This window comes from Gossypium hirsutum, chromosome D05, assembly GCF_007990345.1.
Source record: "Gossypium hirsutum isolate 1008001.06 chromosome D05, Gossypium_hirsutum_v2.1, whole genome shotgun sequence".
NCBI classification, from domain to species: domain Eukaryota; kingdom Viridiplantae; phylum Streptophyta; class Magnoliopsida; order Malvales; family Malvaceae; genus Gossypium; species Gossypium hirsutum.
The window spans coordinates 64,790,892-64,852,987 of record NC_053441.1 but is presented as its reverse complement, the minus strand read 5'-3'; the positions used below and the strand labels follow the sequence as shown (position 1 = coordinate 64,852,987).

Here is a 62,096-nt window from a genome sequence, read left to right as displayed (position 1 = left end):
GGCATAACGCCAACTTATTTTCCACGCAAAAGAAGAAAATGGTGCTCTATTAACTCCCTTTAACTTAGCAACTAAGTTGTAGCAAACAAGGCCACATATGACTTAGAAACAAAGACCACAGACAGTGGAAACAGCAACAAGGCCATAGCCAACCAACAAAACACGACAAAGACCCAGACTGGAATATATATATATACACATATATGGTCCCTAAGTGTGTAGTAAACAACACTTTAAAAATGTAGTCCCTATATTCAAACTTATGCCTTAAAAGTTGAATAATAGTATCTAAGAAACAAATTTTCCACCAGACTGGAAATTTTGCATTGCTTGGAATGAATTGACTGTCATTTTCTATTACTAGCTAGAAAAATATTGTATTGCTTTAAATTCAAACAAGAAATAGGGGAAATTTTTGCATGGAAAGAAATTTTGGTAATTAAATTTCCCAAGTCTTTACTCAAAGTTGGTTCTAAATTAAATTTAGAAAAAGAAAAGAGGTTTAAGGGTGCAAAAAGCCCTCAAACTTTTTCAAAAATGGCAATTGAACCCCTGTTCTTTTTATGCACTCATTTGGGTACTTGAACTTTCAAAATACATCAAAAAGGCCCTCAAACATTTTCAAAAAAAGCAATTAAGCCCCTACTTTTTTTTTCTTGCACTCAATTCGGTACTTGAACTTTCATAATGCATGAAAAAGGCCTTAATTGCTTTTTGATGCATTATGAAAGTTCAAGTACCCAATTGAGTGGGAAAAAAATAGAGGCTTAATTGTTTCTTTGAAAAAAAAAGGTCTTTTTGATGCATTATGAAAGTTCAAGCACCCAATTGAGCGAAAAAAAAAAGAGTTTAATCGCTTTTTTTGAAGAAGTGTAAAGATATTTTTGACACATTTTAAAAGTTTAAGTGCTCAATTGAGTGTTAAAAAAAAAAGAGGGACTTAAATTTTTATTTTTATTTTTGAAAATTTTGAAGGGTTTTTACACCTTAAGCAAATAAAAAAAACATGTATTAATTTTGATTATAATTTCAATAATGATTTCAATATATCGTTAATTTTGTGTTTAAAAATTATGTGTTTGATTGTCAAATCATTCATCATCGTCCACCACAAATTATCCAAGTTTGCAGTGTGAAAGCAGCTACTTCCATAAAGAAATTACTAAGGAGATGGGATCCACCAATTTTGCCTAAACCCGCATCAACATTGTTTAGTGCTCCCTCAATTTCACATCAATGCATTCAATTGAAAAATGCTTTAATTTGATAAAATTGAAGTAAGGACCAAAATGAAGTAAGGGTTTGAGTAGTGAAATCTCAAATATTGATGTAGTAACTAAATTATATGATCATGAAATATGAAGATTTAGAAAGTTTAGCATAAAATAGTAAGGGGTTAAATTGTAAAGATTTCAAAACTTGAGTTTTAGGACTAATTTACATTACTTGAGAATTTACAATTTTAAAAAATGAATGACTAATTTTTTGAAATTTTGACATGGTCTTGTTTCCTTCCTTTATATGTATAGCTGTCAACCAAAGGCAATCCACAAGCATTGTGGAAATTTGCAGAATGCCAAATTATTTTCCACACAGAAGAAATTGTTATAGTATTGGCTGTGTTTAACTCGAGAAAAAGATGATGAGATGAGCATGAAGATTATTGATCCACCAATTAATAAGCTGACAAAATCTTGAATGCAGAGATTATTGAGACTCAAAAATAAAAGTCATGAAAGAAGACATAAATAGTTGAACCATACAAAATGTTACATTTAAAACAAACCCTTACAAATACCACGTAATGCAATGAAATATAGATGAATTGTCACAATAACAAAGACAGATGCATGCCAATGCAACCTTTCACCATAGGAAAAAAATTGAAAGACTTCAAAACAAGAAATTATGAAGATACAACATCAACACTTGAACATCATTTCCACTAACTAGATCCTTCTTCGTCCATTTCTGCGACTGCCATCCTTTGACTTTCTTCTTCGCTTCTTCTCATGTTGGATTTCAACCAAATTCACCAACCATTTCGGCTTACCAGTTTGGAAAACAACATATCCCACGGACATTCCGAACACCACTCCGCATCCATAACCTATCAACACCACTTTCCAACCAAAAGTAATGTTTGATTTTGAGCCATCTTTTTCAAGCACATTTGGAGGTGCTGGCTCGATGATGTTGCAACCTTTCGAGACCGTAAATCCACATAATCCTTTGTTTCCTTCATATGAATCATTTCCAAATGTGTTGAACTGTTTGCCTTGAGGAATCTGACCATGGAGTTGATTTTCAGAAACATTGAAGGACGAAAGAAATGGCAGATCTGCCAATCTATTTGGAATCGTCCCAGACAACCTGTTTGAAGATAGGTCCAACCATTCAAGACTTGTCAAATTCCCTATTGAGGTAGGGATACCACCATTAAGGTTATTATGAGAAAGGTTGAGCCCTTTCAGTAAGTTAAGCTTCCCAAAAACCTCTGGAATACCCCCTTCAAACTGATTGTTTGATAGATCAATGATCATCCACACGGTGAAAATTTTCACCAATTCCATATATTGTCCTTTTATAACTGTTGCGGAAAGGATCGATTCGAGAACTCCGATATGACTACAAGTAAATTGACCGGAACGAAAAATAAAGTGAACACAAGGATTTACGTGGTTCGGCTTTAATGCCTACGTCCACGGGCAGAGGCGAAAAGAAATTTCACTATAACAAGATGAAGATTACAAGTGTTTTACACTCAAGACACAACCCGAGAACCTCACAACTCTCAACCCCTATAGAAAACCCGAAAGCTAAAATCCTAGCTTTCAAAGAACAAGCTTTGCTCTCTCTTGGTTTGGGATGATCAATATGGCTAATGAACCTCTCTATTTATAAGAGAGTTCAAGGACATAATTGTCCAAAACTTTGGCAAAGATTTGTGGTTGAAAATGGACACCAACAACCATCCACTAATCCACTACCACCAACAACCCACTACCAACAACAACAATCCACTACCAATTTTAAGCCATTTCTTAACAAATCTCCACCTTGGCTTGAAATTTACCAAGCTGAACATCATAGTGAATTCCTCGAACTGGATCACCTCTTCCAAACGCCTCTCTGGCGCTAATCAATCCCGAATACCTATCAAGTCCAAGCAATGCTTGAACTTATATGCAGGGATCACCTTAGTTAACATATCTGCAGGATTCTTCTCGGTAGCAACCTTGCTGATAACAATGTCACCTTGCGTAACATGTTCCCGAACAAAATGATATCTGACATCAATGTGTTTGGTCCGTTCATGAAACATCTGATTTTTAGTCAGATGTATGGCACTCTGGCTATCGCAAAATACAACAGTGAAATCCTGTTGTAAACCCAAACTGCTTACTAGACCTTTCATCCACAATGCTTCTTTCACTGCTTCTGCTAACGCCATATATTCCGCCTCAGTCGTAGATAAGGCTACGGTAGACTGTAACACAGCTTTCCAACTAATGGCTCCTCCAGAATAAGTGAAAACATAACCCGTCAGAGATCTTCTTTTGTCCAGATCTCCAGCATAATCAGAGTCCACATAGCCCGTGACACTGCTAGTGCAGTCACTCTGATCATATACCAAGCATAAATCTGCAGAACCTCTCAAGTACCTGAGAATCCATTTCACGGCCTGCCAGTGTTCCTTGCCAGGACAACTCATGTATCTGCTGACCACACTAACTGCATGTGAAATGTCTGGACGAGTGCAAACCATTGCATACATCACGCTTCCAACTGCACTCGAGTATGGAATGTGAGACATTTGCTGCTTTTCTTCATCAGATTGTGGTGACAACTCTGCAGAGAGTTTGAAATGTGGTGCCAACGGAGTACTCACAGTTTTCGCTTTATCCATGCCGAAGCGTTGAAGAACCTTTTCAATGTAGTTCTTCTGCGACACACGAAGCTTGCCCGCCTTGCGATCTCTGTGAATATCCATGCCCAAAATTTTCTTGGCAGCACCCAGATCCTTCATCTCGAACTCACCACTCAACTGCGACTTTAACTTGTTGATTTCCGACATGTTTTTGGAAGCAATTAACATGTCATCAACATACAGCAACAAATAAATGTGCGAACCATCTGAGAGCTTCCGATGATAGACACAAGCATCATAGTCACATCTTGTGTAACCATGCTGAATCATGAAGCTATCAAACCGCTTGTACCACTGCCTTGGGGATTGTTTCAATCCATATAAAGACTTCTTTAATAGACAGACATGGTCTTCTTTACCAGGAACTGTAAAACCCTCTGGTTGACGCATGTAGATTGTTTCCTCGAGCTCACCATGCAAGAACGCCGTTTTTACGTCAAGCTGCTCAAGTTCTAGATCAGACTTGGCCACCATGGCAAGTAATACACGAATGGAAGAATGCTTTACGACTGGGGAGAAAACTTCATTGTAGTCAATCCCCTCTTTCTGAGTGAAGCCTTTAGCAACCAATCGTGCCTTGAATCTAGTTGCTTCAACCCCTAGGATGCCTTCCTTTTTCTTGAAGACCCATTTGCAACCAACTATCTTCTGGTTACTTGGCGGCTTAACCAACTCCCAAGTATGGTTCTTGTGAAGAGATTCTATCTCCTCACTCATAGCAATTGCCCACTGTGCCGACTCATCACACGTGACAGCCTCATTATAACTGGAAGGTTCTATACCAATGGACTCCGCCACACTGAGCGCGAAAGACACCAGATTAGCGTAACGCGGATTTGGTTTGATTTGTCTCTTCGTTCTTCCAGTGGCAATGCTATATGGTTTTTCTTGAGGTGACTCATCTTCATCGGAATCTTGCACCTCAACTTGATCATCCTGGACTGAAGTACCTTCCGTAGGAATTGGAGCGTCCACCTGACACTCCACCTGCTTCTCAACACCGTGATCTCCCATTCTATCTGACTCCTCCTTTTCCCGGGAATTTGTGGTGGATCGAAGCATGGATGACTCATCAAAAGTCACATCTCTGCTGATGATGAACTTGGACGAAACCGGATCAGGACACCACAACCTGTATCCTTTCACCCCTTGGCCGTATCCAAGAAATATGCATTTCTTCGCCCTCGATTTGAGTTTTCCCTCATTTACATGAGCATACGCAGGGCAGCCAAACACTCTTAAACCAGAGTAATCAGCAGGAGAACCAGACCATACTTCCTCAGGAGTCTTCAGCTCAATAGCTGTTGACGGAGATCTGTTAACCAAATAACAAGCAGTATTAACAGCTTCAGCCCAAAATTCTTCACCGAGCCCAGCATTTGATCGCATGCAACGAGCTCGCTCCAAGAGAGTTCTATTCATGCGTTCTGCAACTCCATTTTGTTGTGGTGTTCGACGAACAGTGCGGTGTCTCACTATTCCTTCATTTTTGCAGAACTCATTGAATTCACCTGAGCAAAACTCCAAGCCATTATCCGTCCGGAATCGCTTGATCTTCTTTCCTGTTTGATTTTCGATCAAAGCTTTAAATTGCTTGAAGTTGATGAGAACCTCATACTTGCTCTTCAGAAAATACACCCAAACCTTTCTCGAGTAATCATCGATAAAGGTAAGCAGATATCTGTAACCACCTTTAGAAATTGTCGGAGAAGGCCCCCAAAGGTCAGAATGGAAGTAATCCACTGTGCCTTTTGTCTTGTGAATCCCAGTGCTGAACTTTACTCGAGTCTGCTTACCGAAGACGCAGTGCTCACAGAAATTCAACTTTCCTGTACACTGCCCAGACAATAATCCTCGTTTGCTTAGCACCGATAAGCCTCTCTCGCTCATATGCCCGAGCCGCATATGCCATAACTTCGTGGTGTCAGAATCTAGATCATCTGATGATGACACTCCCGCAACACCTGTAACCGAGGAACCATCGAGGAAGTAAAGGCCCCGCTCCAAATTACCACGTATCACAGTCAAAGCACCCGAGAATACCTTGAGAACTCCACCTTCAGCAGAGTACCGAAAGCCTTTCTTGTCCAACGTACTCAAAGAGATCAAATTTTTCTTCATTTCTGGAATGTGCCGAACATCAGTTAGAGTTCTAACAATACCGTCAAACATCTTTATACGAACTGTGCCAATCCCCATGACTTGACATGCGTGGTCATTTCCCATTAGTACTGAACCAGAATGCTTCTCGTATGTTGAGAATGCATCTTTCGAAGTACTTATATGAAATGTAGCTCCCGTATCAAGAATCCATCTCCCACCAGCGTAAGAGTTGGATACTGCAAGAACGATCTCGGCATCACTTGAAGAATCTGCATCAGCTACATTCGCACGATCATTTTGTTGCTCCTGTGATTCTGATTTCTCCTTCCTTTTCGGACAATCTACCTTCATGTGCCCGTACTTCTTACAGTAGTAGCACTGTATTCTCTTCTTGGACTGCGATCTAGGATGGCTTTTACTTGAACTTCCACCCTTTGCCTTGGATCTTCCTCGAGCAACCAAGCCTTCGCCTTCATTGTTTTCGACCACCTTACCAGTGATTTTCTTCCTCAACTCACTGGAACTTAAGGCATTTTTCACCTCCTCTAGAGTCAGGTCATCACGACCGTACATCATTGTATCAACAAAATTCTCATACGAGGGAGGCAAAGAACACAAAACAATTATTGCTTGGTCCTCATCATCGATTTTGTTATCGATATTATTCAAATCCATGATAATGGAATTGAATTTATCCAGGTGCTGGGAAACAGGTGTACCTTCCTCCATCTTCAGGGCATAGAGTCTTTGCTTGAGGTAGAGCCGGTTCGTCAATGACTTCGTCATGTACTTGCTCTCTAACCGGAGCCACAAACCGGACGCGGTTTTCTCATCCGCTACTTCTCGTAGCACTTCATCTCCTAGACATAGCAGAATAGCACTATGTGCTCTTTCTAGCATGTCATCCTTTTGCTCTTCCGAAAGCGTGCTTGGTAATTTATCTTTACCAGACAATGCTTTTAGCAATCCTTGTTGAACCAGCACTGCCCGCATCTTGATGCGCCATAAACTGAAACTATTTTTCCCGGTAAATTTCTCGACATCATACTTAGTCGATGAAACACTTGTAGCCATAATTTGGAACCTTTGAATGAATGATAATATTTTCTTCCTGATGTGAAAGATCAGACAAAGCTGCAGTCACAGGGCATTTCAGAAAATATTATCACTCCTTCAACTACGCTCTGATACCAATTTGTTGCGGAAAGGATCGATTCGAGAACTCCGATATGACTACAAGTAAATTGACCGGAACGAAAAATAAAGTGAACACAAGGATTTACGTGGTTCGGCTTTAATGCCTACGTCCACGGGCAGAGGCGAAAAGAAATTTCACTATAACAAGATGAAGATTACAAGTGTTTTACACTCAAGACACAACCCGAGAACCTCACAACTCTCAACCCCTATAGAAAACCCGAAAGCTAAAATCCTAGCTTTCAAAGAACAAGCTTTGCTCTCTCTTGGTTTGGGATGATCAATATGGCTAATGAACCTCTCTATTTATAAGAGAGTTCAAGGACATAATTGTCCAAAACTTTGGCAAAGATTTGTGGTTGAAAATGGACACCAACAACCATCCACTAATCCACTACCACCAACAACCCACTACCAACAACAACAATCCACTACCAATTTTAAGCCATTTCTTAACAATAACAATTCCAATGGAATAGGTATAGAAGCCATCATTCACCCCCATGTACGACACTGTACTACCAATCTTCTCTAGATTTATGATAGCCTTGAAGCTGTTGATGTATCTCACTGGTAGGGGTCCAGAAAAATAATTACTTGAGAGATCAAAAATTTGGATTTTAGAGAAAAAAGGGCTAGACTTGGAGCTATTGACACATAAGGAACCATGCATATGATTTGACTTCAATACAAGCACTTGCAAAAATGGAAGACTTCCCAACCAATGAGGAAATGTATCATTGATCTTGTTGTTACCAAGATCTAGCACTTCCAGACCATTACAATTAAGGATGGATGGTGTCAAAGGCCCTTCTAATAGATTTCCATTTAAGTTGAAATTACTCAATTGGCATCCCTCTGCAAATGTTGGAGGAATCGTCCCATAGAACTTGTTCTTCTTCAGATTCAAGAATTCAAGGCTGTAGCTCAAATTTCCAAAACATTGCGGAATTGTTCCACTCAAGTTATTGTGGGACAAATCAAGAATTCGAAGAGAAGTGACATTGCAGATTAAAGAAGAGACCTCTCCATTGAAACTATTATTTGAGATCAGAAAGACATTGGTGGTCGAAGCTGGAATCGGAAGATTTCCACGGATCAAATTGGAGCTTAAGTCAAGAAATTCAATATTCTTCCATGGAAAGTGCTCAACTTCTGTCAAAGAGTTGTGAGATACGTTTAAGTAAGTCAAAGAGACATTCCCCACCTCTTGCATCCACTGTGGAATCTTGCCTTGAATTTTGTTGCAAGAGAGGTCTAAGCTTTCCAAACTTTTAAGCCCTTTTAAAAACTGGGGGAATTCACTATGATTGCAAGATGACAAACGTAAGTCTATAAGATTAGGCAATATATGGTTAACACAAGAAGTAGTATTAGATGTTAAGGATAGGCTGTTATATTAAAGGTCGAGAAGATTTAGATTTGGAAGGTTTGAGAACATGCGAAACTCTATGACACCACTAAGATTATTATTGTTTAGAAATAAATATTCTAGTGATTTGAGATTTGGAAGGTTTGAGAACATGCTAAACTCTATCACACCACTAAGATTATTATTGTTTAGATATAAATATTCTAGTGATTTGGATTGGAATTCTTTGATATGCCCACTGAATTGATTTTGAGAGAGATCTATAACCTTTAAGGAGGGAGCAGTATACAACCATGACGGAGGTGTTCCATTGAGTAAATTATCAGATAAGTCTAAATATATTAGATTAGGAAAAGCGATTACCTCATCTGGAATGGAACCTTTTAATGTATTTCCAGCTATGCTCAAGTATTCAAGCTGCGTTAGGTTTAGAATTGACAACGGAATTTGTCCACTCAATTGGTTCCTCGACAAGTCTAAATGAGTGAGTTGCAAGTGGTTCCCCAATGATCTTGGAATTTTTCCACTCAATTGGTTGCCTTCCAAGTAGAGGAGATTGAGGTTTGGCAAATTAAAAATGTTTTTTGGGGATTTTCCTTGCAAATCACAACCAGCAAGACTGAGAGACCTTAGAGAAGAGGATAGATTCATGAAGACATGGGCATTAACAGAAGACATGTTGATTCCATCCAAAAACAGATGTCTGACCTCGGTTAGGTTGTGAACAAGTCCCTCCAGAGCATGTTTGTCAATTGTAAATGGCTCATAGTCATGAATCCAAGAGGAGAGATCAAGTGAAACCAATTTTGACAGGTGGGAGACTTGGGATGGGACTTCTCCTACAAACCCTGTATTGGAAAGGTTGAGGTAGAATAGGCTTGTAAACCGACCGAACTCGGATGGCATTTTGGAAAGATTAAAATGATTGTAGGCAAGGTTGAGTTTTTGAAGGTGAGGAAGAAGGAAGAGAGTGGAATTGGAAGGGAAGTTGCCATATAGCCAACTGCAGCTCAAGTCAAGGGCAATAACATGAGCATTTAGGTGGTCACAAGTGACCCCATCCCATGAGCAGCAATCTGTACCCTCCTTCCATGAATTTGTCTTGGGATAAGATTGAAGGCCAGCAATCTCATTGCAATGATAATAAGCATCCTTTGTCTGATTGATGGAAAAAGAGTTCTTGAACTGGATTAGTGAAGAGCAGGAGTGAGATCCTGAAGAAGAAAAAGAAGCATAAAGATGGGGAAAGAAGAGGAACAGGGACAGAAAGAGATAGGAGGCCATGTTATGTTGGTAGAGGAAGATGAAGGATAGGAATGGTACTTATAGGCAACAAATAATACCACAACATTGGTGTTACAGTCATTTTTTTCTTTTACATTGAAAAGTTATGGATATTAGATTTTCAAAATTTTTGTATTTTTCAACAACCACTTACTCTTCCTTTTACCATATATTTTTCATTCTTAAAATTGGATACTTTTTCTTTTAGCAAAATCTTTGTATTTCATAAGAACGTGTATACTTTTACATGCTTTTTCTTTTAGCAAAATCTCTTTTCTTATAAATTTATTTGGGAATAATTATTTTTCATTCGTTAATTATTTCTCTTTTAATCAAGTAAAAAATTAAAACTAAAAAGATATAATGATTTATTTAGTATTTTTTAACTTTACAAATGAAAAGTCATTTTAGCTTTCTATTTTTTTTATCTCTTTTAACATTAAAACGAAAAGACATAATGATATATTTTAATTTTTGAATATCTCTAAAAAAATCAAAGGGTGAGACAGAGGATTAAAAATATTTTTTTAAATATATGTATATATTAAAATTTTTAGAATTAGAACTAAATCGCTAATTTTTGATAATATTCAGGGCTAAATTTTTTGATTTTTTTTATATCTAGGATCAAATTGATAGAAGTGTAAACATTAGAGGGCAAAATTTGTTTTTAGACTAATAAAAAAAGCCCACATTAGCTTTCCATCACTCATTTAACAACACCTAACAGGAGAGTGACTAAAATATTTACTTTCGAAAAGGTTAACAACTAAATCGAAAAAATTAATAGTTGAGTAAACTTGTTAATGAGTTGGGCTACTTGCCAAGGCCCAAGGGCTGCCCAAAATTTGAGAGGGTTTGGATAAAAATATTAGGCCCAAAAATTGGATTTGGGTAAAAAAATTAGGCCCGTTTAAAATTTGGGCTGAGTTCAGGCTTGAACATTCAAAGCTCAAGCCCAGCCCGGCCTATTTTTAAGTGTATGATACTTTATATTATATAGTTTAGAATAGATTAACAAAATAAACTTATACTAAATATATAATAATACTATAATGTAAACATTAAAATAATGTTAAAATGACTATATAAAAAGTTTCAATAAATAAAAAAAGTTTAAATTATTAATTATTAATATAATATAATATAAATATTAAAAAAAACTAAAAATTATATGGGCATGCCTAAAATGAGCTTAGGTTAGTCTTTTGCAAATATGGATGAGTTTAGGCGAAATTTTAAGCTCATATTTCGGGCCGAGCCAAGCTTGAGCAAGCATAAGGTACGTTAATATCATGCTTAGGCCTGACCTGGCCCGGCTCATGAGCACCTCTATAGTTGAGTGACTAGAATAGAACCAAAGGAATAGTTTAGTGATTATTTTTGTAATTGACCCATATGAAATTTAGGTTAATTTCTGCTATTACTCCTTGTACTTTGTAAAAGTTGTGGACTTAATCTTTATACTTTAATTTGGTCATTTTTAGTTCATGTACTTTTCAAATTTTAAAATTTTAGTCATCACCAAAAAATAACCGTTAAATTTATTAAGTTCTGTTATTTTCAAAAAATGATGCAACAAATATATTAGGCTTAACTCATAAATCGGTATCTAAATTATACTCATTTTACGATGTTGGTACCTAAACTTATTTTTGTTCACAAGTGGTACATAAACTACTTTTTTTTTCCAAGTTACTACCGCCATTAGTCAAAAGTCTATTTTAGAAATAGGCTTAACCCATAAATTGGTACCTAGACTATAATTTGGTACCTCCGTCATTAGTCAAACCGTTCAGTTTATATGAAAAAATTAATTAATAATTATTTTTAAAAGTTTATATGACATACAATCTATTATTTGTTGGAATCTTTTTAGCCGATATAACATTTTGGTGTAAAATGAGTAATGGAATAATAGTTTTAGTAATACTCATGGCCAAAATAAAAATTAGGTACCTTGGGAAAAAGAGCATTGTTTAAGTATTAATTTGTTGTCCGAGTCTTTCTTTTTTAAATAGACTTAACAGTTTAACTAATGAATATACTAAGGGTGGGTTTGGATGGGCGGTGTGTTTAGTTCCGGTGAGGTTAAAAACAGCGGTGGCGGTGAGATTAGGTACTGTAGCGGTGAGATTGGATACTGTAGCGGTGAGATTAGAAACAGCGGTGGAGTGTGTGTTTGGATTCAAACGCAGTTGTAGCGGTGAGGTGAAAATAGAAAATGACTTTTAAGGACATTAGATTAAAAATATATATAATAGAAGTTTTTAAAATTATTTAACAATTACAAAATTAATAAATAATTAAAAATTATTACAATTATATTTATTTTTAATAATAAATAATTAAAAATAAATTAAAACTAGAGAAAAATTCAAAAATATCAAAATATTTTACAGATTATATTCATAATAAAATATCAAAATATTTTAAATATACAATAAAATATTTTTAAATTATATTCATAATAAAATATCAAAATATTTTTACAGATTATATTTGAATCAAATAATAAAATATAAATTAAATTGTATTTATACTAAATTTATAAATAAAAATTATAATTTTATTGTAAATTAAATAATATTAAATAATGATAAAGGAAGAATTGGAGGGGTAAAATAATAATTACTCTTATTTTTGGACTTCCAAATCAGTCCACTGAAGCTTTTAACTCCAGCCAATATTTTGGGTTACAGTGAGGTGAAAAATGCTTACTGGTGTGCTTGCCAAACACCCCAAATAGAGCTGCGTTTCAGTTCAAATTTTTTTACTCTTTAAATCTCACCACACTGAAACTTGCTGGTGATCCAAAGGAGCCCTAATTTGAAGGAGAAAAAAAAGTAGTTTAGGTACCACTTATGACCCCAAAAAATTTAGGTCCCAAGATGGAAAAAAAGACATAATTTAAGCGGGTTAAACCAATATATTATTTTAAGTATAATGACATAACAACTTATTATTTCTACATGCACTGGCTAAAAAAATCAATTAATTAATAGCAACTCGCATTCTGCATCAATATTGAAATTTTAAAATTTGAAAAGTATAAAGACTTGGAATGACCCAATTGAAAAATATGGATTAAATCTATAATTGTCTACATAGTACAAAACTAATAATTAAATTTAAATAAGCAGATTTTATTATTATTAATATTATTTGAATCAAGACTAAAATTTCAAAATTCAAAAAGTAAATGGTTTAAAATTGACCAATTCAAAAAATACAAAGACTAAAATTGATTAAATTAACGTACAATGATTAAATCCATCATTTTCATAAAGTACAGAGAGTAATAGCGGAATTTAACCTAAAATTTAATATAAATAAAATCCAAAGTAGAATATATTTTTTGATAACTACAATACATGTATGGGCAAGGAAAACAAGAATACTTATAAAGATAAATACAGTAAGACTGAAAAAATTATCGGGTTATTTCGAGTTTATATTATATAAAATTTGGGTTATTTTAGGATTAAATTATTTTGGATTTGAGTCGGTGTAAGGTTTTTTTTTTCTTTCATAGTTTAGTTCATTTGACTTGTGTTTTTGGATTGCATCATTTCGAGTTTTGTCGTTTGGGTTTGACAATTAATTCAAATCATTTCAAGATCATGTCATTTTGGATTCAAATTATCAGTTTTTTATAATCAAATTGAGTCGAGTTAAGTTTAAATTCAAATTAATTAAGTTGTATTTTTATGATTCTGATATACTGGACATGTTTTATCGATTCAATTTTACTATTTACTAAAACCTATGTTTCTCAAAATACTTTTTGAAATTAAAATTTATTAATTATTTAAATTAAGATGTTATTCTTTTTATTTTTTATATATGTTTTACAGTCTGTGTTCGAGATCCGTGGATACCCCACACAATATTATTATCTCCAACGTTTGAATACGCATTCTCTCCTTGAGAATGTAATATGCCTTGCCACTACGCCAAACACTTGTTAGTATCTAAAATGGATAAAAACACATTTCTCGTCCCTCTCAATTTCTATATTGAACAAATTGGTTTCTCTCAGAAAATTAGAGCAATTTAATCATTATCAATTTTGAAATGGAGCAACTAAGGACAATTAATTATTGTGTTAATGCTTTCTGTAAATTGTACATAATTTTATTTATATAATAACAAATTAAGCTCTCGATGTTTATATATTATGTGTAAATGTTAATAGAATATGTAACTGTTGCGGGCTAAATTTGTTAAATCAAAACAAATTGATAGAATGTGTAAACTTGGAGAGCTAAATTTGTTATTATACCAATAAAAATATGTACAATTGATGGAAAATATTGACATTGTGATTAATTGTCCTTAGTTGCTCACTTTCGAAATTAACAAAGATTAAATTGCTTTGATTTTTTTTTAAAAAATGGACCAATTTACTTAATATCAAAATTGAGAGGGACTAAAGAGGGTTTTTACCATCTAAAATGTTATCTAATACAAGAAAAACTTAACAACTATTTTTTTAATTATGAAAGGGTAAACTACATAATTAGCCACTGAACTATGGGTAGATCTTCGCTTTGGTCACTTAACTAAACAATTTTAGTATTTTGTTTTTTATAATTTTTTGCCAATTTACCTCGATTCTATATAAAAATTATAAAAAACTCAAAATTATTTTAAAAAATACAAACTTTTATATAAAAATTCTAGAAAAATAAAATCTCGAATATGTTGTTGTTGAAGAACCAAGTATGGGAAATAAAAAAAATTATCATTCAATAGAATCCCATAACAAATTTAAAACAGAACAAAACAAAAAAGGGTTAGATCATTATATGCTTCCTCAATGTTTTTTGCAACCAAATTAGTAAAATTTTCAAGTTGAGTTCCATGCCCTTGAAGAACATCCGTAACTTGATAATTTAAAAAAAGGGTTCCATGTGTCAAATTTTCATTGGTTGATTTAGCAATTTTCTAATAGTGTTAATACCAAGTACCAATGGCGGATCCTAAGAGTTGGGACTAGTTTTTTTTTTTGGGGAGGGGGCAGGTAAAATTTTCTAAAAATTTAAGGGTTTAATAACATTTTTAAAAAAAATTGGGGGTCTAATAAAAAATTTTAAATTGTGTGAGATTAATGAGAATTTTCAAAATTTTAAGAGTGCTTAATTATAAAATTTTATAATTTTTTATTTTTTGACAATTTTTCTAAAATTTTTTCTAATTTTTAATAAGTTTTTAAATTTTTATTAAAATTTAATAATTTTTTCTAATTTTTTTTTATTTTTATGATTTTTTTTCTAATTTTTAATAAGAGTAGGTGCTTAATTGTTTTTTTGACAGTTCAAGTACCTAGTTGAGTAGGAAAAAAATAGAGGCTTAATTGTTTCTTTGAAAAAAAAATTAAGGTATTTTTGATGCATTATGAAAATTCAAGTACCCAATTGAGCGGAAAAAAAAAGGGGTTTAATTGCTTTTTTTGAAGAAGTGTTAAGATATTTTTGATACATTTTAAAAGTTTAAGTACTCAATTGAGTGTAAAAAAAAAAAGAGGGACTTAAATTTTTTATTTTTTATTTGGAAAATTTTGAAGAGTTTTTACGCCCTTAAGCTAATAAAAAGAACTTGTATTAATTTTGATTATAATTTTAATAATGATTTCAATATATCGTTAATTTTGTGTTTAAAAATGGTGTGTTTGATTGTGAAATGATTCATCATCGTCCACCACAAACTATCCAAGTTTGCAGTGTGAAAGCAAGTACTTCCATAAAGAAATTGCTGTGGAGATGGGATCCACCAATTTTGCCTAAACTCGCATCAACATTGTTTAGTGGTCCCTTAATTTCACATCAATGCATTCAAATTGAAAAATGATTTAATTTGATAAAATTGAAGTAAGGACCAAAATGAAGTAAGGGTTTGAGTAGTGAAATCTGAAATATTGATGTAGTAACTAAAATATATGATCATGAAATATGAAGATTTAGAAAGTTGAGCATAAAATAGTAAAGTTTGAAACTATAAGGGATTAAATTGTAAAAATTTCAAAACTTGAGTTTTAGGACTAATTTACATTATTTGAGAATTTACAATTTTAAAAAATAGAATACGAAAGTTTAACTGTTCAAAAATGAATGACTAATTTTTGGAAATTTTGACATGGTATGACTAATTTTTGGAAATTTTGACATGGTCTTGTTTCCTTCCTTTATATATGAATAGCTGTCAACCAAAGGTAATCCACAAGCATTGTGGAAATTTGCAGAATGCCAAATTATTTTCCACACAGAAGAAATTGTTATAGTATTGACTGTGTTTAACTTGAGAAAAAGATGATGAGATGAGCATGAAGATTATTGATCCACCAATTAATAAGCTGACAAAATCTTGAATGCAGAGATTATTGAGACTCAAAAATAAAAGTCATGAAAGAAGACATAAATAGTTGAACCATACAAAATGTTACATTTAAAACAAACCCTTACAAATACCACGTAATGCAATGAAATATAGATGAATGGTTACAATAATAAAGACAGATGCATGCCAATGCAACCTTTCACCATAGGAAAAAGATTGAAAGACTTCAAAACAAGAAATTATGAAGATACAACATCAACACTCGAACACCATTTCCACTAACTAGATCCTTCTTCGTCCATTGCTGCGACTGCCATCCTTTGACTTTCTTCTTCGCTTCTTCTCATGTTGGATTTCAACCAAATTCACCAACCATTTCGGCTTACCAGTTTGGAAAACAACATATCCCACGGACATTCCGAACACGACTCCGCATCCATAACCTATCAACACCACTTTCCAACCAAAAGTAATGTTTGATTTTGAGCCATCTTTTTCAAGCACATTTGGAGGTGGTGGCTCAATGATGTTGCAACCTTTCGAGACCGGAAACCCACATAGTCCCTTATTCCCTTGATATGAATCATTTCCAAATGTGTTGAATTGTTTTCCTTGAGGAATATGACCATGGAGTTGATTTCCAGAAACATTAAAGGACGAAAGAAATGGCAGATCTGCCAATCTATTTGGAATTGTCCCAGACAACCTGTTTGAAGATAGGTCCAACCATTCAAGACTTTTCAAATTCCCTACTGAGGTGGGGATACCACCATTAAGGTTATTATGAGAAAGGTTGAGCCCTTTCAGTAAGTTAAGCTTCCCAAAAACCTCTGGAATACCCCCTTCAAACTGATTGTTTGATAGATCAATGATCATCCACATGGTGAAAATTTTCACCAATTCCCTATCTTGTCCTTTCATAACAATTCCAATGGAATAGGTATAGAAGTCACCTCCATCATCATTCACCCCCATGTACGACACTGTACTACCAATCTTCTCTAGATTTATGATAGCCTTGAAGCTGTTGATGTATCTCACTGGTAGGGGTCCAGAAAAATAATTATTCGAGAGATCAAAAATTTGGATTTTAGAGAAAAAAGGGCTAGACTTGGAGCTATTGACACGCAAGGAACCATGCATAAGATTTGACTTCAATACAAGAACTTGCAAATATGGAAGACTTCCCAACCAATGAGGAAATGTATCATTGATCTTGTTGTTACCAAGATCTAGCACTTCCAGATCATTACAATTCAGGATGGATGGTGTCAACGGCCCTTCTAACAGATTTCCATTTAAGTTGAAATTAGTCAACTGGCATCCCTCTGCAAATGTTGGAGGAATCGTCCCATAGAACTTGTTCTTCTTCAGATTCAAGAATTGAAGGCTGTTGCTCAAATTTCCAAAACATTGCGGAATTGTTCCACTCAAGTTATTGTGGGACAAATCAAGAATTCGAAGAGAACTGGCATTGCATATTAAAGAAGAGACCTCTCCATTGAAACTATTATTTGAGATAAAAAAGACATTGATGGTCGAAGCTGGAATCGGAAGATTTCCACTGATCAAATTGGAGCTTAAGTCGAGACTTTCAATATTCTTCCATGGAAAGTGCTCAACTTCTGTCAAAGAGTTGTGAGATACGTTGAAGTAAGTCAAAGAGACATTCCCCACCTCTTGCATCCACTGTGGAATCTTGCCTTCAATTTTGTTGCAAGAGAGGTCTAAGCTTTCCAAACTTTTAAGCCCTGTAAAAAACTGGGGGAATTCACTAAGATTGCAAGATGACAAAAATAAGCTTGTAAGATTAACAGTAGAAGTAGAATTAGATGTTAAGGATAGGTTGTTATATGAAAGGTAAAGATATTTGAGATTTGGGAGGTTTGAGAACATGCGAAACTCTATGACACCACTAAGATTATTTGAGGATAACCAGAGTTCGGTAAGATTGAGAAGTTGGAATATTGAAGATGGAAGAGGACCTTGGAGTTTATTATTCTCTAACCATATCAATTCTAGTGATTTGGATTGGAATTCTTTGATATGCCCACTGAATTGATTTTGAGAGAGATCCATAACCTCTAAGGAGGGAGCAGTATACAACCATGACGGAAGTGTTCCATTGAGTAAATTGTTATCTAAGTATAAAAATATTAGATTAGGAAAAGCGGTTACCTCATCTGGAATGGAACCTTCTAATGCATTTTCAGCTATTCTCAAGTATTCAAGCTGCGTTAGGTTTAGAATTGACAATGGAATTTGTCCACTCAATTGGTTCCCTGACAAGTCTAAAACAGTGAGTTGCAAGTGGTTCCCCAATGATCTTGGAATTTGTCCACTCAATTGGTTCTCTGACAAGTCTAATTGAGTGAGTTGCAAGAGATTCCCCAATGATCTTGGAATTTGTCCACTCAATCGGTTCCACGACAAGTCTAAATGAGTGAGTTGCAAGAGGCTCCCCAATGATATTGGAATTTGTCCACTCAATCGGTTCCACGACAAGTCTAAATGAGTGAGTTGCAAGAGGTTCCCCAATGATCTTGGAATTTGTCCCCTCAATTGGTTCTCTGACAAGTCTAAATGAGTGAGTTGCAAGAGGTTCCCCAATGATCTTGGAATTTGTCCACTCAATCGGTTCCACGACAAGTCTAAATGAGTGAGTTGCAAGAGGTTCCCCAATGATCTTGGAATTTGTCCACTCAATTGGTTGCGTCTCAAGTTGAGGAGATTGAGGTTTGGCAAATCAAAAATGTTTTTTGGGAATTTTCCTTGCAAATCACAACCAGCAAGACTGAGAGACCTTAGAGAAGAGGATAGATTCATGAAGACATGAGCATTAACAGAAGACATGTTGATTCCATCCAAAAACAGATGTCTGACCTCGGTTAGGTTGTGAACAAGTCCCTCCAGAGCATATTTGTCAATTGTTAATTGTTCCTCAATCCCAGAAAGATCAAGTGAAACCAATTTTGACAGGTGGGAGACTTGGGATGGGACTTCTCCTGCAAACCCTGTATGGGAAAGGTTGAAGTAGAATAGGCTTGTAAACTGACCGAACTCGGATGGAATTTTGGAAAGATTAAAATCATTGTAGGCAAGGTTGAGTTTTTGAAGGTGAGGAAGAAGGAAGAGAGTGGTATTGGAAGGGAAGTTGCCATATAGCGAACTGCAGCTCAAGTCAAGGGCAATAACATGAGCATTTAGGTGGTCACAAGTGACCCCATCCCATGAGCAGCAATCTGTACCCTCCTTCCATGAATCTGTCTTGGGATAAGATTGATCATCGCAAGACAAATAAGCAGCGTTTGTCTGATTGGTGGAAAAAGAGTTCTTGAACTGGATTAGTGAAGAGCAGGAGTGAGATCCTGAAGAAGAAAAAGAAGCATAAAGCTGGGGAAAGAAGAGGAATAGGCAGAGAAAGAGAAAGAGATAGGAGGAGGCCATGTTATGTTGGTAGAGGAAGATGAAGGATAGGAATTGTTAAGAAATGGCTTAAAATTGGTAGTGGATTGTTGTTGTTGGTAGTGGGTTGTTGGTGGTAGTGGATTAGTGGATGGTTGTTGGTGTCCATTTTCAACCACAAATCTTTGCCAAAGTTTTGGACAATTATGTCCTTGAACTCTCTTATAAATAGAGAGGTTCATTAGCCATATTGATCATCCCAAACCAAGAGAGAGCAAAGCTTGTTCTTTGAAAGCTAGGATTTTAGCTTTCGGGTTTTCTATAGGGGTTGAGAGTTGTGAGGTTTTCGGGTTGTGTCTTGAGTGTAAAACACTTGTAATCTTCATCTTGTTATAGTGAAATTTCTTTTCGCCTCTGCCCGTGGACGTAGGCATTAAAGCCGAACCACGTAAATCCTTGTGTTCACTTTATTTTTCGTTCCGGTCAATTTACTTGTAGTCATATCGGAGTTCTCGAATCGATCCTTTCCGCAACAAATTGGTATCAGAGCGTAGTTGAAGGAGTGATAATATTTTCTGAATTGCCCTGTGACTGCAGCTTTGTCTGATCTTTCACATCAGGAAGAAAATATTATCATTCATTCAAAGGTTCCAAATTATGGCTACAAGTGTTTCATCGACTAAGTATGATGTCGAGAAATTTACCGGGAAAAATAGTTTCAGTTTATGGCGCATCAAGATGCGGGCAGTGCTGGTTCAACAAGGATTGCTAAAAGCATTGTCTGGTAAAGATAAATTACCAAGCACGCTTTCGGAAGAGCAAAAGGATGACATGCTAGAAAGAGCACATAGTGCTATTCTGCTATGTCTAGGAGATGAAGTGCTACGAGAAGTAGCGGATGAGAAAACCGCGTCCGGTTTGTGGCTCCGGTTAGAGAGCAAGTACATGACGAAGTCATTGACGAACCGGCTCTACCTCAAGCAAAGACTCTATGCCCTGAAGATGGAGGAAGGTACACCTGTTTCCCAGCACCTGGATAAATTCAATTCCATTATCATGGATTTGAATAATATCGATAACAAAATCGATGATGAGGACCAAGCAATAATTGTTTTGTGTTCTTTGCCTCCCTCGTATGAGAATTTTGTTGATACAATGATGTACGGTCGTGATGACCTGACTCTAGAGGAGGTGAAAAATGCCTTAAGTTCCAGTGAGTTGAGGAAGAAAATCACTGGTAAGGTGGTCGAAAACAATGAAGGCGAAGGCTTGGTTGCTCGAGGAAGATCCAAGGCAAAGGGTGGAAGTTCAAGTAAAAGCCATCCTAGATCGCAGTCCAAGAAGAGAATACAGTGCTACTACTGTAAGAAGTACGGGCACATGAAGGTAGATTGTCCGAAAAGGAAGGAGAAATCAGAATCACAGGAGCAACAAAATGATCGTGCGAATGTAGCTGATGCAGATTCTTCAAGTGATGCCGAGATCGTTCTTGCAGTATCCGACTCTTGCGCTGGTGGGAGATGGATTCTTGATACGGGAGCTACATTTCATATAAGTACTTCGAAAGATGCATTCTCAACATACGAGAAGCATTCTGGTTCAGTACTAATGGGAAATGACCACGCATGTCAAGTCATGGGGATTGGCACAGTTCGTATAAAGATGTTTGACGGTATTGTTAGAACTCTAACTGATGTTCGGCACATTCCAGAAATGAAGAAAAATTTGATCTCTTTGAGTACGTTGGACAAGAAAGGCTTTCGGTACTCTGCTGAAGGTGGAGTTCTCAAGGTATTCTCGGGTGCTTTGACTGTGATACGTGGTAATTTGGAGCGGGGCCTTTACTTCCTCGATGGTTCCTCGGTTACAGGTGTTGCGGGAGTGTCATCATCAGATGATCTAGATTCTGACACCACGAAGTTATGGCATATGCGGCTCGGGCATATGAGCGAGAGAGGCTTATCGGTGCTAAGCAAACGAGGATTATTGTCTGGGCAGTGTACAGGAAAGTTGAATTTCTGTGAGCACTGCGTCTTCGGTAAGCAGACTCGGGTAAAGTTCAGCACTGGGATTCACAAGACAAAAGGCACAGTGGATTACTTCCATTCTGACCTTTGGGGGCCTTCTCCGACAATTTCTAAAGGTGGTTACAGATATCTGCTTACCTTTATCGATGATTACTCGAGAAAGGTTTGGGTGTATTTTCTGAAGAGCAAGTATGAGGTTCTCATCAACTTCAAGCAATTTAAAGCTTTGATCGAAAATCAAACAGGAAAGAAGATCAAGCGATTCCGGACGGATAATGGCTTGGAGTTTTGCTCAGGTGAATTCAATGAGTTCTGCAAAAATGAAGGAATAGTGAGACACCGCACTGTTCGTCGAACACCACAACAAAATGGAGTTGCAGAACGCATGAATAGAACTCTCTTGGAGCGAGCTCGTTGCATGCGATCAAATGCTGGGCTCGGTGAAGAATTTTGGGCTGAAGCTGTTAATACTGCTTGTTATTTGGTTAACAGATCTCCGTCAACAGCTATTGAGCTGAAGACTCCTGAGGAAGTATGGTCTGGTTCTCCTGCTGATTACTCTGTTTTAAGAGTGTTTGGCTGCCCTGCGTATGCTCATGTAAATGAGGGAAAACTCAAACCGAGGGCGAAGAAATGCATATTTCTTGGATACGGCCAAGGGGTGAAAGGATACAGGTTGTGGTGTCCTGATCCGGTTTCGTCCAAGTTCATCATCAGCAGAGATGTGACTTTTGATGAGTCATCCATGCTTCGATCCACCACAAATTCCCGGGAAAAGGAGGAGTCAGATAGAATGGGAGATCACGGTGTTGAGAAGCAGGTGGAGTGTCAGGTGGACGCTCCAATTCCTACGGAAGGTACTTCAGTCCAGGATGATCAAGTTGAGGTGCAAGATTCCGATGAAGATGAGTCACCTCAAGAAAAACCATATAGCATTGCCACTGGAAGAACGAAGAGACAAATCAAACCAAATCCGCGTTACGCTAATCTGGTGTCTTTCGCGCTCAGTGTGGCGGAGTCCATTGGTATAGAACCTTCCAGTTATAATGAGGCTGTCACGTGTGATGAGTCGGCACAGTGGGCAATTGCTATGAGTGAGGAGATAGAATCTCTTCACAAGAACCATACTTGGGAGTTGGTTAAGCCGCCAAGTAACCAGAAGATAGTTGGTTGCAAATGGGTCTTCAAGAAAAAGGAAGGCATCCTAGGGGTTGAAGCAACTAGATTCAAGGCACGATTGGTTGCTAAAGGCTTCACTCAGAAAGAGGGGATTGACTACAATGAAGTTTTCTCCCCAGTCGTAAAGCATTCTTCCATTCGTGTATTACTTGCCATGGTGGCCAAGTCTGATCTAGAACTTGAGCAGCTTGACGTAAAAACGGCGTTCTTGCATGGTGAGCTCGAGGAAACAATCTACATGCGTCAACCAGAGGGTTTTACAGTTCCTGGTAAAGAAGACCATGTCTGTCTATTAAAGAAGTCTTTATATGGATTGAAACAATCCCCAAGGCAGTGGTACAAGCGGTTTGATAGCTTCATGATTCAGCATGGTTACACAAGATGTGACTATGATGCTTGTGTCTATCATCGGAAGCTCTCAGATGGTTCGCACATTTATTTGTTGCTGTATGTTGATGACATGTTAATTGCTTCCAAAAACATGTCGGAAATCAACAAGTTAAAGTCGCAGTTGAGTGGTGAGTTCGAGATGAAGGATCTGGGTGCTGCCAAGAAAATTTTGGGCATGGATATTCACAGAGATCGCAAGGCGGGCAAGCTTCGTGTGTCGCAGAAGAACTACATTGAAAAGGTTCTTCAACGCTTCGGCATGGATAAAGCGAAAACTGTGAGTACTCCGTTGGCACCACATTTCAAACTCTCTGCAGAGTTGTCACCACAATCTGATGAAGAAAAGCAGCAAATGTCTCACATTCCATACTCGAGTGCAGTTGGAAGCGTGATGTATGCAATGGTTTGCACTCGTCCAGACATTTCACATGCAGTTAGTGTGGTCAGCAGATACATGAGTTGTCCTGGCAAGGAACACTGGCAGGCCGTGAAATGGATTCTCAGGTACTTGAGAGGTTCTGCAGATTTATGCTTGGTATATGATCAGAGTGACTGCACTAGCAGTGTCACGGGCTATGTGGACTCTGATTATGCTGGAGATCTGGACAAAAGAAGATCTCTGACGGGTTATGTTTTCACTTATTCTGGAGGAGCCATTAGTTGGAAAGCTGTGTTACAGTCTACCGTAGCCTTATCTACGACTGAGGCGGAATATATGGCGTTAGCAGAAGCAGTGAAAGAAGCATTGTGGATGAAAGGTCTAGTAAGCAGTTTGGGTTTACAACAGGATTTCACTGTTGTATTTTGCGATAGCCAGAGTGCCATACATCTGACTAAAAATCAGATGTTTCATGAACGGACCAAACACATTGATGTCAGATATCATTTTGTTCGGGAACATGTTACGCAAGGTGACATTGTTATCAGCAAGGTTGCTACCGAGAAGAATCCTGCAGATATGTTAACTAAGGTGATCCCTGCATATAAGTTCAAGCATTGCTTGGACTTGATAGGTATTCGGGATTGATTAGCGCCAGAGAGGCGTTTGGAAGAGGTGATCCAGTTCGAGGAATTCACTATGATGTTCAGCTTGGTAAATTTCAAGCCAAGGTGGAGATTTGTTAAGAAATGGCTTAAAATTGGTAGTGGATTGTTGTTGTTGGTAGTGGGTTGTTGGTGGTAGTGGATTAGTGGATGGTTGTTGGTGTCCATTTTCAACCACAAATCTTTGCCAAAGTTTTGGACAATTATGTCCTTGAACTCTCTTATAAATAGAGAGGTTCATTAGCCATATTGATCATCCCAAACCAAGAGAGAGCAAAGCTTGTTCTTTGAAAGCTAGGATTTTAGCTTTCGGGTTTTCTATAGGGGTTGAGAGTTGTGAGGTTTTCGGGTTGTGTCTTGAGTGTAAAACACTTGTAATCTTCATCTTGTTATAGTGAAATTTCTTTTCGCCTCTGCCCGTGGACGTAGGCATTAAAGCCGAACCACGTAAATCCTTGTGTTCACTTTATTTTTCGTTCCGGTCAATTTACTTGTAGTCATATCGGAGTTCTCGAATCGATCCTTTCCGCAACAGGAATGGTATTTATAGGCAACAAATAAAACCACAACATTGGTGTTACAGTCTTTTTTTTTTCTTTTACATTGAAAAGTTATGGATGCTTTTACCATATATTTTTCATTCTTAAAATTGGATGCTTTTTCTTTTAGCAAAATCTTGTATTTCATAAAAACGTGTATGCTTTTATATGCTCTTTCTTTTAACAAAATCTTATATTTCATAAAAATGTGTTTTCTTTTATATATATATATATAAATTTTGATTTATAAATTCAAATTTAAAATCTCATTTGTTATAAATTCTGATAAATTTATTTGTGAATAATTATTTTTCATTCGTTAATTATTTCTCTTTTAATCAAGTAAAAAATTAAAACTAAAAAGACATAATAATTTATTTGGCATTTTTTAACTTTACAAACGAAAAGTCATTTTAGCTTTCCATTTTTTTTATCTCTTTTAGCATTAAAACAAAAAGACATAATGATATATTTTGATTTTAGCTCATCTAAAAAATCAAAGGGTGAGACAGAGGATTAGAAATATTTTTTAAATATATATATTAAAATTTTTAGAATTAGAACTAAATTGCTATTTTTTTGAAAATATTAAAGGTTAAATTTATTAAATTTTTTAGAATTTGAACTAAAATGACAAGTTTTGTTAATATTCAGGGCTAAATTTGTTGATTTTTTTTATATTTACGATCAAATTGATAGAATGTGTAAATATTAGAGGGCTAAATTTGTTATTAGACTAATAAAAAAAGCTCACATTAGCTTTCCGTCACTCATTTAACAACAACTAATAGGAGACTGACTAAAATATTTACTTTTGAAAAGGTTAACAACTAAATCGAAAAAATTAATAGTTGAGTAACAACTAAAGCTCAAGCCCAGCCCGGCCCGTTTTTAAGTGTATAATACTTTATATTATATAAATTAGAACATATTAAAAAAATACTTATACTAAATATATAATAATACTATAATGTAAACATTAAAATAATGTTAAAATGACTATAAAAAATTTTAATAAATAAAAAATGTTTAAATTATTAATTAATATAATATAATATAAATATTTAAAAAAATTAAAAATTATATAGGCATGCTTAAAATGAGCTTGGGTTAGTCTTTTGCAAATATGGATGAGTTCAGGCAAAATTTTAAGCTCATATTTCAGGCCGAGCCAAGCTTGAGCAAGTATAAAATACATTAATATCATACTTAGGCTTGACCTGGCTCAGCCCATGAGCACCTCTATAGTTGAGTGACTAGAATAGAACCAAAGGAATAGTTTAGTGATTATTTTTGTAATTGACCCATATGAAATTTAGGTTAATTTCTGCTATTAGTCCTTGTACTTTGCAAAAGTTGTGGACTTAATCTTTATACTTTAATTTGGTCATTTTTAGTTCATGTACTTTTCAAATTTTAAAATTTTAGTCATCACCAAACAATAATCGTTAAATTTCATGTACTTTTCAAATTTATCAAATTTTAGTCATCACCTATCAACACCACTTTCCAACCAAAAGCAATGTATCGATAAACTTACCCTGAGTATTGATACCCGAGCCGAAGTATCCATACCAAATCCTTTTTACCATATATTTTTCATTCACAAAATTGGATACATTTTTTTTCCCAAAATTTTGTATTTCATTTGAACTCCCTAAATAACTGAGAAAATTAAGATTGATGAGATTACAAAGTAGACTGACTTAGTCTTCTTCCTCATAATACGTAAACAATGTGGGTGTCTATTTACTTAGTATGTATGGCTGTCAAGCAATGTAGAATTTTGCACACAAACGAACAAAATTGTGGACTACTTAAAAATTCAAAGCATGTGTGGCCTATATTCATTTATTTTCCACAAAACTTGAATGATTTAAGAATAGTAGAATTAAAGTGAATGGGTATTTAATATTTTTTTGTGAAAGTTCAAAGACGGATTATTTATGAGATTGGATGTGGAAAAATTTGTATTTCACTTGAACTCCCTAAAGAATGAAGAAGTGAAATAATTAGAATTGATGAGATTACAAAGTATAATGACTTGGCCTTGCTTCCTTTCTATGAATGAATGTGGAATTTGGCATAATGCCAACTTATTTTCCACGCAGAAGAAGAAATATGGTGCTCTATTCACTCCCTTTAACTTAGCAACTAAGGTCTAGCAAACAAGGCCACATATGACTTAATTCACGGGCAGTGGCCATGAAACAACAAGAAGGCCATAGCCAACCAACAAAACACGACAAAGACCCAGACTGGAATATATATATATACATATATGGTCCCTAAGTGTGTAGTAAACAACACTTTAAAAATTTGGTCCCTAGCTGTTTTCCACCAGACTGGAAATTTTGTATTGCTGGAATTAATTGACTGTCATTTTCTATTATTTGCTAGAAAAATATTGTATTGCTTTAAATTCAAACAAGAAATAGGGGAAATTTTTACATGGAAAGAAATTTTGCTAATTAAATTTCCCAAGTCTTTACACAAAGTTGGTTCTAAATTAAATTTAGAAAAAGAAAAGAGGTTTAAAGGTGCAAAAAGCCCTCAAACTTTTTCAAAATAGCAACTAAACCCCTGTTCTTTTTATGCACTCATTTGGGTACTTGAACTTTCAAAATACATCAAAAAAGCCCTCAAACATTTTCAAAAAAAGCAATTAAGCCCCTACTTTTTTTCTTTTTGTTTTGCAGTCAATTGGGTACTTGAACTTTCAAAATGCATCAAAAAGACCCTCAAACTTAAAAAAAAGCAATTAACCCCCTAATTTTATTAAAAATTAGATAAAAAATTAAAATCAATAAAATCTATAATATTATTAAATTTTAATAAAAAATCAAATATTAAAAATTTATTAAAAATATATAAAAATTGTAAAATTTTATAAAAATTTTAAAAAATTTTAAAATATATAGAAATATAAAAATTTATAAAATTTTATAAAGTTATAAGAAAATTATACAAAATGTAAAGAAATATAAATTTTGTAAAAAAAATTTATAAAAATTATTCTACCAAAAGAAATATTTTATAATTTTTCTATAACTTTTATTGATTTTTACTTTTTTATCTATTTTCGCTACATGTCACGTTGAGTTGCGACACATAATGACTTTAATTGAAAAAACTAGAGGTCGTTAACTTTAACGATCAATAGTTAAAGTTAATTGTTAAAACTTTTTGATGGATTTTATAATTTTTTATTTTTTGACGATTTTTCTAAAAAAATTCTAATTTTTAATAAAATTTTAAATTTTTATTAAAATTTAATAATTTTTTCTAAAATTTATTATTTTTATGATTTTTTCTAATTTTTAATAAGAGTAGGGGCTTAATTGCTTTTTTGAAAAAATTTTAAGGCATTTTTGATGCATTATGAAAGTTCAAGTACCCAATTGAGCGGAAAAAAAATAGGGGTTTAATTGTTTTTTTTTTGAAGAACTGTAAAGATATTTTTGATACATTTTAAAAATTTCAATTGAGTGTAAAAAAAAGAGGGACTTAAAATTTTATTTTATTTTTTGAAAATTTTGAAGGGTTTTTACGCCCTTAAGCTAATAAAAAGAACATGTATTAATTTTGATTATAATTTCAATAATCAAGAAAGAAGACATACATAGTTGCACCATACAAGATGTTACACTCGAACTAAACCCTTACAAATAGTACGAAATGCAATGAAATACAGAGGAATTGGTACAATCATAAAGACAGACACATACCAATGCAACTTTTCACCATAGGAAAAACTTTCTGACAGACTACTAAACAAGAAATTATGAAGACACAGCACAAATGCTTTAACTTCATTTGCACCAACTAGATCCTTCTTCATCCATTGATGCGATTGCTATATTTTGGTTTTCTTCTTCGCCTCTTCTCATGTTGGTCTTCAACCAAATTCACAAACCTTTTCGCCTTACCGGTTTGGAAAACAACACATCCCATGGCCGTTCCAGACACTACTTTCCAACCAAAAGCAATGTATCGAGTATTGATACCCGCGCCGAAGTATCGATACCAAATCTTTTTTACCATATATTTTTTATTCACAAAATTGGATACTTTTTTTTACCAAAATTTTGTATTTCATTTGAACTCCCTTAACAATTGAGAAAATTAAGATTGATGAGATTACAAAGTAGATCGACTTAGTCTTCTTCCTTATAATACATAAAGAATGTGAGTGTCTATTTACTTATAATATGTAAATTCCTGTATTATTAAAAATAATCAAACCCATTCAAGTCTTCTTCCTCACACTACACCAACATCATCATACTTATAAAAATACGAAGTTGACTTACAATTTTCAAGTTTATGTACCGATTTAGATACTAAGTAGAAGTTGCCAACTTTAGGTATCACGATATATATGAACCCTTTTAAAAAAATGCTATTTACTATTTAACAAAGTCACATTTTAAAAGTTTTTAATGATTTTGTAGATATTTTATTTGGATTGAACTATAAAAAACAATAATTTGATGTCATTTTCTAAAACAATAAATATTAATTTTATTTAATTCTTTTATTAATATAAAATTAAAATCATCCATTTTGATAATAAAAAATTAATTTAATCCAACCTCTCTTTCTAAGTATTTCACCTAAATACCAAACATGCACACACAATATTACAAGTTATTTTCGATTCTCATTCTTATTCATGAAGATCTAACATGAATAGTAACACTTTTTATTAATATATTTGACAATCACAAACATACATAACTTGAAATTCAATTGGCAAGCCGTACAATCAACCAATTATGGAAAGCCAAGGAATTAAGTGTTACATGTAAAGATGATATTAATGCAGTGGTCTCATCATCATCATCATCTATTTGCTCATGCCTTTTTCTACCGCTGGAGCCATTGCCAGCCCTGGGTTCTTCTCCACATTTGCATGCCAACCTGCATATATAAATATACCCCCACAAAATTAATGACCTCAAACAATAATTTATCTCATCATTACCAACATATTTATTCGGAGATATTTGTTTACAGCTACTCAATTAATATACTTGAAGTTATATTAAGAATAATTAAAAGGGGTATAATATTGGTATGTAGACATACCGATAGACATGTCGAATCCACGGTTCTGGAGCTCACGATACTCTTGTGTCAAGGCACAAGGCTCGCAGCAGAAATGACGCATGCAATCGCCACAATCGCCTCCTTTCAAGTTATACTGCTTTCTCAGTTTGGATCGGTAGCAGCAAGAATATAAGCACCCACACCCGGTGATGAACATTATTAATGTGTATAGTGCCCCACTTGCCCCACATGCTGCACCATCCAACAGTGTTTTTCAACATTATTATTAATTACATAATATCTCTTTAAATATATATATATATGTCTGCAAACCTAAGATGATAAGATTTCAATTTAGAAATTAATAACTTACAAGTCGACCCTTTATCAACAATCTCAGCAATCTGGCCAAAGGTGATGCATGGGCACCAGTATGAAATGCAACCTGAAATGTCCATATATTTAATTGATAAACTAATTCATATAATTAAAAAGACACAACTGATATTGAAGAAAGAAGAAAGGGTTACAAGTTTTCAGGTCAGAGCAACAATCTCAGAATCCGGCGGACCAAGGAAGTTCATTTTGAGGCTGTCCTGATGGGTGGTTCATTGTTGAGGAATTTAGGCAGGATAAAGTTGCAATTCAAAATGAAAGAGATGAATATGAAAAGAAGGAATTTGAGCTTGTTAATTTTCTATGCATTTATGAAACTGAAGAAGACCCTTATTTATAGATGGATGAAGCAAGCTGGTGATTTAAATTGTTAGAGAGAAATACAAGCCAACAGCCGCCAGCATTGAGTGCATCTATTCCCCTGTTACACAAAGCCTCCGTGTCCCACCTCGTCTTGGAACCATTTGCTATTGCCACAAGTTGCACAATCTGCCACTCACACTTGTCGACTGCTAGAGTCACCAAATGGTTAGATCTATTGGTTCCGCCTGTTGAACAGGTCAATGCTATCTTGATAGTAATCGTAGTAATTTATATATTTAAGGTTTGTTTACCTTATATTATATTTTAATCACTTATGTTTGAAATGTTTACCTCCCTAACGGCAGTCCTACGTGGCAGTCTAAATGGGTTTTAAATGCGAACTTGAATGTCCGGTTGCTGAGATGAAAATAGGTTTTTAATTAAATAAATTTAATTTGGATAGCCACGCAAAACATTTAAGTTGGCATTTAAAACCCATTTGGACTATCACGTAGAATCGCCATTAGGGAGGAAACAGAGCTTAACGGTAGAGTGACCACTTCGTACCAAAACGATAATGTAAGTGACCAAAATGTAACATTTCAAGTATAAGTGACTAAAATGTAATATGAGGTAAATAAAAGTGATATATTTAATGTAATTATATATGCTTTAATTAATGGTAATAATTATACATGCGTCCTTACTTCCTATCTCTGTGGGTAATTGGATGCCTCAAACAGTTTTGGTTTTCATCACTTAATTTACAAGCAATGTGGAAATTTTGGACATTTGGGCCACAATGTACAATACTTCCACACCATTTGCAGTATTGACTACGTTTACTTGAGGGAAAACAAAGACATGAATGCTGGAAATTTTAACTCGTTTGTACCGTCAATGAAGCTACGTACCTAAAAGCCATTTAGGATATCAATTCTTGTAATTGGATTAATCTCATCGTTGCTGCAATCTTTTGATAGTGTAATCCAATCTTAAATATGTTACTCTGCAATGCTATTGTAAATATTACTCTTAAATTTGTCGATAGATATATAGGTAAATGCAACATAAACGCATACGGCGAAAGGGCTCAAACCATACCTTTTGTTCATGAATTCTCATCATCACATGTTTATAAATGCAACTCAAACTTGAATAATTGAATCTTTTGTAATTCTACATGTATTTTTTTTATGGTGATAGCAGTATAATGTTTACTAAAAATTGAAATTCAAGTAAGAAGACATACATAGTTGCACCATACAAGATGTTACACTCGAACTAAACCCTTACAAATAGTACGAAATGCAATGAATTACAGAGGAATTGGTACAATCATAAAAACAGACACATACCAATGCAACTTTTCACCATAGGAAAACCTTTCTGACAGACTACTAAACAAGAAATTATGAAGACACAGCAGAAATGCTTTAACTTCATTTGAACCAACTAGATCCTTCTTCATCCATTGATGCGATTGCTATATTTTGGCTTTCTTCTTCGCCTCTTCTCATGTTGGTCTTCAGCCAAATTCACCAACCTTTTCGCCTTACCGGTTTGGAAAACAGCACATCCCATGGCCATTCCACATGTTGGAAAAGGATTACCCCTACCGTTATATTTTGTCTCCTCTCATCAATGATATTGTGATACCCAAAGTTTGGTATCGCGATATCCAGTCTTAGGGATCCTTGGGAGTTTTGGGTATCGCGATATCTTATGACCGGTATCACGATAACACTGTTGATGGCTCAATCTTCCTTGTTTTTAACATTGTTATGGGTATTATGACTTTCATGCTTTGATATGCGATACCCTCTTTCTAGGTAACATTTTCGCTCCTTCCGGGCCACCATGGGCTCTCTGCATCACTCACCAACCTCATTAGATTCCCCGGGTGCCATTTGGCCATCTCAGGTCTTAAAATAGCATCAAAATGCACACTAATCATTTATTAATATAAAGAACTAAAACAAAATAAAAACGCAACAAAGATATCTAAATTGCTCGAAAATAAAATTTTAAGTATGATGGAGAGCCTAATTTGACATATCAATTTACAGCAAATCATAAACATTATTTGCGGAACATGTTAAAATTTCAGATTTCTTTATTAGTTTTCTTTCAATATTTTGTACGGTACATTTGTAGTAATATATTGCACAGATCATAGGCTAAATTACTTTATTAGTTTTCTATTGTTGATCTTTTTATTATTATTATTAACACTACTTCCTTTTCATATAATTTTTATTCATAAAAATGAGTACCTGATTTACTCAAAATTTGTATTTCATTTGATACATCAAAAAGGCCCTCAAACATTTTCAAAAAAAGCAATTAAGCCCCTACTTTTTTTTGCACTCAATTGGGTACTTGAACTTTCAAAATGCATCAAAAACACTCTCAAACTTAAAAAAAAGAAGAAGAAGCAATTAAGCCCCTACTTTTATTAAAAATTAGAGAAAAAATTAAAATCAATAAAATCTATAATATTATTAAATTTTTATAAAACATTCAAATATTAAAAATTTATTAAAAAATTTATAAAAATTGTGAAATTTTATAAAAATTTTAAAAAAATTATAAAAATATATAGAATTATAAAAAAATTATAAAATTTTATAAAGTCATAAGAAAATTATACAAAATGTAAAGAAATATAAATTTTGTAAAAAAAATTATAAAAATTATTGTACCAAAAGAAATATTTGATAATTTTTCTATAACTTTTATTGATTTTTACTTTTTTATCTGTTTTCGCTACATGTCACGCTGAGTTGCGAGACATAATGACTTTAATTGAAAAAACTAGAGGTTGTTAACTTTAACGATCAATAGTTAAAGTTAATTGTTAAAAGGACTTTTTGATGGATTTTATATTTTTATGATTTTTATAAAATTTTATAATTTTTTTTTATTTTTTTGATGATTTTTCTAAAATTTTTTCTAATTTTTAATAAGTTTTAAATTTGTATTAAAATTTAGTAATTTTTTCTAAATTTTTTTATTTTTATGATATTTTTTTCTAATTTTTAATAAGAGAAGGGGCTTAATTGCTTTTTTGAAAAAAATTTAAGGCCTTTTGATGCATTATGAAAGTTCAAGTACCCAATTGAGTGGGAAAAAAAATAAAGGCTTAATTGTTTCTTTGAAAAAAAAATTAAGATCTTTTTGATGCATTATGAAAGTTCAAGTACCCAATTGAGCAGAAAAAAATAGGAATTTAATTGCTTTTTTAAGAAGTGTAAAGATATTTTTGATACATTTAAAAAGTTTGAATGCTCAATTAAGTGTAAAAAAAAGGGGGACTTAAATTTTTTTCTACAATAGAGTTGTAATTCACTAGTTATTCTAGATGCTCACCAAATCTGAAAAAAATCAGAGGTTATTTGTATTCCTCGGAAACCCCCACCCACATCGCCATTCAAGATTTCTTGGCCCACTATATATTGGCCAAACCACCTAGGCGCTAGGTCCAATGTGAGTATGATCGTTGAGCCATGCTTCATAATTGGAAAAACGAGCACCATGGAAATACATGCCGTTCAGCCAAAGAAAGATGATGGAGAGTTGGCCGAAATGGGCACTAAATATTTTGCGAGAGATCTCCTCCAAATCACAGGTATGGCTATCGAAATCGTGAGCATCGGCATGTAGGTTCCAGATCCAAGTGGTAGTATCGGGTCCCTTAGCTATTGTTCTTGTTTTTTTTTTAAAAATTTTGAAGGGTTTTTACGCCCTTAAGCTAATAAAAAGAACATGTATTAATTTTGATTATAATTTCAATAATGATTTCAATATATCGTTCATTTAAAAAAAAAAAGGAAATGCAACTTAGTTTTTTAAAAAAAAATTAAAGAACATGGACTACTTGATGATTAAATAAAAAAATGTAAAGCCAAAAATCTAGATTAGAATTGTATTCAAAATAATAAATAGAATGCATGTGTGCAAAAAGAACTCCATTAGTAATGTCGAATTTCAAAGACAAAGGAGGATGCTGTTTTTGTCGTGACATAACATAAATAGTAGACTACGTGGGTGGCCACATACAATGCTTCAAAGGTTCACTCTCCACCAATCCTACATGATTTGGCTTTTGCCTTATCTGATTTGGAACCAAGTTTTCACTCCATATTTACATATATGTTTCTCTGTTTCATTCTCATACACATATAATTTGCCTTGTGATATCTCCTCTTTAACAAGCTACTCCATGCCCAAAAAACATTGCCTCCTCTACCTGCCTCTAGCAAAGACCTATGGGGAATGACATTTTCCTTTTAAGAACTGCTCAAGTTGAAACTTTGAATTAGCTGCCAAGGGGGGAAAAATAACTAAAAAGATGCTTCCATGGAATAAAGGAACTGAAGAGTGTTTGGTAGGATAGAAAATCCTCACTTGTTCAAAAATTTAGTTATTATATTTTGTATATTTAACTTTCATTAAATATGTGTGGATGCAAGAGGAACCATGTTTGTAAATGTTTTCTGGCATGGGGTAGACTGAGTGCTGGATTGAAGAGGAAGTTGAGATAGGCTAATGGGTAAAGGTCTAATTGGGTTTTTTTGGGTGCTAATGGATCACATCACTGATCCAAGCTGCTTCAAGAAAATGACCAAAACCAATAATGCAAATATAAATTTACCATTTTTATATCTTATATATGTTATGGTGTAAAAAATATACATGTATAAATTTTGTTTTATCTTACTTGGATTCGATTTCGTTTTAGGTTATGTCAAAATCTAAATTTCTTTTCGAACATTTAGGGCCCTAAGTCAAGTCCATGACTTTGACAAATTTTACGATCCACTTCCATGTTCATCCATCTCATTCTTTATCATTTGGTATCAGATGTGGACGTTTTAGGTGTTCTTTTCATTTTTATAAACTGATTTCTGGGAAACAGACTCAAATTAAATAATTTTTTTACCCCGACAGTTTTTGAAAAAAAATATTTTTGTCGGTAAATGATTTTCCAATGATTTCAAATTTTACATACTATTTCTTGACACTATTTTAGAGTATAAAAAAGTATTTCCCACAAAAAAAGTGATTGAAAAAGTGAAAAAATAAAATAAAATATGAAAAAAATAAAAAATAAAAAAATATTCTATGGGTTGAATTTTGTGCCAAAACTTTCCAGGTCAAATCTACATTATTTTAGAAGGTTCCAATTTAAATTTCGTGATTTTTGGAAATTGGAAACACCTCAAAAGGAGTTTGTCAATTTGCTTCGTAAATTTTCAGGTTTTCGAGTTTCAACAATTTTCATTGACTCATAATGCTATTAGGTTTGCTTTGATAGTTTGATTCAAATACATTCTGACTAATTGATATAGACACTTTTTAAAAGACTCACAAGATTAATTCTAACCTCATTGAGAATTTGGTTTTTTTTTCTGAGTGCATAACAGTGAGGTTTGCTTAATTTTTCCTTTCTTGAGTGTTGTGTTCTTTTTAGGCTTTCATAATGTTTCACAATACTATGACTAGGAAGTTGAGAAGGGATTAAGAGGTTCAAAATGCTAGAGATCAGTAACGTGACACTATTCTAGACACAATTAGCAAAAATTTAGAACGTCTACATACTAAAATTGAGTGTCAGAATCGTAATTGAGAAGATAAGGATGATTAGCCTCGTCTTTTTGCAAATAATGCTCAACGTGTCTCTCATGCAAATGACGAGACTTTGGTTAATAATGACCATAGGCAACATTTTTTAGCTAAACCGAAGATCAACATTTCACCATTTCGTGTAAAGTATGATCCCGAAGCATATTGTGAGTGAGAATCAAAAATTGAACTTATGTTTCGCTACTATAAATGCTAGGAAGAGGAAAAAGTTCAATTGGCGGCCCTTTGATTTTCAGATTATGCGTTGAGTTGGTGGACTCAACTTGGAATTGATTGTCAAAGAAACCACGAAAGGGTAATTGAAACATAGGATAAGTTGAAGCAAATGATGCGAAGACATTACATTCCTTCTCATTAATAGAGAGAGATCTCAACGAGACTTCAACGCCTTATTCAAGGTAATCAATCTGTTGATGAATATTTTAAGGAGATGGAGATGTTTATGCAAAGAGCAAATATACAAGAGGATGAAGAAACTACCATGGTGCGAACATTTTGGTAGCCAATGCTCTTAATCTTCAAACTTACATTGATCTTGAGGAGATAGGACACAAGGAAATTGAGATTGAGCAACAATCTCAGCAACATCAATCTCGTCCATTTGGCGCATCACACTATTATCGAGGTACAAGTTCTAATTCTACTTTCAAGAATTTGAAACATTCTTATGCTACTAATAAGTTGCTGCCAAAACATGTTGAGACTAAACCTTTTGAGTGGAAAAGTGAGGCTCCTACAAAACATTCTTCTACATCTTTCAAGCAACTCAATTCTATTAATTTTTCACCAAAACAACAAAGAGCTCTTAACATTGTAACATTGAATGTTTTACGTGTAAAGGGAGTGGACATTATAGTCGTGATTGTGCCAACACGAGACTTTCGTTGATCAAAGAAGATGGTGAACTTTGTGAACTAGAAAAAGTGATAACGAAATTTTTTTCCCTGGATCTATAGAGTTAGATGAAATAGAAACGTAATGTTCTCCTACTGATATATATTGTACTGAATTGAATATTCATAATACTTGTGAGGGGGACATGAGAAGTGAGGAAAAATCATGTGGAAAGACAGAGAGAAAAGAGACCTTTAGTGATAAAAGTCTACTTAATGGTCCAAATTTGGTAAGTAAAATTCATATGAGGTAAAATTGGAGAGATCTCAAGTGAAAAAAGAAAATAAAAAGCAAGAAAATACTCATAAAAAATTGAGGAATGATTATGTTTTAACTAACTCTAACTTAAATTTGTTTAGTGGTGTTTCTTTGTTACAGGATTTCAAGGATCCATTAATGGACTCTCAATTATATTACTCTATCATTTATAGACGATTTTACTTGTGGGAAAAAGCTAAAGATTTAGGGACGAACCTTCTAGAGGAAAAGGGGAATGATGTGAGTCTCAAGGCACAATTTCAAACCCATGAATGTAATGGGTTTACAGTACCTCAAGGTCCAACAACAATGTCAAAGGCTAAGCAATCAAATCAGAATTCGATCAAATACAATATTCAAGGATGAATCTTTTTTAGGAAAAGGAGAATGATACATGCATGGATGGAGTGAAATTTATTAAATTCCAATCAGCAAAGCTTCCAATTTTTAGGCTTTGGAAATTAATAGACTTGTGACGACTTTTTGGATAGGATCTTGAAATTTCCGAGTTAAGATATCTCATCGTGTTTGAAGATATATCTCTTAGCTTCTAAATGCATTTTGAATCACTTGATTTTGAGTTAGGGAGCTCAAGTTATGACAATTTTAATGAGAACTGCATGAGCAAAATTTCTGAACGGGATTACGATAGGAATTACAAATTTTGAGCTTTTAATTCAAGTTTAAATCATATTGGGTTCGGGTTTTAGACTTAATTTTTATTATATATGATCCCAATATTGTATTTATCAGCTCTTATTATTTTATTATTTTATTTCAAATTTTTTATAATTATTAAGTATTTTATGTTAACAAGAAAATTTAGTTTAAAACTACTTTTTGTTTAAATTAAATTAGAGTTCTAGTATACTTTTATTTAGATTTATTTAGCTAGCCTATATATAGGCCTTTGCATTGTACACAATTCACACAATTCATTATTATTCTATTTCTCTTTAAGTTAATAAATCCTCTCTTTGTTTTTTTTTTTCAAGAATTTCTCTTGTTCTTTTAGAAGAGTTTTAACAAACTTTTCAAATTGTGGGGATAATCTTCTAACTTTTTCTTGCCAAGATTTCTATCTTGGTGGTGAAATTAGAGCTGCTTGAATGGGGTTGTGGATTCTTCGTGTTTCTAAGTCTTCTTAAGACTTACATTTTATCTTTCTATTTATTTTCTTTATTCTTTCCTTATTATTTGTAATCTTTGATTTATTTTTTTATTTTAGTTATTTATTTTAATTGATTTATTTAATTTTGATTTTATTTTATTTTAGGTTTTGTCAAAATCTAAATTTCTTTCCAAACGTCTAGTGCCCTAAGTCAAATTCACGACTTAGACAAAATTTATGATCCGCTTCTGTGTTCATCCGTCTCATTCTTTATGAGGAAGACTTCCCAACCAATGAGGAAATGTATCATTGATCTTGGTGTTACCCAGATCTAGCACTTCCAGACCTTTACAATTAAGGATGGTGTCAAAGGCCCTTCTAACATATTTCCATTTAAGTTGAAAATTACTCAATTGGCATCCCTTTGCAAATGTTGGAGGAATCGTCCCATAAAACTTGTTCTTATTCAGATTCAAGAATTCAAGGTAGTTGCTCAAATCTCCAAAACACTGCAGGATTGTTCCACTCAAGTTATTGTGGGACAAATCAAGAATTCGAAGAGAACTGGCATTGCTTATTAAAGAAGAGACCTCTCCATTGAAACTATTATTTGAGATCAGAAAGACTCTGATCGTCGAAGCTGGAATCGGAAGATTTCCACAGATCAAATTGGAGCTTAAGTCAAGAAATGCAATATTCTTCCATTGAGTAGATTTTCAATTAAGATTAAAGATATTAGATCAGGAAAAGCGGTTACTTCATCTGGAATGGAACCTTCTAATGAATTTCTAGCTATTTCCAAGTATTCAAGTTGCGTTAGGTTTAGAATTGACAATGGAATTTGTCCACTCAATTCGTTCGATGACAAGTCTAAAAACTTCAAGGATTCAAGATTCCCCATCGAGTCAGGCAATCCTCCACACATATTTGCTTCTGAAATAATCAAGTACTCTAACGATGATAAATTTGTGATTGAGACAGAGAATCTTTGAAAGAAAGAATTGCCTGATAGATCTAAGTACTTTAAGGCCTGTAGATTACCAACTGAATCAATCAATTCGGTGGAGAAGGATATCCACGACAGACCCAAATGTTCAAGATTGCTGCTCCGGCTGAACTTCAAAAGATCAAGATTCAGGTTTTGGTTGCCTCCCAAGTTGAGGAAATTGAGGTTTGGCAAATCAAAATGTTTTTTTGGGAATTTTCCTTGCAAATCTCAACCAGAAAGACTGAGAGACCTTAGAGAAGAGGATAGATTCGTGAAGACATGAGGATTAATAGAAGACATGTTGATTTCATCCAAAAACAGATGTCTGACCTCGGTTAGGTTGTGAACAAGTCCCTCCACAGCATGTTTGTCAATTGTTTGTTCATTAGCCCAACAGGAGAGATCAAGTGAAACCAATTTTGACAGGTGGAAGACTTGGGATGGGACTTCTCCAGCAAATTAACCATGTATAAGAAAGGTTGAGGTAGAATACGCTTGTAAACCGACCGAACTCGGATGGAGTTTTGGAATCATTGAAATCATCGAAGGAAAGGTTGAGTTTTTGAAGGTGAGGAAGAAGGAAGAGAGTGGTATTGGATGGGAAGTTGCTATATAGCCAACTGCAGCTCAAGTCAAGGGCAATAACATGAGCATTTAGGTGGTCACAAGTGACCCCATCCCATGAGCAGCAATCTGTACCCTCCTTCCATGAATTTGTCTTGGGATAAGATTTAAGGCTAGCAAAATCATCGCAACACAAAGCAGCATGGCCTGTCTGAGTGATCGAAAATGAATTCTTGAACTGGATTAGAGAAGCAGCTTCGTGGTGAGAGCAGGAGTGAGATCCTGAAGAAGAAGAAGCATAAAGATGGGGAAAGAAGAGGAATAGGCAGAGAGAGAGATAGGGGCCATGTTATGTTTGTAGAGGAAGATGAAGGATAGGAATGGTATTTATAGGCAACAAATAGAATCCAATATTAAACAAAAGATTTGATGATTAATACCACAACACCACTGTTACAGTGTTGTTTCTTTTATGGTATAAAGATTGTTATTGGAAGAGTTTGAAATGCTGACATTGAAAACCTATATTTTTCAATACTCATCAACAACCACTTCCTTTTTACCATATCTTTTTCATTCCCAAAATTGGATACATTGTTTTACCAAAATTTTGTATTTCATTTGAACTCCCTAAACAACTGAGAAAATTAAAATTGATGAGATTACAAAGTAGATTGACTTAGTCTTCTTCCTTATAATACGTAAAGAATGTGAGTGTCTATTCACTTAGTATGTATGGCTGCCAGAAAACTATCCGGTAAACTGCATCTTCTTCTTTAATCATCCCAAAATGGATTAAAAAATTAACATTTGTTAACTTTATTGACGAGACATATATATCGATATCATATAAACAATTAATTGATTTTTAAATTTTAAAATTTTAAAAATAAAACATATATTAAAATTTTCTAAGCATTGCAGAAGAATGTCCAATAAACAAATTAACGCAACATTTTAGTTATTGTCTACTGTCCAATAATGCCATGTGTATTAGTACAAACATCCCCATTTCACTTTTTTTTCAGTTTCCCAAAAACTCATTTCACTCTAAGCTTTATAAAAAAAAAATTATTTTAGTCCTTAATTTATGCTGTTTTGCCTAGAAATTGTTTTGCAAATTTATTTTGTTTTATTTATTTCTAAAACCATATTTCTTTTCTACAACCCCAATTATTAGATTGTTTAGGGTTTTGACTAACTTTTGATTTTGGAATTTTAAATTTTTTAAATTTAAATATGAAGTGCCCTTCTTCTTCTCCAAACCCACAGTTTTTTTTTTTGCCAAATTTCAACTCAATGTTTTACTTTCAGCTATAAATAAAACATATATTATATTTATAATGATCCAAGAATAGTAGAGTCGACGCAGATCTACATGAAAAAGGAAGAAAAAAAAAAGGCAAAGAAAGATAATATGAAGAGAGCATAAATCAATAAAGCAAATGAAAAACGAGCAGAATTAAAGTAAATGGGTATTTAATATTTTTTTGTGAAAGTTCAAAGATTGATTATTTATGAGATTGGATGTGGAAAAAGTAGTTGGAAATTTTTTTTTTCTTGCACCAATTGATTTTTATATAAAGTTTTTATTTATTTTCAGATTTTTAAATTTTGTTACAATTATTTTTATGAAATTTAAAAATATAAAAAATACTTTTTGAACTATAATTTAAGGATCAAGTTAGCTATTAATCATTTGAATAAATAAAACATACACATGGATTAATGAATTAATCCACAAGCAATGTTGGACATTTTCATAATGCCAAATTTCACTTCAGATTTAGTTACCCATAATCATATTTAAACAAACAAAAATACAACAATCACACAAAATAGGCATAACTAGAAAACATGAGAAAAATGAGAAAAGCTTGAAAACAATTACAATGGTAGCAAAGGAAATGTAAAAAAAAAAAAAACACTTAAAAACCAGATTTTTAATGATGAAGGGAATTGATTTATATTAAAACCAAGGATTAAGCTGAAAATACAAAGAGTTAAAGGTACTAAACAAGCAAATAAATCCTAGCTACAGTGATAATTAACTTAACTAACTACTATTATTGGAACCAAGAAAAACTAAAAGAAAAAATGAATTAAACCCTAGAGTTGTGGAGAAGAAAACTAAAACTCTAAAAATAAAGAGAAAAATTGAAAACCATGAAATGTTAAGTGTTGCCTTTTGTTCAGCCAATTTTTTGCCCTTTCTAGCAAATTACAGATCCAAAAATAGTGACCAAATTGTCCTTGATCATCTAATTTTGGTTAGGGGACATGTTGGAAAAGGATTACCCCTACTGTTATATTTTGTCTCCTCTCATCAATGATATTGTGATACCCAAAGTTTGGTATCGTGATATTCACAACAGTCGTGGGGATACTTGGGAGTTTTGGGTATTGCGATAACTTATGACCGGTTTCACAATAACACTGTTGATGGCTCAATCTTCCTTGTTTTTAACATTGTTATTACGACTTTCGTGCTTTGATATGTGATACCCTCTTTCTAGGTGACGTTTTCGCTCCTTCCGGGCCACCATTTGAACTCCCTAAAGAAAGAAGTGAAATAATTAGAGTTGATGATATTGACTTGGTCTTGCTTCCTTTATATGTATGAATGTGGAATTTGGCATAGTGCCAACTTATTTTCCACGCAGAAGAAGAAAATGGTGCTCTATTCACTCCCTTTTAACTTGACAAAATACAAGATATGCGATCCACCAATGAATGGTTGGATTCAATTTCAATGTGGAAATTGAGGTTTGACTATCTCCATCTCACTTTTTATTAATCAAGGAATATAAACTTACTATTTCAACATTTCATAAGCAAAAGATAAAATAATATTTGTTTATATATAGCTTATAAGACAAAAGTTAAAACAGCCTTCAGTTCATCTACATTCCACCTCAAATCTGCAAGCATCAAATATTAACCTTTGAACTCCATAATAATAACACCAATTTCTAACAATTGCAGAAGAATGTCCAGTCATTCCACACAAATCAACAACAATTTGCAGCATCCACTACATTCATATCAATTCCACACAAATTAAGACTGCAAATTCTAACTTGTTTATGCCCTCAATGAAGCTACCTAAAAGATATGAATTCCACTGCAAATTTTGTATTGTTTGGAATGAATTGACTGTCATTTTCTATTACTTGCCACAAAATTTTGTATTGCTCTAAATTCAAACAAGAAATAGGAGAAAAAACTACATGGAAAGAAATTTTGCTAATTCAATTTCCCAAGTCTTTACTCAAAGTTGGTTCTAAATTAAATTTAGAAAAAGAAAAGAAAACATGTCTTACTTTTATATTATACTGGTCATTCATATTATCAAGTAATAATATAAATTTTTATATGATTAATTTCTGTATATTATATTAATCAGTTTTGTTACCTTGGAATTCTGATAAGTTTATTTTGGTTAAATTGGAGTGAATATTACTATTTCCATTTTTGGAATTAAAGCAACCTATATGTACCCTTTTACAGTCTGCATTGTTCCATGTTTCAATTCATTATATCATTCCTTCAACTCTGCTATACATTATTTCTCCATATAACCAAACCTTTTACTGCTAACTTGTAAATAAATTATGAAAATACAACACAGATCATTGAGCCATTTTGTTCTCCTTTCTCCTTTACTGAGTAGTAGCAAAGATTATCGAGACTAAATTGAAAGTCATGAAAGAAGACATTACAGATAGTACGAAATGCAATGAAAGACAGAGGAATTGGTACAATAATAAAGACAGACACATACCAATGCAACCCTTCACCATAGGCAAAACGGTCTACAGACCAAGAAATTATGAAAATACAACACTAATTCTTCAACATCATTTGCACCATATGTTTTGCATGTGTGAAATAACATAAAAGTGATATACACATGATTTGAAGAATAGATCCAAGTTTATAACTCAAAAATCAGACACCTGAAATTCATAAAAACGAAAATGCATGTATAAGTCCAAAAGAAAAGAAATCTTCACCTTTTGCATATTGATGCCACTAGCTTTGCTGCGAAGTTTCTAAGTTCCCAATGATTGTCGGTGAATTTATTTCCTAACCTTTTTGCAACGAGGCAGGTAATAATAGAAGGCATCAACTGGTGTAACTGAAGAACATTTTAAAAAATCAGATAGGTGGAAAATAAACCACTAGCATATTTGCATTAGTTCGTGTACTTCTAAATGATTGAAATAATAAACTCACGTAAGGTTCTATGTGTAAGTGTTCATTCTGGAGAAGACTCCGGGCAACACGCATCAAAGCAAGCATGAGAGGGAAATTATTCAAATTCCGTGCAACCTGAGTTAAATGTGACAAAAATGTAAGCTTGAGATAACCAACCAAAAGTTCTTTGCAACACACATATATAACGAGGTATGAAAGATCTTTAAGACAACCTCATCCGCAATGAAATATGTAAAATAAGGAACTAAAGGATGTAATCCCGAGTCTGTTGCCAAACTCAGTAATGCTTGTTTAAAGAGAACTGAGACTGATTTATTCATGGTAATGTCCACGATCTTGTCAAAGTAAAGCTGCATGACAACCAAATTAGTCTTTTAATATCATTCTGTGCAAAATGTATTTTAACATAAAAATGTTGCTGAAGATGTACAACATACTTGAAGCTCTCTAGATGATACATGCTTAACAGGTAATTTGACATCAACGGAAAGCCCATCTTCTTTGTATTCAGCCTTTTTACCATCAGAACCAATTCCATGTAGAATTGAAGATAATCGAATTAGATTAAAGTGATAAAACCAGAAAAGAACATGAACCATGAGAGTCTTCAACACAAATAGCTTCGAGAGAATATTTAGGTTAGCTAAGACGGTACCTTCAATTGAAGCATTTTCTGGAATTGCTGGTTGAATGCCTTCAATCACAAGCCAGTGGGATGTAACAGATGTATCATGTGGTGCTTTTGGCAAAGGTGACTCAAGAACCTACATACGTAAGGCAACATAGAAGAATTTAAGTGAAGACTTCTTTAATAAGGCAACATACAACAGAACCTCGAATATTGTTGATCAGTTCTTACTTCTTTAAACTCCACATCTTTGTCATCAATGTAGAACAAATCCTTATGCCCAGCGGCTTTCTTGAATCGTAGTGCATCACGAGAGGCAAATCCACATATCGGCTGATGCCAGAGAAACACATAACACAAGCCAATTAACCAAAATGCAAAATCTAAAGCAGGAGGTTAAACTTAATATTCAAACTTCCAAAACTAAGTTTTCAAAATTCCACTTTTGATAAAATTTATGGATTAATACACATGAAGTAGAAATTATCACATTAGCCTAACAAATCAAGATATAGTACATCATGAAAGATTCATAAGATTCTAACAAAATTATACTAACAAATAACATTAATTAGCACTATTTTCAACTAAAAAGGAAAAAGAATAATAAAAAAATAAAAAAATTATGAGAGAAATACTGAGCACTGTTAGAGGATAGGCAAAGATTTTAGCTCCACAAAATTAAAAAGTTATAAAATTTTAAGTTAGTATAACAAATTTTACTCTTTTAAAAATTTATAATTCAATTTTAAACTTTCTAACTTCACCTATATATATTATATATGTTTTTTTTTTTGTTTATTAGTAGGTTAGTAGCAAAGGCTGAATTTGGGTTCCATTCTTAGCATTGAAAATCTTTGAATTAATTAGTATTAATTATTGTGGATACTTGATTTTGGTTAATAATATTTTGTAAATAATAGTTTCAAGAAATACAATTTCTTTCGATAAATAAAAGTGAAGTTGTTGGAGTTGGTGTTATGGAAAAAAAAATACATGCAAATACGTAAATGTTGTGTAGCTAGCCTTAGAAGGTTGCAGGATTCTTGGATTGCAACTATGCAAAGGTTGTAGAGTTAGTCCCGAAAGATTGGTATAATTATTGAATTGCTCCTCTATTGAGATGCCTTAAGTGCATATCTTGGAAGCTCAAAACACAGACATTGTTAAGAAGACACTTCTTAACACTTTCCTCTAATACAAGTTCTTCCCTTTCTCGTTAAACAGAAACCATATAAGTAATGCTTTGCTTACCATAAATAAGACGTGAGTGTAACCTCATTATGATATATGTGTTTTTCCTTCTTTTTGGAAACACTAAACCCTCTCAATTCTCTCCATAAACTTGAGTATTCTAACAATTCTCTCTGTACGTTTCTTTCTACAATCACGACAATCATTGTAGCTCTCACTTTTCTCAGCCCTCTATTGCTTCCAGCATCTTACTTACAACCACACTTATTTTTCAAGGTTTGTTTCAATTTTCCTCTCTATCATTTCTTCACGATACTTTATTTTACTGATTCGTAATGTTTTTTTCACTCAAGTAATAAAATTCTCTACAATTTTGAGAATTACTTTTGAGTTTATCTTATCGAAAATATTTGTTGGAAATATATATTATGATTTTTTTAATTGTCCATATCAACAAAACTAAGCAACAAACTTAAGTGATTTAACTACTTTCAGACTAAATTGGGGTTAGTTTATTACTAGATAGGAATAACTACAATTTGATATGATAATCATGTATTAGAAATGGGGCATTCTTTCCCAAATTTGATGATAAATTACTACAATGACAAAAATGGACTAAAAAGAACAAGTTTATTAATAATAAATAAAAATAACAAATCTTCATCGAAAATATACAAAAATATCTTTTCATAGTTGAGTAACTAAGAAATTTATTAATAGTTGGGTGGCTACTAATATAGTTTACCCTTAAAATTTTCGGACCATTTCTGGCCCGAAAAAATTTTGGGTTGTTTAGAGTTTTAATTTTGTATTGTGTTTTCTTTTCTTTGTTGTATCAGAGAGTGCAGAAAAACATGGTAATTATGAACAAGCACATCAATGGCGGATTGTCGTGTATGTGCATGCCTTTAGCTGTCATTGGAATTGTGGTTCTGCTTGTCCTTATATACCTACTCATCAAATACTTGTAAGAGATAATATCACATTTCGTAATGGTAATTTCATAGAATGTTTAATGTGTATCTAAATTATTAATATGTGTTCTATTATAGTACATGTATTTTTTATAAAATGTCTAATGTAGTATTCGTACTTTGAAAATGTCTAATGTGGTACATGAACTATCAATATATGTTTTATTATGGTACTTAATGTTAACACCATTAATGAATTGTTAGACCAACAAATGAAAATTTGACACGCAATTTTTCTTTTTCTAATTCATCAAGTCCACATGTATAAAATAACATTATGTGAAAAACTAAATAAAACAATTAAATTAAATTTACATAACCAAAAATATTATATTCTCCATTTAAGCAAATGATCATCTTCTCCAAAGAGTTTTCCCTTTAAAATAATATTTTCAATTGATTTTTAAATAATATTTTTTATTATCTTTGAAAGTACGGGTTTTTTTATTAACCATATGTTTAGTTATTTGTTTTTTTAATTTCATTTAATTATTGTTTTATTTAGTTTTTCACTATTATATTATCCACGTGGACTTGATAATTAAAAAAAAGGGTTCTATGTGTCAAATTTTCATTTATTGATTTAGCAATTTTCTAATAGTGTTAATACCAAGTACCAATGGCGGATACTGGGAGTTGGAACTAGGTTTTTTTTTTGGGGGGGGGGAGGGGGCAAGTAAAATTTTCTAAAAATTTAATGGTTTAATAAGATTTTTAAAAAAAAATTTTGGGGGGTCTAATAAAAAATTTTAAATTTTTTGTGAGATTAATGAGAATTTTCAAAATTTTAAAAGTGCTTAATTAAAATTTTCAAAAAAATTAAAAGGTATAATGAAAATTTTCAAAAATTTTGGGGGCTTAATTGAAATTTTCTAAAAATTTCAAAGGAAAAAACAAAATTCTCCAAACTCTTTTTTTTTTTTGCAGGGGAGACGGGACAAAGAGCCCCCTAAGCCACCATAATAGTCCGTCTTTACCAAGTATCATAATAAAACATCTATTGATAGTTTAGGTACCACATTAAACATTTTCAAAGTACATGTACCATAATAATAACACATATTGATAGTTCAGGTACCACATTATATATTTTCAAAGTACTTGTACCACTAAACATTTTATGAAAGTACAGATGCCAAAGGTGACATTATCCCTGCTTATAATAATAATATCAAAGTTAAAAGATGCTTTTAGTCCCTATATTTAAAAGGTTAGAAATTAAGTCTTTCGAACTTTTTTATTTAAAAATCTTGCAATAATCATTAAACTCGTAAGTATTTTCTGTCAAAATTTAGTAATTTAACATGTTGATAAGCTAACGGAAACTACAACCATCATAAATAATTAAACTAAAATTTTTAAATTAAGAAAAATTAACTTTTAAAGTACAGGGACTAAAACTCAAATTCTATAAACCATTGTTGTTTTATGCATGTCGTGAATGTACGGAATTTGTTTTCAATTCTGAAAAAAGCTTGTTACTTTCTATTTGGTTTTCTCTGATTTTCTCTTTACATCATTTCATTTCATGCTTTTTAATTAGGTGGTTATGATTGATTTTAGGTGGTGTGAATTTGGCTCGGGTCAATTTTAATATAAAAATTTTCGGGTTATTTCGAGTTTATATTATATAAATTTGGGTTATTTTAGGATTAAATTATTTTGGATTTGAGTCGGTGTAAGGTTTTTTTTTTCTTTCATAGTTTAGTTCACTTGATTTGTGTTTTTGGATTGCATCATTTTGAGTTTTGTCGTTCGGGTTTGACAATTAATTCAAATCATTTCAAGATCATGTGATTTTGGATTCAAATTATCAGTTTTTATAATCAAATCGAGTTGAGTTAAGTTTAAATTCAAATTAATTAGGTTGTATTTTTATGATTCTGATATACCGGACATTTTTATCGATTCAATTTTACTACTTACTAAAACTTATGTTTCTCAAAATACTTTTTTCAAATTAAAATTTATTAATTATTTAAATTAAGATGTTATTTTTTTATTCTTTATATATGTTTTATAGTCCGTGTTCAAGATCCGTGGATACCCCACACAACATTGTTATCTCCAACGCTTGAATATGCATTCTCCTTGAATTGCTTTGATTTTTTTAAAAATGGACCAATTTACTTAATATCAAAATTGAGAGGGACTAAAGAGGGTTTTCACCATCTAAAATGTTATCTAATACAAAAAACTTAACAACTATTTTTTCAATTATGAAAGGGTAAACTACATAATTAGCCACTAAACTATGGGTAAATCTTCGTTTTGGTCACTTAACTAAAAAAATTACAATTTGGTCACCCTATTGTTAAATGACACTTTTTAGTTAATATAATAACAATTTTAGTATTCTATGTTTATAATTCTTTTTGCCAATTTACCTCGATTCTATATAAAAATTATAAAAAAACTCAAAATTATTTAAAAAATATAAACTTCTATATAAAAATTCTAGAAAAATAAAATCTCGAATATGTTGTTGTTGAAGAAGTAATATGAATGGGAAATAAAAAAAATTATCATTCAATAGAATCTCATAACAAATTAAAAATAGAACAAAACAAAAAAAAAGGTTAGATCATTATATGCTTCCTCAATGTTTTTTGCAACCAAATTAGTAAAATTTTCAAGTTGAGTTTCATGCCCTTGAAGAACCTCCGTAACTAATATTACAAAAGCTTACAAAATCAACTTTGATGCCATTTTTCAAGCAAAAATATAAAACATGCCACAAAATTTTCTTTTTCAAACTCAATTCGAATTTTCAATTCATTTAAATTTATTATTAAAAACCCAAATTATAAAAGCAGATTATATACAGATAATTTTACTTAATCTTTTTTTTACTTTTTTTCTATATTTTCTAAAAGAATGGATATTAGATATTTTTTTACAGATAATGCAAAGAAAATTTGGAGGGTTTAAAAATAATATTTTCCTCATTTTCTCTCACTTTATTTATATTTGAAATTTTTATCTACTTTCATTTAATTTTTAATTTTTAGAATTTTGTAAAATTTAAAAAGAATTTTACTTTTGTAATCATTTTATATAATCAGAGTTAAATTGACAGAAAGTATAAAAAATTGAGGACTAAAATTATTATTATTATACCAACTAAAAAGTGTCACTTAATAGTCAGGTGACCAAAAAAGTTGTAAACTACAAAAATAGTCACCCAACTATTAAATTTTCCAATTTAGTTGCTAAACTTTTTGAAATTAAATATTTTAATCACTCTCCCTTTAGTTTTCATTAGATGAGTGACGGAAAGCTGATGTGGGTTTTTTTTTATTGATCTAATAACAAATTTAACCTCTAATATTTACACATTCTATCAATTTGATCCTAAATATAAAAAATTAAACAAATTTAGCGCTTTTTACAAAATTTGTCATTTTAGTTCGAATTCTGAAAAAAAAATTCAATAAAGTTAGCCTTTAGCATTTACAAAATTTGTCTAATTCAAATTCTAAATTTTTAATAAAAATAAAAATATTTTAAAAAAAATCATTTTTTAACCCTTTTTACTCATCCTTTGATTGTGGCACCCACTTAGAATCTTCGAAGCTAATAAGCAGAAACCTAAATTGAAGTAAAAAAGTAAACTAAAATTGGTGAAATCACCTTAACTCAAAGAAGAAAATAATCGCTGACATGGTAGCGCCACGCCATCGCCCATTGATGACATATTAACCTTTGAGTTAAACTCAAATTACTCTTTCTTTTGTTATAAATTAAGAGTATAACGAATTTTGATAAGAATGGTTACTTTTTATTAACTCAGTTTAAAGGACTATAACACGTAAAGTTTGGTCTATTGCAGAATTCACATGCAATGCGGGACATTTACATTATGCAGAATTCAACACATATATGGGAATTTTTGTATTTCCACAATTATCATGTTGTCAATGAAGCTACGTACCTAAAAGCCATTTAGGATATTAATTCCTGTAATTGGATTAATCTCATCGTTGCTGCAATCTTTTGACAGTGTAATCCAATCTTAAATGTGTTACTCTGCAATGCAGTTGTAAATATGACTCTTAAATTTGTCGATAGATATTTAGGTTTGGCACAAAATTAAGAATACACAAAGGCAGGTTGAATTATTCCATGTTTGAACATCTGCAACATAAATGCATATGGCAAAAGGGCTCAAACCATACCTTATGTTCATGAATTCTCATCATCACGTGTTTATAAATGCAACTCAAACTTGAATAATTGAATCTTTTGTAATTCTACATGTATTTTTTTTTATGGTGCTCTATTCACTCCCTTTAACTTAGCAACTAAGGTCTACCAAACAAGGCCACATATGACTTAGAAACAAAGACCAGAGGCAGTGGAAACAACAACAAGGCCATAGCCAACCAACAAATCACGACAAAGACCCAGATTGGATGTGGAAAAATTTGTATTTTCCACCAGACTGGAAATTTTCTTTACACAAAGTTGGTTCTAAATTAAATTTAGAAAAATAAAAGAGGTTTAAGGGTACAAAAAGAAACGTTTTCAAAAATAGCAACTAAACCCCTGTTCTTTTTTTTTAACACTCATTTGGGAACTTGAACTTTCAAAATACATCAAAAAGGCCCTCAAACATTTTCAAAAAAAGCAATTAAGCCCCTACTTTTATTAAAAATTAGAGAAAAAATTAAAATCAATAAAATCTATAATATTATTAAATTTTAATAAAAAATTCAAATATTAAAAATTATTAAAAAATATATAAAAATTGTAAAATTTTATAAAAATTTAAAAAATATATAGAAATATAAAGAATTATAAAATTTTATAAAGTCATAAGAAAATTATACAAATTGTAAAGAAATATAAATTTGGTAAAAAAAATTTATAAAAATTATTGTACCAAAAGAAATTTTTTATAATTTTTCTATAACTTTTATTGATTTTTACTTTTTTATCTATTTTCGCTATATGTCACGTTGAGTTGCGACACATAATGACTTTAATTGAAAAAACTAGAGGTCGTTAACTTTAACGATCAATATTTAAAGTTAATTGTTAAAAGGACTTTTGATGGATTTTTTTATGATTTTTATAATTTTTTAGTTTTGACTATTTTTCTAAAAAATTCTAATTTTTAATAAGTTTTTAAATTTTTATTAAAATTTAATAATTTTTTCTAAAATTTATTATTTTTATGATTCTTTTTCTAATTTTTAATAAGAGTAGGGGCTTAATTGCTTTTTTGAAAAAAATTTAAGGCCTTTTTGATGCATTATGAAAGTTCAAGTACCCAAATTGAGTGGGGAAAAAATAGAGGCTTAATTGTTTCTTTGAAAAAAAAATTAAGGTTTTTTTATGCATTATGAAAGTTCAAGTACCCAATTGAGTGGAAAAAAAAAGGGGGGTTTAATTGCTTTTTTTGAAGAAGTGTAAAGATATTTTTGATACATTTTAAAAGTTTAAGTGCTCAATTGAGTGTAAAAAAAAAAAAAAAGAGGGACTTAAATTTTTTTTTAAAAATTTTGAAGGGCTTTTACGCCCTTAAGCTAATAAAAAAAACATGTATTAATTTTGATTACAATTTCAATAATGATTTCAATATATCATTAATTTTGTGTTTAAAAATGGTATGTTTGATTGTGAAATGATTCATCATCGTCCACCACAAACTATCCAAGTTTGCAGTGTGAAAGCAGCTACTTCCATAAAGAAATTACTAAGGAGATGGGATCCACCAATTTTGCCTAAACTCGCATCAACATTGTTTAGTGCTCCCTCAATTTCACATCAATGCATTCAAATTGAAAAATGATTTAATTTGATAAATTTGAAGTAAGGATTTGAGTAGTGAAATCTGAAATATTGATGTAGTAACTAAATTATATGATCATGAAATATGAAAATTTAGAAAGTTGAGCATAAAATAGTAAAGTTTGAAACTATAAGGGGTTAAATTGTAAAGATTTCAAAACTTGAGTTTTAGGACTAATTTACATTATTCGAGAATTTACAATTTTGAACAATAGAATACGAAAGTTTAACTGTTCAAAATCAATGGCTAATTTTTGAAAATTTTGACATGGTCTTGTTTCCTTCCTTGATATGTATAGCTGTCAACCGAAGGTAATCTACCAGCATTGTGGAAATTTGCAGAATGCCAAATTATTTTCCACACGGAAGAAATTGTGTTTAACTCGAGAAAAAGATGATGAGATGAGCATGAAGATTATTGATCCACCAATTAATAAGCTGACAAAATCTTGAATGCAGAGATTATTGAGACTCAAAAATCAAAGTCATGAAAGAAGACATAATACTGCATAATGCAGTGAAATATAGATGAATGGTTACAATAATAAAGACAGATGCATGGCAATGCAACCTTTCACCATAGGAAAAAATTGAAAGACTTCAAAACAAGAAATTATGAAGATACAACATCAACACTTGAGCACCATTTCCACTAACTAGATCCTTCTTCGTCCATTGCTGCGGCTGCCATCCTTTGACTTTCGTCTTCACTTCTTCTCATGTTGGATTTCAACCAAATTCACCAACCATTTCGGCTTACCAGTTTGGAAAACAACATATCCCACGGACATTCCGAACACCACTCCGCATCCATAACCTATCAACACCACTTTCCAACCAAAAGTAATGTTTGATTTTGGGCCATCTTTTTCAAGCACATTTGGAGGTGCTGGCTCAATGATGTTGCAACCTTTCGAGACCGGAAATCCACATAATCCCTTGTTTCCTTCATATGAATCATTTCCAAATGTGTTGAACTGTTTGCCTTGAGGAATCTGACCATGGAGTTGATTATCAGAAACATTGAAGGACGAAAGAAATGGCAGATCTGCCAATCTATTTGGAATCGTCCGAGACAACCTGTTTGAAGATAGGTCCAACCATTCAAGCTTTGTCAAATTCCCTATTGAGGTGGGGATACCACCATTAAGGTTATTATGAGAAAGGTTGAGCCCTTTCAGTAAGTTAAGCTTCCCAATAACCTTTGGAATACCCCCTTCAAACTGATAGTTTGATAGATCAATGATCATCCACATGGTGAAAATTTTCACCAATTCCATAAATTGTCCTTTCATAACAATTCCAATGGAATAGGTATAGAAGCCACCTTGAGGATCATTCATCCCCATGTACGACATTGTACTCCCAATCTTCTCTAGATTTATGATAGCCTTGAAGCTGTTGATGTATCTCACTGGTAGGGGTCCAGAAAAATAATTACTTGAGAGGTCAAAAATTTGGATTTTAGAGAAAAAAGGGCTAGACTTGGAGCTATTGACACATAAGGGACCATGCATATGATTTGACTTCAATACAAGAACTTGTAGCTGTGGAAGACTTCCCAACCAATGAGGAAATGTATCATTGATCTTGTTGTTACCAAGATCTAGCACTTCCAGACCCTTACAATTAAGGATGGATGGTGTCAAGGGCCCTTCTAACAGATTTCCATTTAAGTTGAAATTAGTCAATTGGCATCCCTCTGCAAATGTTGGAGGAATCGTCCCATAAAACTTGTTCTTCTTCAGATTCAAGAATTCAAGGCTGTTGCTCAAATTTCCAAAACATTGTGGAATTGTTCCACTCAAGTTATTGTGGGACAAATCAAGAATTTGAAGAGAACTGGCATTGCATATTAAAGAAGAGACCTCTCCATTGAATCTATTATTTGAGATCAGAAAGACATTGATTGTCGAAGCTGGAATCGGAAGATTTCCACTGATCAAATTGGAGCTTAAGTCAAGAAATTCAATATTCTTCCATGGAAAGTGCTCAACTTCTGTCAAAGAGTTGTGAGATAGTTTAAGAAAGTCAAAGAGTCATTCCCCATCTCTTGCATCCACTGTGGAATCTTGCCTTCAATATTGTTGCAAGAGAGGTCTAAGCTTTCCAAACTTTTCAGCCCTTTTAAAAACTGGGGAATTCACTAAGATTGCAAGATGACAAAAATAAGTCTGTAAGATTAACAGTAGAAGTAGTATTAAATGTTAAGGATAGGCTGTTACATGAAAGGTGGAGATATTTGAGATTTGGAAGGTTTGAGAACATGCTAAACTCTATGACACCACTAAGATTATTTGAGGATAAAGCAAGCGATGTAAGATTGAGAAGTTGGAATATTGAAGATGGAAGAGGACCTTGGAGTTTATTATTCTCTAACCATATCCGTTCTAGTGATTTGGATTGGAATTCTTTGATATGCCCACTGAATTGATTTTGAGAGAGATATATTGTCTTTAAGGAGGGAGCAGTATACAACCATGACGGAAGTGTTCCGTTGAGTAAATTGTCAGATAAGCCTAAATATATTAGGTTAGTAAATTGTCAGATAAGCCTAAGTATTCAAGCTGCGTTAGGTTTAGAATTAATAATGGAATTTGTCCACTCAATTGGATCCCCGACAAGTCTAATTGAGTGAGCTGCAAGAGGTTCCCCAATGATCTTGGAATTTGTCCACTCAATTGGTTGCCTCCCATGTAGAGGAGATTGAGGTTTGGCAAATCAAAAATGTTTTTTGGGAATTTTCCTTGCAAACCACAACCAGCAAGACTGAGAGACCTTAGAGAAGAGGATAGATTCATGAAGACATGAGCATTAACAGAAGACATGTCCATTCCATCCAAAAACAGATGTCTGACCTCGGTTAGGTTGTGAACAAGTCCCTCCAGAGCATGTTTGTCCATTCTATATTGCATAGAGAAAGCAGGCCAAGAGGAGAGATCGAGTAAAACCAATTTTGACAGGTGGGAGACTTGGGATGGGACTTCTCCTACAAACCCTGTGTTGCGGAAAGGATCGATTCGAGAACTCCGATATGACTACAAGTAAATTGACCGGAACGAAAAATAAAGTGAACACAAGGATTTACGTGGTTCGGCTTTAATGCCTACGTCCACGGGCAGAGGCGAAAAGAAATTTCACTATAACAAGATGAAGATTACAAGTGTTTTACACTCAAGACACAACCCGAGAACCTCATCACTCTCAACCCCTATAGAAAACCCGAAAGCTAAAATCCTAGCTTTCAAAGAACAAGCTTTGCTCTCTCTTGGTTTGGGATGATCAATATGGCTAATGAACCTCTCTATTTATAAGAGAGTTCAAGGACATAATTGTCCAAAACTTTGGCAAAGATTTGTGGTTGAAAATGGACACCAACAACCATCCACTAATCCACTACCACCAACAACCCACTACCAACAACAACAATCCACTACCAATTTTAAGCCATTTCTTAACAAATCTCCACCTTGGCTTGAAATTTACCAAGCTGAACATCATAGTGAATTCCTCGAACTGGATCACCTCTTCCAAACGCCTCTCTGGCGCTAATCAATCCCGAATACCTATCAAGTCCAAGCAATGCTTGAACTTATATGCAGGGATCACCTTAGTTAACATATCTGCAGGATTCTTCTCGGTAGCAACCTTGCTGATAACAATGTCACCTTGCGTAACATGTTCCCGAACAAAATGATATCTGACATCAATGTGTTTGGTCCGTTCATGAAACATCTGATTTTTAGTCAGATGTATGGCACTCTGGCTATCGCAAAATACAACAGTGAAATCCTGTTGTAAACCCAAACTGCTTACTAGACCTTTCATCCACAATGCTTCTTTCACTGCTTCTGCTAACGCCATATATTCCGCCTCAGTCGTAGATAAGGCTACGGTAGACTGTAACACAGCTTTCCAACTAATGGCTCCTCCAGAATAAGTGAAAACATAACCCGTCAGAGATCTTCTTTTGTCCAGATCTCCAGCATAATCAGAGTCCACATAGCCCGTGACACTGCTAGTGCAGTCACTCTGATCATATACCAAGCATAAATCTGCAGAACCTCTCAAGTACCTGAGAATCCATTTCACGGCCTGCCAGTGTTCCTTGCCAGGACAACTCATGTATCTGCTGACCACACTAACTGCATGTGAAATGTCTGGACGAGTGCAAACCATTGCATACATCACGCTTCCAACTGCACTCGAGTATGGAATGTGAGACATTTGCTGCTTTTCTTCATCAGATTGTGGTGACAACTCTGCAGAGAGTTTGAAATGTGGTGCCAACGGAGTACTCACAGTTTTCGCTTTATCCATGCCGAAGCGTTGAAGAACCTTTTCAATGTAGTTCTTCTGCGACACACGAAGCTTGCCCGCCTTGCGATCTCTGTGAATATCCATGCCCAAAATTTTCTTGGCAGCACCCAGATCCTTCATCTCGAACTCACCACTCAACTGCGACTTTAACTTGTTGATTTCCGACATGTTTTTGGAAGCAATTAACATGTCATCAACATACAGCAACAAATAAATGTGCGAACCATCTGAGAGCTTCCGATGATAGACACAAGCATCATAGTCACATCTTGTGTAACCATGCTGAATCATGAAGCTATCAAACCGCTTGTACCACTGCCTTGGGGATTGTTTCAATCCATATAAAGACTTCTTTAATAGACAGACATGGTCTTCTTTACCAGGAACTGTAAAACCCTCTGGTTGACGCATGTAGATTGTTTCCTCGAGCTCACCATGCAAGAACGCCGTTTTTACGTCAAGCTGCTCAAGTTCTAGATCAGACTTGGCCACCATGGCAAGTAATACACGAATGGAAGAATGCTTTACGACTGGGGAGAAAACTTCATTGTAGTCAATCCCCTCTTTCTGAGTGAAGCCTTTAGCAACCAATCGTGCCTTGAATCTAGTTGCTTCAACCCCTAGGATGCCTTCCTTTTTCTTGAAGACCCATTTGCAACCAACTATCTTCTGGTTACTTGGCGGCTTAACCAACTCCCAAGTATGGTTCTTGTGAAGAGATTCTATCTCCTCACTCATAGCAATTGCCCACTGTGCCGACTCATCACACGTGACAGCCTCATTATAACTGGAAGGTTCTATACCAATGGACTCCGCCACACTGAGCGCGAAAGACACCAGATTAGCGTAACGCGGATTTGGTTTGATTTGTCTCTTCGTTCTTCCAGTGGCAATGCTATATGGTTTTTCTTGAGGTGACTCATCTTCATCGGAATCTTGCACCTCAACTTGATCATCCTGGACTGAAGTACCTTCCGTAGGAATTGGAGCGTCCACCTGACACTCCACCTGCTTCTCAACACCGTGATCTCCCATTCTATCTGACTCCTCCTTTTCCCGGGAATTTGTGGTGGATCGAAGCATGGATGACTCATCAAAAGTCACATCTCTGCTGATGATGAACTTGGACGAAACCGGATCAGGACACCACAACCTGTATCCTTTCACCCCTTGGCCGTATCCAAGAAATATGCATTTCTTCGCCCTCGGTTTGAGTTTTCCCTCATTTACATGAGCATACGCAGGGCAGCCAAACACTCTTAAACCAGAGTAATCAGCAGGAGAACCAGACCATACTTCCTCAGGAGTCTTCAGCTCAATAGCTGTTGACGGAGATCTGTTAACCAAATAACAAGCAGTATTAACAGCTTCAGCCCAAAATTCTTCACCGAGCCCAGCATTTGATCGCATGCAACGAGCTCGCTCCAAGAGAGTTCTATTCATGCGTTCTGCAACTCCATTTTGTTGTGGTGTTCGACGAACAGTGCGGTGTCTCACTATTCCTTCATTTTTGCAGAACTCATTGAATTCACCTGAGCAAAACTCCAAGCCATTATCCGTCCGGAATCGCTTGATCTTCTTTCCTGTTTGATTTTCGATCAAAGCTTTAAATTGCTTGAAGTTGATGAGAACCTCATACTTGCTCTTCAGAAAATACACCCAAACCTTTCTCGAGTAATCATCGATAAAGGTAAGCAGATATCTGTAACCACCTTTAGAAATTGTCGGAGAAGGCCCCCAAAGGTCAGAATGGAAGTAATCCACTGTGCCTTTTGTCTTGTGAATCCCAGTGCTGAACTTTACCCGAGTCTGCTTACCGAAGACGCAGTGCTCACAGAAATTCAACTTTCCTGTACACTGCCCAGACAATAATCCTCGTTTGCTTAGCACCGATAAGCCTCTCTCGCTCATATGCCCGAGCCGCATATGCCATAACTTCGTGGTGTCAGAATCTAGATCATCTGATGATGACACTCCCGCAACACCTGTAACCGAGGAACCATCGAGGAAGTAAAGGCCCCGCTCCAAATTACCACGTATCACAGTCAAAGCACCCGAGAATACCTTGAGAACTCCACCTTCAGCAGAGTACCGAAAGCCTTTCTTGTCCAACGTACTCAAAGAGATCAAATTTTTCTTCATTTCTGGAATGTGCCGAACATCAGTTAGAGTTCTAACAATACCGTCAAACATCTTTATACGAACTGTGCCAATCCCCATGACTTGACATGCGTGGTCATTTCCCATTAGTACTGAACCAGAATGCTTCTCGTATGTTGAGAATGCATCTTTCGAAGTACTTATATGAAATGTAGCTCCCGTATCAAGAATCCATCTCCCACCAGCGTAAGAGTCGGATACTGCAAGAACGATCTCGGCATCACTTGAAGAATCTGCATCAGCTACATTCGCACGATCATTTTGTTGCTCCTGTGATTCTGATTTCTCCTTCCTTTTCGGACAATCTACCTTCATGTGCCCGTACTTCTTACAGTAGTAGCACTGTATTCTCTTCTTGGACTGCGATCTAGGATGGCTTTTACTTGAACTTCCACCCTTTGCCTTGGATCTTCCTCGAGCAACCAAGCTTTCGCCTTCATTGTTTTCGACCACCTTACCAGTGATTTTCTTCCTCAACTCACTGGAACTTAAGGCATTTTTCACCTCCTCTAGAGTCAGGTCATCACGACCGTACATCATTGTATCAACAAAATTCTCATACGAGGGAGGCAAAGAACACAAAACAATTATTGCTTGGTCCTCATCATCGATTTTGTTATCGATATTATTCAAATCCATGATAATGGAATTGAATTTATCCAGGTGCTGGGAAACAGGTGTACCTTCCTCCATCTTCAGGGCATAGAGTCTTTGCTTGAGGTAGAGCCGGTTCGTCAATGACTTCGTCATGTACTTGCTCTCTAACCGGAGCCACAAACCGGATGCGGTTTTCTCATCCGCTACTTCTCGTAGCACTTCATCTCCTAGACATAGCAGAATAGCACTATGTGCTCTTTCTAGCATGTCATCCTTTTGCTCTTCCGAAAGCGTGCTTGGTAATTTATCTTTACCAGACAATGCTTTTAGCAATCCTTGTTGAACCAGCACTGCCCGCATCTTGATGCGCCATAAACTGAAACTATTTTTCCCGGTAAATTTCTCGACATCATACTTAGTCGATGAAACACTTGTAGCCATAATTTGGAACCTTTGAATGAATGATAATATTTTCTTCCTGATGTGAAAGATCAGACAAAGCTGCAGTCACAGGGCAATTCAGAAAATATTATCACTCCTTCAACTACGCTCTGATACCAATTTGTTGCGGAAAGGATCGATTCGAGAACTCCGATATGACTACAAGTAAATTGACCGGAACGAAAAATAAAGTGAACACAAGGATTTACGTGGTTCGGCTTTAATGCCTACGTCCACGGGCAGAGGCGAAAAGAAATTTCACTATAACAAGATGAAGATTACAAGTGTTTTACACTCAAGACACAACCCGAGAACCTCATCACTCTCAACCCCTATAGAAAACCCGAAAGCTAAAATCCTAGCTTTCAAAGAACAAGCTTTGCTCTCTCTTGGTTTGGGATGATCAATATGGCTAATGAACCTCTCTATTTATAAGAGAGTTCAAGGACATAATTGTCCAAAACTTTGGCAAAGATTTGTGGTTGAAAATGGACACCAACAACCATCCACTAATCCACTACCACCAACAACCCACTACCAACAACAACAATCCACTACCAATTTTAAGCCATTTCTTAACACCCTGTATAAGAAAGGTTGAGGTAGAATAGGCTTGTAAACTGACCGAAATCGGATGGAATTTTGGAAAGATTAAAATCATTGCCGGCAAGGTTGAGTTTTTGAAGGTGAGGAAGAAGGAAGAGAGTGGTATTGGAAGGGAAGGTGCCATATAGCCAACTGCAGCTCAAGTCAAGGGCAATAACATGAGCATTTAGGTGGTCACAAGTGACCCCATCCCATGAGCAGCAATCTGTACCCTCCTTCCATGAATTTGTCTTGGGATAAGATTTAGGGCCGCAAGACGAATAAGCAGCCTCTGTTATGGAAAAAGAGTTCTTGAACTGGATTAGTAAAGAGCAGGAGTGAGATCCTGAAGAAGAAAAAGAAGCATAAAGATGGGGAAAGAAGAGGAATAGGCAGAGAAAGAGACAGGGGGCCATGTTATGTTTGTAGAGGAAGATGAAGGATAGGAATGGTATTTATAGGCAACAAATAATACCACAACATTGGTGTTAGTCTTTTTTTTCTTTAACATTGAAAAGTTATGGATGCTTTTACCATATATTTTTCATTCTCAAAATTGGATGCTTTTTCTTTTATTTCATAAAAACGTGTATACTTTTATATGCTTTTTGTTTTAGCAAAATTTTGTATTTCATAAAAATGTGTATACTTATATATATATAGAGCCTCATAATTCAAATCTAAAATCTCATTTGTTATAAATTTTGATAAATCAAAGGGTGATAAATTAGGCCCGTTTAAAATATGAGCTGGGTTTAGGCTTGAACATTCAAAGCTCGAGCCCAGCCCGGCCCATTTTTAAGTGTATAATACTTTATATTTTATAATTTAGAACAGATTAAAAATAAACTTATATTAAATATATAATAATACTATAATGTAAACCTTAAAATAATGTTAAGATGACTATATAAAATTTTCAATAAATAAAAAATATTTAAATTATTAAATATTAAAATAATATAATATAATATTTAAAAAAAAACTAAAAATTATATGGGCATGCCTAAAATGAGCTTGGGTTACTCTTTTGCAAATATGGATGAGTTTAGGCAAAATTTTAAGCTCATATTTTGGGCCGAGCCGAGCTTGAGCAAGCATAAAGTACGTTAATATCATGCTTAGGCCTGACCTGGCCAGGCTCATGAGCAC

General features: G+C 33.8%; 3 protein-coding genes and 1 pseudogene across 3 annotated transcripts; all 4 read right to left on the bottom strand.

The window, feature by feature from the left end:
- Positions 1–1,949: 1,949 nt before the first annotated feature.
- LOC121203386 (receptor-like protein 9DC3) lies at positions 1,950–9,887 on the bottom strand. Its single transcript, XM_041092841.1, has 3 exons — positions 8,967–9,887; positions 7,923–8,522; positions 1,950–2,516 (listed from the first exon to the last, which is right to left on the bottom strand). The coding sequence occupies exons 1-3, from the start codon at positions 9,885–9,887 to the stop codon at positions 1,950–1,952; spliced, it is 2,088 nt and encodes a 695-aa protein (XP_040948775.1).
- A 6,421-nt stretch (positions 9,888–16,308) lies between these two features.
- Positions 16,309–19,673, bottom strand: LOC107960545 (receptor-like protein Cf-9 homolog). Its single transcript, XM_041092543.1, has 2 exons — positions 18,405–19,673; positions 16,309–17,987 (listed from the first exon to the last, which is right to left on the bottom strand). The coding sequence occupies exons 1-2, from the start codon at positions 19,671–19,673 to the stop codon at positions 16,509–16,511; spliced, it is 2,748 nt and encodes a 915-aa protein (XP_040948477.1). The 3' UTR covers positions 16,309–16,508.
- A 9,821-nt stretch (positions 19,674–29,494) lies between these two features.
- LOC121217007 (protein PLANT CADMIUM RESISTANCE 2-like) lies at positions 29,495–30,573 on the bottom strand (annotated as a pseudogene).
- An 8,163-nt stretch (positions 30,574–38,736) lies between these two features.
- On the bottom strand, positions 38,737–41,823 carry LOC107960537 (receptor-like protein 43). The gene is made up of 4 exons (XM_041092840.1): positions 41,820–41,823; positions 39,955–40,307; positions 39,231–39,590; positions 38,737–39,171 (listed from the first exon to the last, which is right to left on the bottom strand). The coding sequence occupies exons 1-4, from the start codon at positions 41,821–41,823 to the stop codon at positions 38,737–38,739; spliced, it is 1,152 nt and encodes a 383-aa protein (XP_040948774.1).
- Positions 41,824–62,096: the final 20,273 nt, after the last annotated feature.

Bases quoted from the DNA above. Each gene is read 5' to 3' on its own strand.
- LOC121203386 (XM_041092841.1), bottom strand. From the start codon at position 9,887: ATGGCCTCCTATCTCTTTCTGTCCCTGTTCCTCTTCTTTCCCCATCTT. The intron at 8,523-8,966 runs GTAATCGCTTTT...GAATTCCCCCAG, and splicing joins AAGGTTCCATTCCAGATGAG to TTTTTAAAAGGGCTTAAAAG. The intron at 2,517-7,922 runs GTATTGAAGTCA...TCAAACAATCAG, and splicing joins TTCCATTTTTGCAAGTGCTT to TTTGAAGGGGGTATTCCAGA.
- LOC107960545 (XM_041092543.1), bottom strand. From the start codon at position 19,673: ATGGCCTCCTCCTATCTCTTTCTCTTTCTCTGCCTATTCCTCTTCTTT. The intron at 17,988-18,404 runs GTAACCGCTTTT...GAATTCCCCCAG, and splicing joins AAGGTTCCATTCCAGATGAG to TTTTTTACAGGGCTTAAAAG.
- LOC107960537 (XM_041092840.1), bottom strand. The intron at 39,591-39,954 runs GTATTCTACCTC...GATCTTTTGAAG, and splicing joins AGTTCGGTCGGTTTACAAGC to TTCAGCCGGAGCAGCAATCT. The intron at 39,172-39,230 runs GTAACCGCTTTT...ACTCAATGGAAG, and splicing joins AAGGTTCCATTCCAGATGAA to AATATTGCATTTCTTGACTT.